Source organism: Saccopteryx leptura, chromosome 3, assembly GCF_036850995.1.
Source record: "Saccopteryx leptura isolate mSacLep1 chromosome 3, mSacLep1_pri_phased_curated, whole genome shotgun sequence".
Lineage (NCBI taxonomy): Eukaryota > Metazoa > Chordata > Mammalia > Chiroptera > Emballonuridae > Saccopteryx > Saccopteryx leptura.
Window position 1 is genome coordinate 278,950,411 of NC_089505.1, and position 72,089 is coordinate 279,022,499.

Below are 72,089 nucleotides of genomic sequence, written 5' to 3' on the forward strand. Positions count from 1 at the left end.
GTAGTAAATAATGCTGTTATGAACATTTGTGTATAAATGATAATATTTTTTCTCTTTTGGATTATTTCTATGAAATGAAATTATAAGAAAAAGAATTAATAGCTTTTTATTTATTTATTTTTTTTAGAGAGAGAGGTAGGTCTCAGAGAGACAGGAACAGTGAGCTGCTCCTGTATGTGCTCTGACTGAGAATCAAACGGGCAACCTCCACCCTCGGGGTGATGCTCTAACAAACCGAGCTATCTAGCCAGGGCTTGAGTTAATGCACTTTTAAGGCTCTGGATACATTATATCAAATGTTTGCCAAAATGTCCTCCTACCACCTGACCAGGCAGTGGCACAGTGAATAGAGTGTTGGACTGGGATGCGGAGGACCCAGGTTCAAGACCCTGAGGTCACCAGCTTGAGCGTGGGTTCAACTGGTTTGAGCAAAGCTCACCAGCTTGGACCCAAGGTTGCTGGCTTGAACAAGGGGTTACTCGGTCTGCTGAAGGCCCGGGGTCAAGGCACATATGAGAAAGCAATCAATGAACAACTAAGGTGCCACAACAAAAAATTGTTGATTCTCATCTCTCTACCTTCCTGTCTGTCTGTCTCTATCTGTCCTTCTCACCGACTCTCTGTCTCTGTCAAAAAAAAAAAAAAAAAAAGGTCTCCTTCCAACAGTGTGCAAGAAAGCTCTACCTCGTGGCCCTCATTGTCAGCATTGATTGTTTCTTGAAAGAAAAAAAAATCCTTTGTAGAACTGTATCTTCTCAATTTTATTCACATTTCAGTGATTACTAGTTACAATATATTCCCTCTTTTGTTTTTCCTTTTCCACCAAATGACTAGTTCACATCCTTTCCCCATTTCTCCATTTTCATCCACAATATAATTACTTTGTTTTCTAAAGTTTCCATTGAAGCAACAATAAAACACTCACTAGCGTTCATTTTATTAAATTGATTTAAATATTTTATTTAAAGAAATATTCTGAAGAATATAGTTTGATAGGAAAAATATAAAGCGTACATGTTTAATGATCATTCTGTACTGACACTATAGGAAACAGACTTCTCCAAATAACATGATTGATTTTGTAGGGCTACTAGTGAATGCATTCTGCAGAAACGTGGTTTTGCCTTCAAATCTGAGCATGTTACCCTTACATCAAAAAAAAAGGATAATAAAAAACACAACTTTGATAAGTTTAAATTTTAGTAGATTACATCGGATTTGTTGAAGCGTAAGTTCTTTTATTTACCTCTTCAAGATAGTGCTTATTCTTTTCATCTCTTCCTGTGCTTCTTTATCCTACAAAGAAAACACAAGTATACAATGAAAATTCACACATTCATTCTGATGATACAGGTGCTTCCAGTATATTGAGTGAGAGGAGGAGATTTTTTTTGAAAGACCATTACAAAGAAACTGGGTTTCTTAGAACCAGGTACGATTCAGGCCTCTGAGAATGTGAGTAATGCAGAGAGCTAGCTGTGTCCAGGCTCTTTCACCAGGTGTGGGAGGTAGGAAACAGGAAGGAAGTGTGTTAGTGATAACACCGTTTTCTTCTTTGACTGTTAGACGGGAAGAAGTCCTGGCCCTATCAGCAGGATTTTAAAAAAATCTGAGATTCCACTGTAAGGTCCAGATAGGCAAATATATATTTCATTATTGACTTTATTAAGGACTTTATAGTTAAGATTAAAAACTACATGTTTATGATTTTTAACCCTATACTTGTGGTCTTATGTTGTATAGAACTCCATATTGTTTTTTCTTTAAAACAAGTGTAGAAATTAGAAAGAGTGGCAATAAATTCGGGTGGTAGGGTACTCATGCATTTTTGCACTTAACAAATATTTACTGAGCAACTACCAGAAAGAATTCAAGGAATGTAATAAATTTAAAATAAACAAATGAAGAAAACTCTAGATTTTTAAACTGGAAGTTCTTCAATAGCTTTAATCATAACATTAAGACACTGACTTAATGTAGAGTTTGATCAACTAGAAGTTTACCTTTTATCAAATCAATGATTTTCGAAGGTTGTGAGCAAATACAATGAGTGAATCTAGGGCATTAGCATATTATTTAAAAGACCTGATTAAAAAAACCATACCCGTATTTCCTCATGTATAAGATGCACCCTTTTTTGAAGTTTAGGGTCTAAAAACTGGGTGTGTCTTATACAGCGGTTGTGGCATTTCAAATGCCATAGATGAAACTGAGGACGAGGCAATATATGAAGACAGTGATTCGTCATCAGACACAGATGAGGACAAGCTATTGGATGGGAGTTTTGAGTGATGAGCAGTTGTATGAATTTTATGATGAATAAAATTTGAGTTCAATAACTTTATATATATATTTTTTCAAATTTCAGGCCCTGAAATTAAGGTGCGTCTTATGCATGGGGAAATACGGTAATTCATGTTTATCTTTGTAAGTGCCTGGCAATTAGAAACCCTAAATAAATGTCTGCAAATTAGTGCTTAGATGCTGGAACTCAGGAACACTAGGAAACAAACAGAGGCTACCTGCAGCCCTACCTGTCTCCCTATGTGGATCACTTACACAGCTGTCTTATTTGTCCATGTTTCCATTTTTCCTTGCCATATAGATACAGATTTTAAAAGTAATATAATAATTAGAGCACATTATGTGTTCTACATTTCTTCGGGTATATTAAATGCTGTTTTTTGATTGAACAAAGTTTTTTTTAAATATGTTTGGAGTTGGGCCCTGGCCGGTTGGCTCAGTGGTAGAGCGTCGGCCTGGTGTGAGGAAGTCCCGGGTTTGATTCTTGGCCAGGGCACACAGGAGAAGTGCCCATCTGCTTCTCCACCCCTCCCCCTCTCCTTCCTCTCTGTCTCTCTCTTCCCCTCCTGCAGCCAAGGCTCCATTGGAGCAAAGATGGCCTGGGCGCTGGGGATGGCTCTGTGGCCTCTGCCTCAGGCACTAGACTGGCTCTGGTTGCAACAGAGCAATGCCCCGGAAAGGCAGAGCATCGCCCCCTGGTGGGCGTGTTGGATGGATCCCGGTCGGGCGCATGTGGGAGTTTGTCTGACTGCCTCCCCGTTTCCAGTTTCAGAAAAATACAAATAAATAAATAAATAAATATGTTTAGAGTTGTATAAAAATAGAAACTAGTCAACTGATACAATAAAGGAAAATGCTCCAATTACTCAGCATAATATTTCATAATTTTTTTCATGCTATTAAAGACAAAAACCATTGTAATAGATTTTTAATCAACACATTTTATTAATTAGTCTATCAAAGAGAGGTTATCTCATTTCGCATCTTACCAAATTCTGATCTAATATTTCTAAGAAGGTATCCCAGTTTCATATCTTTGCATTATTTCCAGGAACATGTCATTGGAAAGTCTAAGAAGTTATAGTGAATTGTGTACTAAAGGATTCCTGATAAGAGTATTTTTTCTCAGTGTGAGTTTTCTTTTATGAATTCCAGATGAAGACATTTTTACATTGACTTGAGGCCTGAGGAACTCCCAAGTGTGAAAGCTTTACGGTTGACTAGGGTATGAAGACTTGCCCTCATTCAGGACAATGAGAGTGTTTTATATGGTGAGAATCCTCACATGTCCTGGATTGCTGCTCTATGAGTAAAGGGACTACCATGTTTATTTCATTGAATTGTTTCTTCAACATAAATTATCTGGGGTTTCCCAAATGGCTTCCTCCACCTGGTAAAGACTTCTGCTTTCCTTCGTGGTTTACCCGAAGTCTTCTGTGTGCACCAAGGCTTGTGCTCTGGCTGCAGGCTGCAGGGTTCCTCATCGGGTTTCTGTGCAGTGAGTTCACTCACGTCATCGGAAGGATGAATTGGTGTTGGCGGCACTTCCACACTGCTCACAAGGGGTTCCTCTCCTGAGTGAGTTTTCTGGCAGAAACAAAAGGCAGCTCTCTGGCTGAAGTGTTTCCCACATTCATCACACTTGTAGGGTTTCTCTCCAGTGGGAGTGAGTTAACCCATGTTGAGTCAACGTTAAGTTGTGACCAAATATTTCCCCATTATCAATAAATGCAAAGACCTCCTCTCCAGTGTGAAATCTCTGCTACTGAGGAGGAGATGAGGCTGTTAAAGGTTCCCCCACATCCATTCATCGATTCATTTTTCTACATATGCATTCAGAGACGATCATTCAGTGATAATCTCTGGTTAAAGTCTTTGCCACATGGCTGCCTTCACAAGGTGTTCCTCTCCTGCACGCATAGAAGTTTTCTCCTTTGTAGCATGTCAACTGTAGAGCTGTCTGAGTAAATGAGGTCTTTGTTATGTTTCAAGTACTTCATATAGCAGCTACATTTATGCAAATGTTCTTCTCTTGTAAGAGCTCAGGATTTTGTTCTGGACTCAGGTTATTATTCCTTTCTTCCCCAGAATTAAACTATTGAAAGCTTTCTGCTGTGAGCACACTTTCGCTCCCTTAAAATTGAAATCACGTGATTGTGCTGTATGCTTAACTTGTTCCATTTGCAGACCAATTCCAACATGGGGGACCAGGGTTCACCCTCATGGATCTTACCATATTAGATGGCTCCTTCCTACACATATTCTTCATGGAAGTTAGGTCTTGGTTTTTAAGCCTTTCCTGTCTGGATTTTGGCCTTGGGGAAATCCTCTTCCTTCTCCTATAGCTCTCCTTGCACCACATGGGAAGCCACATCTGGATTTCAGAGCTTATATCCCTAGGGAGACCGGCTGGATGACATCCTCCAGTATCACATCACTGTATGGCTTCCTTTGAGATGGCTCTGGAAGGCCCGTTCTTCCTGAGTAAAGTCCACAGCCATGTCCCCAAATGTCATCTTTTCTGTGGCTGCAATGACAGCCACCATCTGTCTTCCTCTGTTTTCTCACCCAGGAACAGTCTGAGCACTAAGCCAACAGAGGAAAACCCAAATGGACAAAAACATGAATAAGATCACCTTGATAATGAGAAAACTTCTTTCTCTCTCCAGAAAAAGGCTAAGAATCTGCATTATTAAGAGAACCTTCACCCACAAGCAATGATGTAAACCACTAGGTTAAAATTCTAATTTCCTTAAATCTCAGGTTATGTATCAAAACCCCAGGAAGGCCTTCTCTAGCCCCTGGTCTAGGCTGCAGTTCCAGCTGTATTTGCCCATGAATCTCAGTGCTTTCATTTCCATAACACTCATCGTACTCCACTGCTATTGCATGCTCACTGCCTGCCTGCCCCAGAAGAAAGTAATCATTTTTGTCACTGTATCCCCCTTGCAGAGCATCCTTACATCTGTAATAGAAATAAAGATAACCCTTTTCACTCATTCAAACACACACATTGAAAATACAGATTATTTGATTTGGAAGTGTTGGGAAATATATCTTTTGGAAAAATACATCAATGCTCTCTGCTAACAACTAGATATTTATATTGAATTGATAGGCTCCTAGCATTTGAGTAATGATTATCAAGTATCAGCTTTCCTAGACTGGGTACTGATTAAGAACGACTGATCTGAGACTTATGCTATACCATCAGGTAAGAAAATTAATTAAAAGAAGGTCTATTAAAAGTCTTCAAAGTGTTTTTAAGGTCAATGTAAAGAATATAATCAAGGCCGTTACACACTGAGAAAGCTTAAGAAATAACATATTCTGAATGTAATGAATAGAAGGTAAGAGCGAAAAGAGTGGAAAAGGAGATGGTAAACAGCAACGCTCCCTCTCCACAGCTCATGAAAACGTCTGTTCAGACAGTGGGGAGAGTCTGTCCACCCTGTAACTGCCTCATTGTTTTAAATGTACAAGGAAGAATAACTGCCCCTGGCTTGGATAGCACAGATAAATTAATCCATCAGAAACAAGTTCAAACCAGAGAGAAACAAGCAAATACTTTCTCACACATGAGAGACTCTGGACAACCTTGCTGGGACTCTGTGGGTGACCCACTCACTACTCTGAGCTACCGCATCCTGGAGCAGGAGAGCAGGGTGAACATCTGTGCACTGATTATACTGCTAAATGTCTCTGAAAAACCAGTGTTTCAATGAAGATAATGAAACATGCCGTCTTGATGAAGATAGGACACTTAAAGCAGGATTAGATTTTATTACGAGTGAAGTTCCTAATGACAGGGATGATTGTCAATCTAGGTAAAAGGTTGGAAATGTAGCCTAGGACTTTAAACAACAGGGAACTTCAAAGACAACTACATCACTTGCTAATATGTGTTTCAAACAACAGCACCCCCGAACCCTGAAGTTCCCAGGCAGGTCCTGTGACACTTGGCCTTTTCGACCTTATTCCCACGACTGCCCTCAACACTCCTCAAACAAATCTTTGCTTTTCCACCTCAGTGTGTGTCCTTATGACCTGCAATGTGCTTTGCCCACACCTTCACATTATACCTTTCCAAGTCCTCTAAGGCTAACTGATTTCTTCTACATGAAAATGATGTCTCCCTTTTCAGTATTTCCATCACCGATTGTTTGCATCTCTCGGCACTCACACTTTCTACCCTGAGCTTAGTTACTTGGCTATGTGCCTCACGTTCTCTTCCAGGCTATAAGCTCCTAGAGGACAATGGGCATGTCTTACACGTTTATATTCCAGATTTCAACAAATGTCAGAGCCTGCATTGCTCCAACAGAGAAAAGGAACGCGTATTTCTGAGTACTTCTTTTCAGCTGTGAGTCGGAGGACGATAATGTTTGGCTGTATGAGACGGGAGCAGGAGAACATTGATAAATTTCCTTCCATCCCCACAGTACCAGTAAATGGCTCATGAGAACAAAGACTCAGCTGCTAACTCTGAGACTCCTAAAACTTAGAGCACATCAGAATCCTGAATTAGTGAATAAAAGGGTAAGAATTAATACAATTGTCTCTATGTCGTTAATGGTAGGTGTTTAAAGACCAAGATAATGTTAATAAGCATTTTTAAATCTTCCTGGCCTTAGACAGCCATACCCTGCTGTTAGTTGGTGACTGACAGTGGCAACCCCATGGACACTTGTTCTAAGGCGGGTGGCCTGTCTAGCTTGTTTGTGGCCTATAGTAGTCTAACCATCAGTCCCCTAGAGTGATGCTGTCTCCTCTCCATCCTAGCGGGCTCATCCTGTTGTTACCTGCTGTCTAACATCTAATAAACATCGGGATGTTTTAACTATTAGCCTAGGATTTGTGAGTCTCTTAAAGGTACCAAGGAACTCCTGGTGAAGTGTTACCTATAGCAATTTTTAAAAGTTCATAGTATACATTAAATTCAAGTCAAGAAGTTTTGAATAGAAGAAAACTCCAGATGTCTGTGAGCCATTGTTCACACTGGAAGCTGTGACAGTACTGCTAAAATGGCAGTGCTCACTGGCACCGACTGGCTTACCTCTCTGGTAACTGAAGGCAGCAGCCCTCCCAAATTACAGAACTTCATGGCACTATCTGCTTGCTTAAGATCGATGTAACACTAGAAACAGAAAATAACCAATATTAAAGGTAACTACATCTTTATTATATGCGGCTTAAGTGTCTGTTTGTTGCATATAGCTTATTGGTTGCTTGCGTAACTGTACTAGCCAATGGGGTGAAGTTGCCACGGCATTCAAATAGTCCCGCCTTCTGGCATGCCACCTCACAAATTGAGGTTAAAGATTGGAGCAATTATTATGCTGTTAAGAAATCTTAACACCAGAAGGGGTCTTTGCAATGGTACAAGACTAGAGGTTCTCCAATTGAAAAATAATGTCATAATAGCTAAGTCTTTGACTGGCTCCTCTAAAGGTGAAATACATGTCATTCCAAGAATTGATTTGGCTCCATCTCAAACAGGGTTGCCGTTTCAATTGAGACATAGACAATTTCCTGTAAAACTTACCTTTGCTATGACCATCAATAAGTCTCAGGGCCAAATGCTTAAGCATGTTGGCATTTTTTTTTACCTGAGCCTGCATTTGGACACGGTCAACTTTATGTTGCCTGTTCAAGAGTTCATGAAAGAATGGACGTAAAATTAAAAATAATTGATGGTCCTCTGCAAGGCGAGCTTAAAAATGATGGAAAGATCTACACAAGAAATGTATACAAAGAGATCTTTGACATGTGAATTAACATTTTATTATTTAAATCACCTTTATTTATTAAGCTAGCGGTGGCTCTTAAGAAATGTACCACCATTGCGGGTTTCCTTCATTGCACTCTACTTTAAGCAATTAAGCAAGTAGAAGGGGGAAACCCCGTGGGGCACAAAGCAAAGGGGCGTCCTCGCCACCTGCCCTGGGTAATGCAGTTTGAATTAGCAGACACCTTTGCACATATCATTTTAATTACAATTTATAATATCTAGAACAGTGGTCATTTTGTATGACCGCCGGGCTTTCTAGTTTTACATAACAGAGCCAAAGTGATCTAAATCAGCTGTCTTCATTACCTTGGCAAGGAACATGTAATTGGACTTAGAAAAACCAGGCTGTAGCTCTTCAACCTGATTTTAAGAGAAAACAGAAAATAAAAAAAACAAGGTGATATTAAAACAGTAACAACAGTAACAACAGATAACATATTTTAATAGATCAAATATTAACCAAATTGCCCTAAGAATTTAGGTTGTTTGTTTCACATGTGAGTCCTTTTTATCAGTTTCAAAATATTCTTTAGGTGCAAATATAGCTTATCAGCTAATCCTTTAAAACGAAATTATTATTGTCATAAAGCTTACAAAGCAATGAGAAACTCTGAGGCTTTGGGGTCCCTTTGCATAACCATCCCCTCACTTCCTCTTCTCGATCCGTTCTTCTCTTTCCCTTGCAGAACAAAAACAACTGGGAGATACACTGCCCCTGGGACAAGCCCGACACCTTTCACAATTCATTTAAACATGTTATTTTTCACTTACTAATAATGATGACTGAACATACTATTTCCTATATGCATGTGTTACATGTGTGATTGTGTCTATAGAAGAGATTCCTAGAAGTTGAATTCTGAGTCAAAGGATATATACACTTTTTTTTCTGAAGTGAGAAGTGGGGAAGCAGACAGACAGACACCCTCATGAGCCCGATCAGGATCCACCCAGCATGCCCACCAGGGGGCGATGCTCCGCCCATCTAGGGCCTTGCTCCTCTCCAACTCGAGCTATCCTCAGCACCTGAGGAGGAGGCCATAGAGCAGGGGTTGGGAACCTTTTTGGCTGAGAGAGCCATGAACGCCACATATTTAAAATGTAATTCCATGAGAGCCAAACAATATGTTTAACACTAAATACAAGTAAATTTGTGCATTTTATGTAAGACCAACACTTTTAAAGTACAATAAGTCTCTGAATTCTTTCTAATAACGTTGTTATGCTGTTGCTAACCAATGATGAATAAAGTACTTCTTACCATTAATGCGAATTCTGGTTTTGCTGATGGCTTTGTAGTCTGGTTGATACGTGGTTAAGTTAAGCTTCATGCAGGTGTTGAGACTTACATCCATTAAACGTGATCGTAGGTTGGTCTTAGCGTTCTTCAGATGTGAGAAAGACTGCTCACATGCATACGTAGAGCCAAAAATTGTCAGTAGAGCAATACTTCACACGCTGCAGTATGTGGTATGTGATGGGAAGCACGTTCCAAGTTTTGACAATCAGCTGGTCCGCGGGTTGAAGTTTTTTCATTTCTCCCCACTTGTGTTTGCTCGCCAACTCTGCTTGCTGTCATGCAAGTCTTTCCAAATCTTCATTCAGTGACTTGAACTTATTCACCCACATGTCTGAGGCCTTCAGATCAGCAGCTTGTAGCTCAAAATCTCTGACGGAGACTCCGGGGATGTAACTAACAGGTCGGCGCTGTCCACTGCACACTCGTGGGGATGGGTGATGAAATTAAAAAGACGAGTGCACTCACGAAATTCTCCAAAGTGCGCTTTGAATGACTGCAGGAGATTAGATGTGAAGCCTGCTAGCTGCTGGAGACCAAGATGTTGAGCAGGGTCACTTGCTGTGCATGCATCTTTAAACTCTCCCAGTTTTTCAAAGTGTTGTAAACAACCTGTTTCAATGTCGGCAAGGAAGAGTTCCAGCTTGTTTTCAAATGCAAACACTGCTTGTTGAAGGGATAAGACTGTATTTCCAACGCCTTGCATTTTCACATTGAACTGGTTCAGATGTTCAGTCATATTCACGAGATAGTAGAACTTCAGGAGCCACTCAGTGTTAGCTAACTTAGGGTCCTCAATGTTTTTCATTTCAAGAAAAGTCCGGATTTCGCTCAGACAAGCTGCGAAATGACTGAGCACCTTCCCTCTTGACAACCAACGCACATTGCTATGCAGAAGCAGACCAGGATAATTATTCCCAACTTCATCCAGCAGTGTTTTAAAATGGCCATCATTTAAAGCTCGGGCAACAATAAAGTTGACCACTCGAATGACCAGCGACATCACCTCACCAAGCTGCTCGCCTCATATCTGAGCACAAAGCGCCTCCTGATGTAGGATGCAGTGAAAACTAAGGATGGGTCTCTTTTCATGTTCACAAAGAAGTGCTACGAATCCTCTGTTTTTCCCCACCATGCACGGAGCACCTTCAGTACACACCGAAATAAGTTTATCCATCGGTAGATTTTTTTCTTTAGAGAACTTGGTGAAAGACTTGAATAAATCCTCCCCTCTTGTTGTCTCTTTCATAGGCAAAATAGCAAGAATTTCCTCACGTAGTGTGTCACCGACAGCATACCTTGCAATCACGCTGAACTGGGATAAATGGCTTACGTCTGTTGACTCACCCAAAGTGAGAGAAAAGAATGGTGCTGCATTTATGTCCTTCACTTGTGTTGCCTCAATTTGATTTGCCATCATGATGGTACGATCATGAACAGTTCTCGCCAACAGAGGCATGTCTTTTATTCATTTGATTACCTTGTCTTTATCCGAAAGTCATCAAAAAGTTTATTGGCAACATCAAGCATGAATGTTTGGGCATACTCCCCATCTGTGAATGGCTTTCTGTTCCTCACAATTGCTAAAGCACCACCAGCAAAGCTAGCCGAATTCCAGTCACCTTATTGGGTCCAAACACGGAGTTGCTGCTGACTAGCTTGCACTCTGCATAGTAGCTCTTGACATGCTTTCTTCCTGCTGTCCCCTGCTGAATATTTTGATGCAAATGTAGTATGACATGTGTCAAAGTGCCGCTTTATATTTGACCATTTCATCAATGCAATTTTATCATTGCATATTAGACACACTGCAGAACCTGCTCTCTCCAAAAAGGCTGAACATGAATTCCTCTGTCCATTCCTGCTGAAAAGTACAATACTCCTCATCTTTTTTTCTTTTAGTCATCTTCTTCATCAAAAGGGTTTCTGCAATTAGCCAGTTGACTACTTGATTAAAAGGAGGGAAGTTTACTTCTTGACCTCACAATGACCCATGTACATTAGGTGTTATCCAATAAAAATTTGGTGTTGTTCCAGAGGACAGCTGTGATTGGCTCTAGCCACCCGCAACCATGAACATTAGCAATAGGAAATGAATGGACTGTAATACATGAGAATGTTTTATATTTTTAACGTTATTATTTTTTTTATTAAAGATTTGTTTGCGAGCCAGATGCAGCCATCAAAAGAGCCACATCTGGCTTGCGAGCCATAGGTTCCCAACCCTTGCCATAGAGCCATCCTCAGCACCTGGGCCAACTTTGCTCCAAGGGAGCCTTGGCTGCAGGAGGGGAAGAGAGAGACAGAGAGAAAGAGAGGGGGAAGGGTGGAGAAGCAGATGCGCAGTTCTCCTGTGTGCCCTGGCCGGGAACTGAACCCAGGACTTCCACACACCAGGCCAACGCTCTACCACTGAGCCAACCAGTCAGGGCCAAAGGATATATTCACTTTAAAGATGGTGATGGCTGGAAGGGAATCCAAGACCTAGGGTTCTGGGGAGCACTCCAACACTGTAAGCGAGTCCATCTTTTTTGAAGGACAGTTACTTTCTACAGGATCCTGAAAAAAGTAGTACAAAAGCTCTTGGGAAACAGTCTGGGTTTAACTCTTTAAGATGGAGCAAATAAACTGTGTGAATCTGGCTTAGAACCTGTGAGGCTGCCAACAGATTAAAGGAAGTTGTCAAGTTCAGTCCTGGCCAGAGCCTTGAACATCCTACAGAGCCATTTACGGTGCTGATGGAGTCTGGTGCTCTGCTTCTGTCTTGTGCAATCATTTCTGTTTCAACTCCCTGAGTTTATGGAGTGCATTTCTTGAGCCAGTCTAATAAAAGGGACCTATACTGTAACTTCTTCCACATCCAGTAACTGTTCCAAGCTCTGTCCAAATTATATCTAGATAACTTGCCTCCAAATATGTAAGTAAGCAGCTTCTTAATTTCTTTAATGCTGGCATTTTAATTCTGTATATATACCTTAACACTATGTTTAATTAACCGAGTGATTATAAATCAGAACATCTCTTTTTATCTCTCATGGTTAAAAAACACAAGCTTTCTCTGAACAAGGAAGACAGAGTCACTCAGTAGAACATTCTAATTAAGAGGCAGTTCCTAGCTATGCTCTTAGAATATTCCTTATCGTAACACCTGAAAAAGAATAGATTGTTTACTTGGTCTTGGGTGTCTGAGTTCCTTGGAGGCAGGGGCTGTGTTAGCCGTTTCTGTGTTCCCTACATTTGACACTCTGTTTAGTACTAGGTATGTGCTTAATAAACAGTGCAAAGTAACTTAGCTTTGTTTTAAAACATCTCATAACCTCAAGCAGTAGCCCTCCACATGAGGACACAGAAAGTTCTGCAGCTGGTGAGACCATGAAGGGAGATCCGGGGGGTCATACGACCACAATGGGTGAGGCCAGGGCAGCCTGTCCACCAGCACTGCCACACCTGTCATCTACTATGCACACCCACCCACATCTTCACAGAAGCTTCATTCATAGTGGCCCCAAACTGAAAAAATGTAAACGTCCACCAACAGATAAATGCATAGGCAAATTGTGGTGCATCCATATAATGGAATATTACCCAGCAACAGAAAGGAACTGCAGAGACACTAAAAATAAATGAATAAATAAATAAATCTCAAAACATGTTGCACAAAAGAAGCCAGATACACATAAAAGTACAAGTGCTATAATTCCACTTATAAAACATTTTAGAATAGGCAAAACTAACCTACAGTGACAGAAAGCAGACCAGTGGGTTCTGTCAAAGATCCCTTTGACAGCAATCAGGTGACGATAACCCTCTGGGGTAGTGAGAACATTCTGTATTTTGAAAGGGTGATGATTACATGAGTACATAAATTTTCCAAATGTCACTGAACTACACACTTAAAATGGGTGCATTTTAATATTTATAAACTATACCTGAACATTCTCAGAGATTCTGAATCAATTAGCGTGACTTATGGCCTAGGAGGCATTTTTTAAAAACTTTCCAGATGATTCTAACATATAACCAAGGTTGAGAACCACTGCCTAAAGGAATCATGTCAGAATTTCTGATGAGGTGGGAAGGATACTATAGTTAGAAAGATACAACAGGGAATTCCAGATGACTCCTGGTCCAAAACCACTTCACTACATGTTCTGAGGCTGTAGGACAAGATTTCACTGTGATGAGAGCAAAACAATAAGAGCTAACACTGATTTTTAGTTAGAGCACTTAATGTGCTAGACCCTGGGCCAAGAAAACTACATGTACTATTTTATTCAGTCTTCACAAAAAACACATAAAGTAGGTAGAGATGAAGGATCTAAGATGAGGAGAAATAAAGAAACATGCTTAGGTATGCAGATGGGGAAAGGTTCAGGCCTCAAGAGTGTCTGATCTTAAAGCCAGTGCTCTTGATCTCTGCAGGACCAAGCTGGATGGCTCTGGGACACTTCCTAGCCCCTGTGAATGCTCTTTGGAGGGATGGAGTAAGGGAGGGCAGGAGTCCTACATCTGGGTTCCAACAACATGACCTCCAGGGGGAGGGGAGACTCTGCTAGGGTGTGGGGTCCAAGGTCTGTGCTGTTTCCTTTCCCTTCTCTCTACCTCCCACACTCCTTAGCTCCTCCACGGCCTTAGCCCTCACGTTCTGGGCTCCTTAGCACCCCCAGCAATAAATATGGAGAGAAGCATTCCTGATGTCTTGTCACTGTCTTGGCCAAGGCCAGGGAACGCATTTCCAGCCAGAATCCAAGTCATAACTGAATGGTGACATCCCCAAGATGGTTTATCAAGGTGTTTACATTTTAATGAAGTAAAAACTCTGTGAACTTTTATAGGTGCTAGACAGTCTCTAAGCAACTTACATGTATTGACTTATTTAATCTTCACAACAACACAGAGTCTGGTACTATTATCTCTATGTTGTTGATTAAATTGACAGAGAGAGGATAAATCACTTGCTCAATGCTAATCCCTGGGTAGGTGGTGAAATGGAATTTAACCAGGTGGTCTGGCTCTACAGTTCACATCCTTACTGCTACACTATTGTGCCTCTTACTACTTTTGATTTTATCTGTGTAATATCAAATATATATTAGCACCTTAAAAACTTTTGTGCTGTACCCTGACAACCTGAACCCCAATTATAAATTTGATATTATGAAGAAACAAGTTTCAGGTTCCAATGACAAATTAATTTTGCTAATTAGTTTACATAAATCTTTTATCATAAATATACCATGATCTATATTTTTATAAAATTTAAAATGGGAGAATTCTCAGTGGTAGAAAAAGGGGGGAAGAAATGGGATGATGCAGCCTTAGACTTCGTTCTCATCCTTGATGTGCCATTGTGTGCCACTGGGAAAAGTTCAGTTCCTGAGGTCTTCGTAAAATAAAAAAAATCACGTTAAATAAAAAATATAAAATATATGGCTCTAATACTTTTATTCCCAGCACTCTTTTCCACTGGGCTTATGCTTGATCTCAGAACACGGACTTTTTTACCAAGCATTCTAGCCAGCCACTAGCCATCTGTTCAGAGATGGAAAGTACAACGAAACCTAGTTCTCATTTTAGACTATTTGATCTCTACATTCCCTCAGTTCCACAAAGTCAATCCTTAAAACACAACTGAATCAGCACACACAAAATGTTTAATACTTCGGACAATACAATTCAAAGCCTGATTTTGTTTATGTTGTTACAAATTTGATATCGTAGGTGTTAAATAAGTACCTTAGTATCTGTAAGATTCTATAACTGGTTTCAGACAAAGATGAAGGGATTAGCACAAGAGGAAGTCGATTGTATGTGTGGGTATAGTATACATTTACATGTCTGCACATACATATTACTGCTTAGAGTTTTATTAGTATAGCAGTTACACATATTAAGACACAAATGGAAATACTGATTTGGTCTGATGCCCCTAGAATGTTTCATAGAACTGCCTGCAACTTACTGAATGGCTTTTAAAATAACTCTTCCTTTTTGGCATCTTTAAGATTAAACTGTTTTGTATTTGGGACCAAGTCTAATAATCAGGGCATAAATTCTTTTAAACATATTCATATGACCTGGAGAACTGCTCTTGTATTTGGTAGTAAGGGCTGTTGTATCTGGGACCAAGGGCAGCTAGTTAGCTGCTCTAAGAAGTAGTTTGGATTTAAAACATAACTCACATTATGAGAGGCTTAAAACAAAATTAGGATGCAAACCATTAGATATATACATGTGGAGAAAAGAAAATATATTTCTTGATGAGGGTAGGAAGGACTGGTATAGATAGTAGCTAGTTTAACACTAAAATAATGATTGACAAAATATACCTTAAGAAAATTTTGCAAAGCTTCTTGTATAGTTGAGGATGGTATTTTTCCAAACAGAGTAGCAGCCATTTTTTTCTCAATCCAGCTCAGTTTTGACACCTGCAAATATAGAGCAACATCATTCTTAGACAGTGCTCACCTTTTGAATGAATAATCTCTCCCTAGTTAGATGTTTGTGCATAGATATGCACATAATACATGTAAATACAAATCCATAAATGATACATATCATATATCAGCTTTATGATATTAATATTTTACCTTCCTTTTCATAATTCTAACAAAATATGAATTCTGAAAGCACTGTTTACAAAACCAATTTGAAATACTCATAAGATTTGTGTTCAATCAGAGAAAAAGAAGGTAGGGGTGGGGAATAATGTTGACCTTGTCTGTTCATCTGACTCATGACTCTCAGATGACTGCAAAATATTTCTTGGTACAAGAGTGTACTAGCTACAAGATCCTGCCTTTGCTTTCTTCCTGCCTGCTCCATGCTGTCAATCTGACCCAGAAGGCAGCATCTCAGAAATTTAAACAGAATGAGAATTCAAAACCTAGGGAGAGTGTAGAGTGAGAGCCTCATATACATATTCGCAATCCAGGAGAAATTTTTTTAACCAATATCCATCAAAATTGAAGTCCATTTTACCACTTACTTTTTATTTTCTTAAAAAAAAATTTATTTTCCCCAAATATATATTAGATTTTTATCATAAAAGATTAAAAGGATTCAGAAATAAATACTTAAAAGGGTACTGATGCTCTCCTCAACCCCATCTTGTGCTTCCCTTCCCAATTCCATCTTCTAGGTTCCTAGGTAGCCATTAACCTCTATTAAAGAACATGTATCCCTTGCTTTTATATATAATGTTACTGATTGGTGTGCTTATTTTTGCTTTTTTTTTAAAACTTTACAAAAATGTTATTGTGTTATTTCTTTTGATGAATTCTGAAAAATATTTTTAGGCCCTGGCCAGTTGGCTCAGTGGTAGAGCATCGGCCTGGCATGCAGAAGTCCCGGGTTCGATTCCCAGCCAGGGCACACAGGAGAAGTGCCCATCTGCTTCTCCACCCCTCCCCCTCTCCTTCCTCTCTGTCTCTCTCTTCCCCTCCCGCAGCGAGGCTCCATTGGAGCAAAGATGGCCTGGGCGCTGGGGATGGCTCCTTGGCCTCTGCCCCAGGCGCTGGAGTGGCTCTGGTCGCGAGCGACGCCCCAGAGGGGCAGAGCATCGCCCCCTGGTGGGCAGAGCGTCACACCCTGGTGGGCGTGCCGGGTGGATCCCGGTCGGACGCAATCGGGAGTCTGTTTGTCTCTCCCCGCTTCCAGCTTCAGAAAAATACAAAAAAAAAAAAATTTTTTTTAAATAATTTTTTTATATTTCAATTACAGTTGACATATAAAATTATACTAGTTTCAGCTGTACAACTTTTTCACTTAAATATTACAGTTTTTTTAAGATTTCATCCTGCTTGACTGTAACTGAAGGGTAGTCATTTAAATAACTGTGAAATACTCTATTATTTAAACACACATCCATGATTTTTCATCTACTCTTTTGTCAATGAACTCTGGGTCTTCTCCATTTTTTGCTCTTAGAAACAAGGCTGCTAGGAGCATTCTTCTATATGTGTTTTGGAGCACATTTGCAAGAGTTTTCTCTAGGGTAGGCACCAGTGTGGGTCATATGGTAGACCAGTATTCAACTTTAAAAGATAATACCCAATTGTTTCCAAGGTGATTGTGCCAATTTATGATCCCACAACAATGTAAGAATTTCTGTTGTTCCATATCCTTGTAACATCTCACACTGATATTTTAAAATTTTATCTAGTGAGGAAAGAAAATGAAATGTCATGGTTTTTAATGATCATTTCCTATTATTTCTAATTTCAAGATTTTTTTTTAAGTTCTAGTTTAACTGCCTTATGATCAGAAAACCAATATGGTAGCAATTCCTTGAAATTTATTAAGACTTGCTTCATGACCTCATATATGGTCAATTTTGTAAACATTCTACATATGCTTGAAAACTCTATATCCTCCAATGGTTAAGTACATATTTTCATATATGTTTATTAGATCAAGGCTCCAAATATGAGGCTCCAAAGTTTACAAATGTACTAATACTTTGTCTTCTTGTTCTATTCCTTACCAAAAGAGGTGGGTGGAAATTTACCATTGTGTGGTGTCCTTACTTACCTGCCATGTGTTTTTATCTCTTCATAGTTCCATTCTTGTTACTCTGTGCTGCATTCCAGAAAACATTTTTAGGTTCATCTTGAAGTTTGTTAATTCTTTCTTTATTGGTGCTTACTACTGTTAAAACTTCCCTTTGAGTTTTCTTTTAATGCCTAATAATATACTTTTTATATCAAAAATTGCTTCATTTTTTCCATATATACCTGGTAATTTATATAGACTCTTTGTCCATTTTGCCCTATAATTCTTTTTATTAAAAAACAACTAGGTGAGTAGCTGTTTAATGTCTTGCATTACATGTTACCAAAATCGAAAGTCCTTTAGATCTATTTCTGTTCATTTGTTGTTTCTGTTGATTGTCATTCCTGATGGCTTATTTCTTGTATATTTTATTATTTTTGATGGTGAGCTCATCATTGTTGGGCCACTCTGCGTGAGTTTTATAAGGACTCTCAAGGTTCATGCCTCCAGGAAGGATTATCATTAGCTTCTGCTATTTGTCTATAGCATGAAGGTCAGGCTCCATTTTGCATTAAAATTTCCTTCCTGAATGTTTGAAGCCTAAACAAATAATATATATTCAAGTTCCAGATTCAGGTGAGATTGGGTCAATGGTTTTTAAAATTTAAAGGAATCTCCTAACTTCATGAAGATTCAAATTCTTAATACTTAAAACTAGCATAATAAGAACTGCATATAAGAGACTATTTGAGATAATTAAAATTATTAGAGCTGTTATAGGATATTTGAGATAAGATATCCAAGCATAAAACACATACTGATGTGCAGCAGGTGTTCAATAAATCTTGCTCATCCCTAATCTTCTTTGCGCCTCATTTTAAAAGTTTCCTCTGTTGCTCACCCTAATTTTCTCATTCAGAAACAGCATTTCTCGTCATGGTAATTTTTCAGGCATCTCCATTTATTTGTTTATTCTTACTTAGAAATTAAATCTAATGATAGGGTGACATCATGCATCTCTTAAGATAGTTCTTCACATTCTGTTAATTTTCCATAAGCTAATGTCATTGAAGACACTCAGACTTAGGTTCACCAGCTGCCTTTATTTATTTCTGTATGTCTCATGTCCCTTTCTAAATTAATTTTCTTGAAGACAAGGACAGTGTTTTATTTACTTCTCTTCAGTGAGCACATCATTGATAATCAACTCTGAATGAAAAAAGCCTCCCACAAAACAGAGAGCAGTGCTCCAATACAGGCTACGTGTGTGCAGGTGGCTGGTGACCCCCTGAGAGAGCACAGAGGGACACAGTGGGTACTGCTACCAGGGGAAATGGAAAGGCAGTACAGGAAGAAAATTCACATAATATATAAAACCATATATTGTATATAACATAATATCTAACTTATAAATGATAAAATATAAATATACTGCTCACAAAAATTAGGGAATATTTCAAAATGAATATGAAGCGATAAAATATCCCCTAATTTTTGTGAGCAGTGTATATCAACTAATACAATATGTGTTGTTTTTTTTCTATTTTATCTATCTAGGCAAAATAATAAAAGAATGAATAAGTCATTGAAAATATATCATACAATCAGAATATATTCAAATAAGATTTATACGTAAGAGCATTCCACTTACAGTATAACAGTATCTTCCCTTGAGGTAATATAAAAAGGGTTCTTCGGGTAAAAATTGTATTGCTTTATCTAGATGTTCCTGAAAGAAAATCCCAAAGAAATTTCATCTCTCAAGGTTTCAAGGTAGAAACAGAACAGAACTGTGCCTCATAAATTCAAAGGAGTTTTAGTATGTCTCCCTCCTCAATCCTTATCATTAATGCAATTAATTATTGTCAATAACTCATTATCAAAAGTGATTTCTCAGAATTAGAACCAGAACTGTGAGTATGAATTAATAAGCTACAGATAATTCAAAGCCAAAATGTTACTATAAAATAGAAAACACGCAGTCACATTATAGTCTACCCATGACTTGCCTAGCTAATACTTGATTCAGAGGCAAGCTTACAAATATCAAATTAGGGTATAATGGAGGAAAAAACAGCAGAACTAGATGGGAGAGGTACCTCTTCCACTGGCCCAGTCAGATGGTTACCGGGAAACAAAGAACTCTCTGCCAATCACTAAAATTACTGACCCTGAGGGGTTATTTATGGAGCTATTATAACTAGAGGCACATTATGAATGATATATATTACATTATTTATTTTATTCAACTACCATGGTAAATTTAAGCCCTTAATTGGATTCAATTCCACCTGCAAGTCAATATGCAGACTGCTCACAAAAATAGGAAATGTTTCAAAATAAATATAAAGTGATTTAAAAAAGCATTTGATTTTTTTTATTAAACAATATCAGAAAAGCAACCGACAAGTCAAAGAAAGTTGTTCGATTATGCAAATGAGATGCAAAATCAACTTTTATTTCATTGGTGAAAATGTGCTATACAAAAGGCTGAAAGTACTGGAGCATCTGCACATTCCCTGGTTCCCTAATTTTTGTGAGCAGTGTAGTGCCAGTCATGTTTATGGTATTGATGAGCTCATAACCAACAGGCTAATTCTCTACCTTTGAAAAATTATACTCATCTACTATCTGAATTCTTTCAGGATCTAGACTAATAATAATCTTTTTATTTTATTTTATTTTATTTATTTTTTTTATTTATTCATTTTAGAGAGGACAGAGAGAGATAGAGAGAGGAGAGACAGAGAGAGAGAAGGAGGGGAGGAGCTGGAAGCATCAACTCCCATATGTGCCTTGACCAGGCAAGCCCAGGGTTTTTTGAACCGGTGACCTCAGCATTTCCAGGTCAACGCTTTATCCACTGCACCACCACAGGTCAGGCTAGACTAATAATAATCTTTAATCACTGAAGTAGTTTGATTCTTTTTGGCATGGTTTTATTTGAAGAACATCATTTCATTTAAATAACAAAGATAAATTCCTAGAGATTAATTTGTTGAATAATTTGAGTTAGATCTGTTAATAGAACATATGGCAATATTAAAACATTTCTTTTTTGCCCTGTCCCAGCTCAAAACATTTTTAATATCAAGAAATACCTTGGGAGCATTGAGATCTTGCTTCCATCATATTGTCAGTTGGGCTCAAATAAATACTTACAAAAATTCTTAAAAAAAGAAAAAAAGAAATACCTTGAAGCGATTTCCATAGTCGATTTTGTTTTGTAAGCCCTCAAACTCAGATACATGGCCACACGAAATTGCATACCTGAAAAAAAAAAGTGGCTATTGTGTAAATTTTTATTCAAATACTAATGAATGTAACAGTTAATGTCTCTGAAACATTCTTTAATATATAACAGAAGTATCCAAGTAGATGCAAGAGCCCTAAAAATAATAAACACTTAACATTAACGCAAGTCAGTTTCCTCATCTATAACTGGGGATACTAACACCATCCTGCTCACATATGTGCTGTAAAGGTAAGAAAACATGTAATTGCTTAGAATACTGCCTAGCACATAACACATATGGAAATGTTAGCTGCCACTGTCATCATCAACATTAAAATTACAAAGAGACTCTCAGAAAAACATCTAATCACATAAGCATTAAATAGAAAAATATCAACAAATCCCTGATTTTTCTTTAATAAAAATAAAAATTTCATGGCCTCCTTTAATGTCATTTAAAAATAAAAAAATATCATGACTAAAATGCAAAAAAGTCAAAGGTAATTTTAGAATAAGCTTCTTCGAACAATTCTTCATGTCCTTCAATTGGCAACAATGAATTACTAGAATGGAGCAGCCCATGGATTATTGACTTTTTTCCCATTGGAAATACAAAATTTACATAACTAACAATGTGACTATAAATTGGATGTGATATTTGTTCAGCAACTTAGCTATTCTTATATTTGGGGATATATTACTTTTCGCATTCAGAATGTTTTTGTCTGTGCAAAATCTCTGGAGTAATTATTTCATTGTGTTTCTCTCTCAGACAAAATATTCATTTACCTAAGTATTTTAAGAGTAGGTGTTAATTTTTACTTGCATTGTCATAACTGAAATGAAAAAGGTAACACTGGGTGTAATTTATCTCTATTGTTTCTGTGGATTAGCATAACTTTCTAGAATAAATATGAAGTGAACAATTTTTTGGGGGGGGGACAGGGACAGAAAGATAGAGAGAGGGACAGATAGGGACAGACAGACAGGAAGGGAAAGATGAGAAACATCAATTCTTTGTTGCATCATCTTAGTTGTTCATTCATTGATTTGTCATATGTGCCTTGACAGGGAGCGGGGGGTGGCTACAGCAGACAGAGTGACCCCTTGCTCCTTGCTCAAGCCAGCGACCTTGGGCTCAAGTTGGTGAGCCTCACTCAAACCAGATTAGCCCGTGCTCAAACTGGCGACCTCGGGGTTTCGAACCTGGGTCCTCCACGTCCAAATCCAACGCTCTATCCACTGCACCACCACTTGATCAGGCATGATGTGAACAGTTTTCTTATTTTGGAACAGTAAGACCACTTCTGGACACAAAAGATTACATAATTCACAAAACTTAGGCACAACCAATAAAATGGGTACTTTTCAACTATGACTTTTTGATCTCTTAAATTTTCAGTTTCTACATAATCAGTGGAATATGGGACAGCAGAAGCAAGAGTGATGACTAAATCAATTTTACTAAAAGTGATCTGACAACTTAACTATGAGGAAATACTACTACTTGCAAAGTGTAAAATCAGACTGCATTTCATATATATATGCACCCACCAGAGAAATTAAGAGAAGATGACAAGAAAAAGACTCTCAAGTTCACTTGTGAGAACCGCTATTGTCACTTCCAGCCTCACCATATTCTTTTGAAATGCTGTCATTCTGTTGTCATTCCTCCCAAAGAGTTCCAGAATGTGGAGCAAAATCCCACACAGTTTCCATCTTCAAACTCCCTATTTTTGTCATTATAACTTAAAACTTTGAGCCTTAGGCCACTTTTTAAAAATTATTTTTATTTATTCATTTCAAAGAGGAGAAAGGAGAGAGAGAAAAGGGGGAGGAGCAGGAAGCATCAACTCCCATATGTGCCTTAACTGGGCAAGCCCAGGGTTTCAAACAGACAACTTCAGCATTCTAGGTTGACACTATCCACTGCGCCACCACAGGTCAGGCAAGCCTCTTTTAAAAATAAACTTTTATTTCAAATTAGCTTGCCTGACCGGGCAGTGGCGCAATGGATAGAGCGTCAGACTGGGATGTGGAAGACACAGGTTCGAGACCCCGAGGTCGCCAGGTTGAGTGCAGGCTCATCTGGTTTGAGCAAAGCTCACCAGCTTGAACCCAATGTCGCTGGCTTGAGCAAGGGGTTACTCGGTCCACTGTAGCCCCACGGTCAAGGCACATATGAGAAAGCAATCAACGAACAACTAAGGTGTCGCAGCGAAAAACTGATGATTGATGCTTCTCATCTCTCTCCATTCCTGTCTGTCTGTCCCTATCTATCCCACTCTCTGACTCTCTCTGTCACTGTAAAAAAAATAAAAATAAAAAAATAAATAAAATACAATTAGCTCATAATTTACAGGAAAGTTGCAAAGATAATACAGAGTTCCCCCATATACTCATATCCAGTTTTATCTATTGTCTACATCATATTACTGTGGTATTTTTATCACAAATGCACCAATATTGACATACAATATTGATACATCATTTTCACAATGAATAAATATTAATAAATTGTTAACTCTACTTCATTAAAATTTCTATCTGTTCTTCCTTAATGTCTTTTTTTGGACACTTTTTTGACACTTTCCCTCCATTACTCCTTCCATATTTATCCATATTCAGTAGCTCCTTTAACGTGAAAATATTTTGAATCACTACTGTCACCCATCCTATACCATATATCCTCCTAACTTGTGTTATTTTGTTAATTTTTACAAACATACCTTTATAGCTTCACTCACTGACAAAATTATTAAACACACTAGTGTCTAAGACATAGACCCGGAACTTCAGAATCCTCTGCAGATTGACAAGGATATTGTCAATAGTTATCCAGTTGAGTAACCGAGGCCCAAACCCTTCTGTCAGCATGGACAGCCCATTTCTACATCTTGTTCACAAGAATTTTAGGAGTGAACTTGCCTTAATGCCTTGCTTACATACTAGCTCTGTTTCCCTATCTACTAGCAAAGAAATAATAATAATAAAAAATATCATGCCACATTTTTTAGAAAAATCTGTGTTGGGTCTATCTGAATGTCCTTATCCAGAGATTCACAGAACAACCCAACAAACTGTCAGTGCTGGAATCAAAGAAAACTATTCTATACTGCTCACAAAAATTAGGGGATATTTCAAAATGAATATGAAGCAATAAAATATCCCCTAAATTTTGTGAGCAGTTTATGTTCACTGATCTACACTGGTGGAATCAATCTTCTGTTTCTGATTTCAGAACTATTTAGGCATACATCTAGGTTTTAATAGTGCTCTCAGCACATTCTCTCCAAGTTACTCTAAGTAAAGAATAAAAACCATGATTTATGAATATCATTATAGGAAATATATACATTTTCCTTATAAATAATCTGTCACTGGAGTCTTATGATTTTCATAACCTTTTTTGGAGTCTGTTTCTTTAAAGTCCAAAACAGTGCTTATCTTCCTACATATCATAAACTCAAACTTCATTTAACTACTTTTTTGCAAAGGATAATCACTTCTCTTTTGGCAATCAATTCCACCTATGTCTTTCAGTGTGTGTGAGTGTGTATGTGTGTGTGTGTGTGTGTGTGTGTTTTATTGTTCATCTTTAAAACTGTAATTTAAAATTTTATTTCCTAAATTCTCAAGTTGATGAGAACACTGAAGAAAGTTAATTCACAATATGGTCTATTACCTCCATCTAGAGGCCATTCTAACCACATGCATTTTGACAAAAATTCTGTATTTTATTGGCATTGTTATTGAGTGTGTCTTCAATAATCGACAAACATTCTTGTTTCAACAGCTACTAAAACAACTCTGTTCATTTCCATGCAGCACTTCTGACTGAGCATAAATACTATTTACACTGTGAGAAAGCAGAGAGAGAATAATGTAATAGAATACTGAGTATTTAAGGATATGAGATCCGTCTTTGTTTTTCCACTTATCGTGTGAACCTTGGTTACTAATCTACACATCACACACCACACACACACACACACACACACACACACACACTGCCTTGCTTACCCTTTCTATAAAATGAAAACAAGTTGTTCTGTGAATCACATACTATGAGGCATGTGGATATAATTTGTGAACAGTAGAGAACAACAAACATGTACAACATTATTTATAACTAGCTGTACCCGGCCACGTGTTGCTGTGGCTCAGTCTGGTTAAATGGAAAAGAAAGAAAAGAGAAAGCGCACGTTTCTAATATGTTTAATTTCACAATGCTTGTGGGTATACAATATTTTTTGTTGTTCTGTTGTCTGTGCAGATATAGAGATTGTCTGGTTTGCCGACTCTAGAACATGCAACATATAATTGTCCATGTGAGAAGCAATCCGTGTCTAGATCTAAACCGCACAAGTCTAAAGATTGGCCCTGAGCTTTGTTGATGGTGATTGCAAACACCAATCCAGTTGGGAACTGCAATCTCTTAAATTGAAATGGCATATCCGTTGGAATCATAGGAATGCGAGCAATGAGGACATCTTCACTTTTGAAAGGTCCTGTCAAGATTGTTGCTTCTACGACGTTGCTCATTAATTTTTTTACTGCAAGCCACTTGCCGTTGCAAGCTTTGGCTGGTTGGTATTTCGCAACATGATCATTGCCACGCCGACTTTCAATTGCAGTACGTGCAGTGGCATCCCTGGCAGATCAAGTGAATTCAAAAATTCTGTTGGATAATTAACAGCTTCATCTGCTTCCACAACAGTGTCGACAAACTTGTATGTGACTGCCTCGCTTTGAATGTTAGACTGAATAATATTGTTAAGTTTGTAGACGTCTTTGTTCTTGGCCGCAAGAATAGCTCGTTCACTCAGCCAATCGTGATTCTTATAATTGGTTTGAATATTGGGAAATATGTTTTCAACCAATTCTTCTTTTGACATCACTAAATTGCAGAAGTTATGAGGCAATGAAATTCATCCTGAGAGCAGATCACCGGCACCTTTCCGTTTCTGATTTCCAGCAATTGATGTGAGAATATCTCAGCTGATTGATCGTTTTGCACCTGGACATGCATATTTGTAGTTAATTTTAACGTCTTTACATGTCGCCACAAAGTAGAGTATTTCAGGCAAGCATTTTTTTCATCCACTGGTGTCGATGGAGGAATTATAGGTAATGTTTGCCTGAAATCTCCTGCAAGTAATATTAATGAGTTCCCAAATGGTCTGATGTTTCCACGCAAATCTTGCAATGACCGATCAAGAGCCTCGAGCGATTTTTTGTGAGCCATTGTGCAATCATCCCAAACAATAAGTTTGCATTTCTGCAATACTTTTCCCATGTCGGATGCTTTGGAAATGTTGTACATGGGAGTTTCAATGAATTGCATGTTCAATGGCAATTTCAAAGTGGAATGAGCAGTTCTTCCACCTGGTAGCAATGTTGCAGCTATTCCGGACAACGCAAGAGCTAAGGCTATGTCATTTTGGGATCGAATTGCTGCCAGAATCAATCTATATAAAAACGTTTTACCAGTTCATCCTGGCACATCTAAGAAAAAGATTTCTCCAACCCCGTAATTGACAGTTTGCATTATTTGATCGTAAATGCCTTTTTGCTCAAGCGTTAGCTTAGGAATATTTGCACATACGACAAAAGATCACCCGTGTTGTAATTTTGTTCACGACGCAATTCTACATCGAACGAAGCAGCAGCAGATCAATTTGGTGATGGCATTCCCAATTGATTGAGAACTTTGTTCACGATTTCCAAGCACAAATCTTCAATCATTATCAATGTTTTGTTGTAGATTTCTGCTGTGATATCCATGTTCATATTTGAATTTTCCTTGCGTAGTCGATGGAAAATATCTTCAGCCATGTGCAATTTATATTTCTCCCATGACATTGAAATGGAATCGTAAAAATATTTAGTATAGCGTGTGTTGCTTTTACGTCCAACAGATGGCGCTGTTTTTAAAAAAAAGCATGTTTTTACCTGTCACAGGTGTGACATCTATATAATAGTAGGTATATAAAAACATGCGTTTTCAAATGCAACGTTGTATCAAAATTTCAAAGCAATTGGTGAAGAACTTTCAGAGATTTAAGATTTTGAACAAACAAACATTTACATTTTTATTTATATAAGAAGATTAAAATCAGGCCAATTTGGCTAACAAACTGCAAATTCATTGGTGGTTTTAGTCTCTTGATTCCAGAAAGAAACCTTGTATAGCCTTAAGGTTACAAAGCAATTTCATTCTGGAAAAGATGAAGATGAAAAACAAGCCTTTAAAATAATATGGTATTTTCAGTTATTCCCTCAAAGTTAATATTTACAATAATTATTCCTAAAGATTGCATCTTTTATTTCAAAATAAAGGCTTATACACCATCACAACCCTGTAAACCATAGCTCTGCAAACTTCTGCAGCAGGGCCAGCCAGCAAACACGTTAGACTTTGTTTGGGGTCAGAGAGTCTCTGTTGCATGTATTCAACTTCATCACTGGGCACAACAAAACTTTACTTACAAAAGAAAGTAGTTGGATTTGATCAGTAGGCCATAGTTTGTCATTTATGCTGAATGAATGAGAAAATGTCTTAACATACTAACATAGATTCCAGCAGAATAAGATCTTCTCACTATATTTTATTTTAATTAATCACAGAATTGGTAAACCTAGTTTACCCATTGCTTCTCAAATCAAGTTTTCTCTTTTTTTAATCACCCTAAATCTCTACTATTGATATAAATGTGAATTCTTGTATTTAGTAGATTCATTATAATATATCCCAAGAACTTAGATAATATTAATATTTGAATTTGTTAAATTTTTATATTTTAAATTAAATGCTGATACTGAATAAGAAATCACACAATAGGATCATTACTGTGGATATGTGTGGATAAGATTTAACCTTGAGGTTAATTTCCACAGTTATAAAGATAGCAATAGCAATTAGTTCACAACAAAAAAGTAAAAAAAAAGATGAACAAAGAGAAGCAGCCAGACTAGTGGATGGGAGACTGGGCAACCCACTAAGGAAGAGTTAAACATAGTCTGTCTTCACAAGACGGATTTCATGGTACTTACGAAGCCCTCGGAGAAGAGTCAACAGTTTCCTCTACGAAAATTTGGAAGATCACGCTGATAAACGTCCTCAATTTGAGAATTAACATAAAATATACATGTTTAGTGTGATTCTGCATGAATGCAGATGCAGTATGGGAAGGGAGAGGAGAGCAGAGGAAAAGCAACCCAGGAGGAGGAGAAGGGAGAGGAGGAGGAGAAGGGAGAGGTGGGTGAGGAGGAACAGCTCAGACAGGAGCAGAACCTGGGTGTTCTTTCTGCATCTAAATCTAGCTAACCAGTTCCTAAACACCTCCAATATCAAAGGAGATGAAGAAAGTGTAAAAGAACAGAAGTACCTAATGCATGCATATGTTAATTTATTAATATTATATTACGCAAATTATATGAGAAAGGTAAAGTTGGCTATAGAAATAATAGTCAAGACCCTTATATACTGGGAACATTATCATAAAGATATGTACCAGGATATTATCTATAAAATTACTTTGCTCCCAGAGATTTGGCAGAGGCACCAAGAGCACCGAACAATACTATTAGGTACTCTAAATCCTAAAGTACGACATGCTATGAAAATGATTAGTAGGTTCTGCCAGGCTTAGCCCCTTGCCCATCTCCAGGCTATATAAGAGAAGGCAAAGAATCCCTGTGGGAGGAAGAGACCTGGAATGAGTCTCTGTGAATAGCAGTATTAGGGTACTGTGGGTTCCACCTTTCACTTTCTTAAGGGAGAGGGCAGAGGATAGGCTAACATCTAATATTAAGCCAAGTGAGGGCAGCTTGAAAAGACCTCTTTTTATTTGGCATGTGTCCCTTGCAGTTTAGGGGCCATAAAAAATGTTACTTGATTTCTACTCAGTGAAGTTTTAAGATAAGAGTTTGTGGGTGAAGCTCCTCCCGTTTGGTGACAAAATATAGAAGCAGGTCTGTGTTGGGAAAACGGCGTGCACTCCCAGAGTTGGTGGGGCAAAAATGAATTTCCTGTGGGACAAATATGGACCTATGAAAGGAAGCCATTTTGAAAGAGATTTTGCCCAAGAGTGCCCCAGAAGAATAATAATCTTGAAGAAGGGTGGATTTCTGGAAACCTAAGTCTGAGAGAAGGCTCATAAATTAATTTATTACTGCATCCTTCTAGCACCTAAAATACCTGTATTGCTAAGGAGGAAAAAAATAAAAACTAAGACACTAAAAAATGTTGCAAAAATGCAACTACAAGTAAAAGAAATGCAGATTAAAAATAATATGTTTCTCCTTATTTATGTTTTATAATTCTATACATACAAAAGATTCAAAACAAAACATACTCAAGAATAATTTTTTTTTTGCTCCAAGGACATTCACTTATACCAATCCTACTAATTAAATATCCTTTGTTTGAGTTTTCTTATATTATAAATGGCTTTTCTTTGACCTGTGGAATTTGTATACCTTGACTCATCAAGGTAGAAGAAATGGTTGATGTGCTTTTATACTTTGAAGCATTCTTTCTACATTTTAGTTGGAAAAGCAGCATCATTTTAGTACCTATTTTCAAACAAAATATTACATTAAATTAGTTTTAATTAGAAGTTATCAAATTCAAAGACACTTGCTGTGGTAGATTCACTTATGAAATCTTGAATGAAAGTTTACCTTAAATATATTTAAAATATGCACACTGAAAAATACATGAGAATAAGCAGAACAAGAAGTTACTGTTATCTACTAAATATATTTTTCAGTGAATATGGCAGGTTAAATGGGTCAATGATATTTTAAAATTTCATTGTTATTGCCTGACCAGGTGGTGGCGCAGTGGATAGAGTATCAACCTAGGATGTGGAGGATCCAGGTTCAAGACCCCGAGGTCGCCAGCCTGAGCATGGGTCCAGCTTGGACCCAACGTTGCTGGTTTGAGCAAGGGGTTACTCGGTCTGCTGTAGCCCCACAGTCAAGGCACATATGAAAAAGCAATCAATGAACAACTAAAGTGCCACAATGGAAAAAAACAATTGATGCTTCTTATCTCTCTCCCTTCCTGTCTGTCCCTATCTATCCCTGACTCTCTGACTCTCTCTGTCTCTGTCAAAAATATTTTTTTTTCATTGTTATTTTTAGAGGTGTTTTAGAATTTTAAAAGACTGCATAAATTCTGTGCACTTACCACAGATGACAATATCCATTCATGGGTGCTCTAGTAACAGCTTTTTCACCTAATGTCTTTCCTGAAAGAGAAATGTACTTACACTTAGTACCTTCATGTGAGTTGGGGAGGATATTATTGAATTAAACTAGTGGTTTCAAAAGTATGGTCCCAAGACCAAAAGCATCACTTGGAAACTTGTCAGATAGCAAATTTTTGGACATATGGGACACTTACTTGATCACAGACTCTGGGACTCAGCAATGTGTTTTAATGAGGCACTAGTCATCGTGATATATGTTCATCTTTGAGACTCATTGGACTAAATGATTTAACCAAGTGTAAGAAAAGTCATTCAATCATTCTTTAAAAGCATTAATAGAAATTGTTTTTTAGTTAAGGAAACCAATACATGTTGAGTTGCCTTCCAAGTGCCATACTATGTGAGCCTCTGGTAATAAAAAATCAAATTAAGACACAGTTTTTGAATTCCAAGGGCTCACAGTTCAGTAGGTAGCAGGTATATAAACAAACAATTGCAAGCAAAGAAGTAAAAGCAAGGTAAAAAAGAGAGCCAAGACAGTGAGTAAGCTATCTAACTGAGCAAGGGAAAGCTGCCCAGAGAAGTTCTCACCTAATTATTCATAAGGATGAGCAGGCTAGGTACATAAATAATTCTCCCAAATCATTTTTCTTATTGTAGAATAACTTTTAATGATGCAATAATTACTTTCAATAGAGGTTTGTCTATTGGTTAAAAAACTTAAATACTTGCAACAAATCTGAACTACATCCTAAAAACTTTTCTAAAAATGTCTTATTTTACACTATCTCTTTTTCCCTTGCTCTATTTAAAAAATATTTTATTTTATTTTTTGCCTTGGAAAGAGTATCCAATTACTTGTTAAATGCCCTTCTCAACAAGTAGTTGAGATAATCTTAATAGAAGTTATTCTTCTATTTGTTAATTTGTTAAGGTGGTACGTTATAGATCCATTCATTAAGAGGACTACTTTGTGTAGAAAACCCCATAAACTGAAAAAAATTAACAAGTGAAGTATTTTTTTTTTTTTTTTTTTGCAAGCTGGAAACAGGGAGAGGCAGACAGACTCCCGCATGCGCCTGACCGGGATCCACCCGGCACGCCCACCTTGGGGCGACGCTCTGCCCACCAGGGGGCGATGCTCTGCCCATCCTGGGCGTCGCCATGTTGCGACCAGAGCCACTCTAGCGCCTGGGGCAGAGGCCACAGAGCCATCCCCAGCGCCCGGGCCATCTTTGCTCCAATGGAGCCTTGGCTGTGGGAAGGGAAGAGAGAGACAGAGAGGAAAGCACGGCGGAGGGGTGGAGAAGCAAATGGGCGCTTCTCCTGTGTGCCCTGGCCGGGAATTGAACCCGGGTCCTCCGCACGCTAGGCCGACGCTCTACCACTGAGCCAACCGGCCAGGGCTAACAAGTGAAGTATTTTAATAATAACTGATGTTACATTGTGGACATATCTTAAAAGAGTAATTTGTAAATAAATTATTGAAAAGCATAATTACTTTTTAACGTGCATACATCACAACCAAATCAACATTTTAGCTATGTTGCCAAATGAACAGAAATAGCTTTTAGTACACTAGCACAAGCCTACAATAGAGGGGAGCCCATTGCTGTGAGAACATGGAAGGCAGCTGGGTGGTGTACAGACTGGTTTCACAGCCCCATTTATGTAGCTGAAGCCTCACAGGAAAGATGTTTCCCTTACAGAAGTGTATTTGGTGACCTATTCGAGGCATTTGTGTTGATCATTTAATTCTGGAAATAATAATAATGTCCCTTTAGATATAAGATTCACATTTTATATACATAATACAAGTTATATTCAATCATAGTACTTCAAAAGATGTACTGCATGATGGTACACTCCACTTGGAGTTTAATGAAAGAAATCTTTAGCCTCCCATAATCAAATCTTCCCTCAGCTAACAATTTAAATATACTACTCTGAAAAATGACATTCAGCACTCTCTCTCCCCTACACTGAGTTCCAACGTCCTTCAATGGCTGATCTCAGCTCCAGCACACTTTGTCATCAAAGCACTTACTTCCTACCTGTGCACTGAATTATAATTGGCTGTCTCCACATTGTTCTATACAGTCAATTCCTTAGTGTCGCGCCATCTTAGTCTTACTTATGTCCCTCCTTCGCTCCTTCTCTTCACCCTTCATTTAAACATTGTTTCTGAACACAGTAATTTTGAAATAAATATTTCTTAAATGGATGAAAAATACAATTATTTCTAACTTACTTCAATATCTAAATCAACACATCTGAGGTTTCACTCCTTTTTCTTTGAAAATAAACTATGTTCTGGTTTTGAATATATCCTACTCCAATCTATGCTCCATTCTTGTCCTCAAATTTCCTCCAGCCTATTTATTTTCCACTTTTAAAGATTTAATTTATTCATTTTAGAGAAAAGAGAGAGAGAGAGAGAGAGAGAGGAGGCGGGAGGAGCAGGGAGCATCAACTCCCATATGTGCTTTGACCAGGCAAGCCCAGGGTTTCGAACTAGTGGTGACCTCAGTGTTCCAGGTTTCTTTTTCCATTTTTATCATCTTATACATTGACTCAGTTAAACTCCAACTCCATTTCAAAACAGAGATCCCAAGTAATTTTACCTATGTGAAATCATTACTTCCATAGGAAAGACTTCCCTGTGTCAACACCCACCTCCACCATCATATTCTCCTGCTACATACTCTCTTCACACCTGTCTTCTTCTTTACCAACAACTTTTTTCAGTGTGTTTCTTTATATGTAAAGAATTATTTGAATTATACTGCCTCCCCCACAAAGCCATAAGCTTCTCTGCAGTCAGAGAACATGTCTGTTTTGTGTCTTCTACCTCAAAACACAGAATGCTTGGGGTAGGGAAGGTGATTAAGAAAAAAAAGTGGCCTGACCAGGCGGTGGCGCAGTGGATAGAGTGTCAGACTGGGATGCGGAAGACCCAGGTTCGAGACCCCGAGGTTGCCAGCTTGAGCACGGGCTCATCTGGTTTGAGCAAAAGCTCACCAGCTTGAGCCCAAGGTCGCTGGCTCAAGCAAGGGGTTACTCGGTCTGCTGAAGGCCCGCGGTCAAGGCCCATATGAGAAAGCAATCAATGAACAACTAAGGTGTCGCCACGCACAACAAAAAACTAATGATTGATGCTTCTTATCTCTCCGTTCCTGTCTGTCTGTCCCTGTCTATCCTTCTCTCTCTCTTTATGTAAAAAAAAAAAAAAAAAAAAAAAAAAAAAAAAAGTGTATTTAATATTGAGGAATCCTGGAATAGTTTACAGTGACATACTTTGATTTTCTAAGTAGATATATATATATAGATAGATATAGATATAAAACTAGTATGTTCTTTTAAAATTTTTATTTACTTTCAACTTAATAAATCTCTTCTCTAGAGTTTCATGTTGTCTGTGGTCTGCAGGATGAACTGCTGTGGGAAAGTGGCCCCCAGAGCTGAGGAGGAGTCTGGAAGGGACAGGAGAGAGGTTCCTCCACCCCCCTCCCGCTGAGAGAGAGCTAGAGTGCAGAGGCCCATTGCCAAGACAAGCTACTGGTGGAGGAAATGTCATTACAGGGAGTTTAGAAATATTTCCTTCCTGACAATAAAAATGAAAGAAGAAGAGAGAGGAAGGAGGGCTGAAGTATCATCACCTTCTGCTGTTTCTTCCTCAAGCTATCTTAGACAAGGAAAGCTTGGAAAAGAGAGGGATAAGAGAAAAATTAAGGAAGTTTTTACATCAAATTTTTACCCTGAAGCTCACAGAGATGGCAGTTAAGAGGCTTTTTACAAGAAAGAGTTTTGTTATTCTGTGAGAGTAAAGGTGAGATACATATGTATAAACTTGACATTTTGGCCGCTTTTCTTTTGTTGTTGTTACAGAAAATTTCAAAAATATGCAAAAGAGTATAGAGGCCAGTGTAATGAACCACTTAAATCATCACTCAGCTAAACCAATTATCAACTCAAGGCTAATCTCATTTAATCAGGATAAATAAAATAAAAAAAAAAAAACAAAACATTACAGTCTGAGTAAGTAGTTATTTCTTTGTGGCAGCTGCAGTTCTAAGTTAGAGGAAGTAGAAGGGTTATTTCAATTGTGGTAAAAGACTATTGTTGAAGACAAGTGCCTTCTGCCTATTATTGCTTCTCGAACATTACTACATGTCTCAACTTTCTGTAGTTTTACAAACGTTAAAAGCTAAAATTTAAGTTTTTCAGTTGCCTCTTCTGATATGCTCAAATATTTTCAGACTGTGTGTGTATTTTTCAATACCAGAATATGTTGAAATAGATTAAATATAGTGGTTTTAGCTAAAATAATTTAGCTTTAATTAAAATTTGTTAAGTGTTTTATTATAGGTCATGTGAGGATAATCAATCTTTACAAAATACTTACCAATATTAGCAAAATGTTTCTTTTCTTGGATATTTGTAGATAGCTCTAACATGTCTACATAAGCACGAGCAAACCGCCAAATAAACTCTACTTCATCTCTAAACTGAAAAGATAGAACTGCATATCAGATTAACTCAGACCAGATGATACACGTTTTCCACTGCAACTTAAAAAAAAATTAAGCAGGTAAACTGTTATTTGTAGATGACTGAATCTATTCTTGTGCATATAACATTTTAAATTAACTACTCATGGTAATAAAATGTGATTTAGTACTTAAAACCAATTACTGGTATCCAGACATTAGCTCCACACCTATGTGTGGAGAACTGACAGGTGCCAGAATCCATACAGTCTCCCTAGGTTGTAGTAATCTATTATCAATATGATGCTTCAAAGAACATTTCAGATCATATCGGTAAATTATTACAGATCACATATACTCAAAAGAGCAGTCAATTTTTTTTTTTAACATAAATATAATCCTGGAGATTTAAAAACTTTTAAACAATGTGCTTAGAGTTGCTAAATCCTTAAAGATTAAGCTTGTTCACAGGAAAGAGAGATTTCTTATTCCTTGGGATATTGCAAAACCTTATTTTTGTTGTTGTGGTTGATGGACGGGCTTTCCCAATTTAGCCCAACATTGAACACTGAGAAACAATCTCTGGTAGAAGTAGATTAAAATACTGATGGTTGTATTATATATGTATTATATATATATGGCTGTTATATTAATAACTGTTAAAAAACTTAAAATGCAGTTTTTCTTCCCTGAAAAGAATAGCAGTTTCTTGTTATTTATGTGTTATATTTATTAAATATAACAAATTAATAAAAATTAAAGTAAATCTCATATCTCTAATTCTCATTTTTATAATCTTAGAACCTAATAAACTCTTGCATGTACTTTTTAAAAATTTTAGTCATAATATAGAAAAATTTTGCATCACTCATTTACTGTGACACAGCGGTTATGGTCATAAAATGAATGGGATAGTAGATTAAATAAAAAATTAATATTATACAAACATGTTATTATCATAGCTCTTACCTTTTCTTTGTGGTCACAAAGCAGTTCAAAACTCTCCGTCTTGTGAGACTCATTCATTCGTAAGTTATCGGCCTTCTGAAGAAGGACATCTAAATTTAATTCCTCAATATGTGTGTTAAGTGCTTTTGGGCTTGGAAAACTCTGTTCTTCTGTGTCAGTATTAGCTGTAATATATCTAAAATTTCAGAAACAATTATCAACTTTCTTAAAAGTTATACTATAAAAGCCAGCATGATCCTTTTAAAAGCCAAATAAAGGCCTGACCTGTGGTGGCGCAGTGGATAGAGTGTCGACCTGGAAACGCTGAGGTTGCCGGTTCAAAACCCTGGGCTTGCCTGGTCAAGGCACATATGGGAGTTGATGCTTCCTGCTCCTCCCCCCTTCTCTCTCTCTCTCTCTCTCCCCTCTCTATAATGAATAAATAAAGTCTAAAAAAAAAAAAAAAGTTAAAAAAAAAAGTGTTAAAAAAAAAAAAGCCAAATAAAATCATTCTGCTCTTATGCTGAAACCCTGCAGTGGTGCCCTCGTTCACACAGAAGAAGCTCGAGTCTTCACAACAGTCTTCAAGGCCCTATGGCATTTGTCTCCCAACCTGCAACACTTCTCTGACTTTGGTTCCAAACACTTTTTCTCACTCCTTCAACTCTCTGGCCACCTAGCTGTCCCTTAAACATGCTAGTCACACCTCTACCTCAGGACCTTTGTTTATTCTTCCCTCTTACGGAATGCTCTTTCTTCAAAAGAGTATTAACTTATATCCTCACCTCCTTCAACTCTTAGCTCCAATGTCATCTTCTCAATGTGGCTCATCCAGACCACTCTATTTACTGCAACCTCCACACTCCAACCCACCCACCCACATTCTTTAACATGCCTGCCATTTCTTTTCTGTAGTAAGTATCATCTTCTAATATACTATGTAATTGACACCTACTAAATGTGCCATTTTTTTTGGTCAGAATCATACCCACTAGATTGCATGCTCTCTGACAACAGGATTCTTTGTTTTATTAACTGATGTATCAAGTGCCTAGGACAGCACCTGACACAGAGTGGATATGCACAGAATATTGTTGAATGAATGATACAGAGTTGTAGGAACTTATCAGAAGGCACTCAAATACACACACACACACATTCATATGCATACATATTTATAGATGATGTTCTAACTCTTAGCTTAGTTTTAAAAATTCATGCTACCTTCCACATTTCCTGTTTTTGGTGGCATACAACAACAAAACAACAAAAAATTTATTTTTATTTATTCAAACCTTGTCCTGTTATAAAATTTAAGGAGGTATGTAAGGATACATAACATAACTAGGAGTAGTAAACAAAAGATAAAAATAAGGCCAAATGTGAGTGAGGTCAATAAAAAATACATAATAAATGAAAGATTTTAAATATCTATAGCTTTCTACAAGGACACAAATGTCTATATCATCCAGCAGCCAATGTAGTCACAGTCCCCAACAGATACTAACAAAGATACAAATAAAACAAATTTTTAAGAGAAGTGACACTATTGCTGATACAAAAATACATTTATTTCAAAGTCCTTATAAAGATTCTATATGAAATGATATTCAACTTCAACAAAATTATTAATGGAAACTTCATTCTTCCAGTTGTCTAAATCAAAACACTTCGAGACATCCTTGACTCTTCTTTTTCTCTCTACGCAATATCCAGTTTGTTAGAAATCCCTGTTGGTTCTACCTTCAAAATACACCCAGAATATAGTCACTTTTCACCACCTTTATGTCCCTTACAGCTTATTCTCAACACAATAGCCAGCATGGTCTTTTAAAAACCTGATTCAGCCCTGGCCGGTTGGCTCAGCAGTAGAGCGTCGGCCTGGCGTGTGGGGGACCCGGGTTCGATTCCCGGCCAGGGCACATAGGAGAAGCGCCCATTTGCTTCTCCACCCCCCCCCCCCTTCCTCTCTGTCTCTCTCTTCCCCTCCCGCAGCCAAGGCTCCATTGGAGCAAAGATGGCCCGGCGCTGGGGATGGCTCCTTGGCCTCTGCCCCAGGCGCTAGAGTGGCTCTAGTCGCGGCAGAGCGACGCCCCGGAGGGGCAGAGCATTTGCCCCCTGGTGGGCAGAGCTCGCCCCTGGTGGGCGTGCCGGGTGGATCCCGGTGGGGCGCATGCGGGAGTCTGACTGTCTCTCCCTGTTTCCAGCTTTAGAAAAATACAAAACAAAACAAAAAAAAACCCTGATTCAAATCATGTAAACCTTTGTTCAAAACCCTCCAATGGATGTAAATATTAGAAATAATACCTAAGTCCTTATAGTGGTCTACAAGACCCTGCAGAACCTAGCACAAAGCCCCTGACCTCACCTAGCGCTGTTCCGCTGGCTCAGAGCACTCCAGGCACTCTGGCTTCCTTCATGCTCCCTGAATATAGCAGTCACGTTCCTGCTTTAACATCTTTGTATTTGCTGTTCCTTCTGCTTGGTATGTTCTTTCCTGGATATCCACATAATTTAATTCCTTAACTGTTTCACATCCTTGTTCAAATGTAATGTAAACTTCTTTTATTGAAGAGGATGTGATTATTTACATAGAAAACAATTAAAAATCTACAAGCTATGAGAGTAGTAAGAGAGCTTAGCAAGTTGGCTATATCTAAGATTGACATTTAAGTCAGCTCCATTTTTATATATTAGCAGCAAAAAAACCTAAAAAGCATAATTAAATAAAATATTTTATTTACAGTGATCTGAGAATATCAAACACCTAGGAATAAATCTAAAAACAGAAATGTGAAAATTCTATGAAGAATATTATAAAAGATGTTTATAAAAGAAACCTAAATTCATGAAAAAATATATCATGGTCATGGTTAAAAACACCCAATATTATAACTCTCCATATATACATGTAAACTCTAGATCAGGGGTAGTCAACCTTTTTATACCTACCGCCCACTTTTGTATCTCTGTTAGTAGTAAAATTTTCTAACTGCCCACCAGTTCCACAGTAATGGTGATTTATAAAGTAGGGAAGTAACTTAACTTTATAAAATTTATAAAGCAGAGTTACAGCAAGTTAAAGCATATAATAACAATTACTTACCAAGTACTTTATGTTGGATTTTCGCTAAATTTGGCAGAATAAATCTTTATAAAACAACTTACTATAGTTAAATCTATCTTTTTATTTATACTTTGGTTGCTCTGCTACCGCCCACCATGAAAGCTGGAACGTCCACTAGTGGGCGGTAGGAGCCAGGTTGACTATCACTGCTCTAGATTAATCTGCAGATTCAATGTAATCCCAGTTTTATAAACAAACAGAAACTTTCATGAAATTTAATAAGATGATTCTAAAAGTTATATGAAAAAGTAAAGAGCCTACAATTGTCAAAGTACTCTTGAAAAAAGAGAACAGGGAGAGAAGACTTACCTCACCAGACATTAGGACCTATTATGGAGCTGCAATAATTAAAGACAGTGTGCTATTGGGACAAGGATAAATGGATGGGTGATGGGATAGAACAGAGCCCAGAAACAGATTCACACATTTATGGAAATGTGGTACATGACAGAGTTGGTATGGAAGATCTCACACCAACCATGGATCAACTGGGGAAAAAATAGTTACCTCTATGAAACAAGATGAAACTGAATCTTTACCCTATAATCCTTAAAAATAACTTTAGATGGTATAAGGAATTAAAATAATTTTTGAAACTCTAATGAGTGAATATCTTTTATTCTTTGGTGCAAAACTTTTCTTTTTTTTTTTCTGAAACTGGAAACGGGGAGAGACAGTCAGACAGACTCCCGCATGCACCCGACTGGGATCCACCTGGCACGCCCACCAGGGGCGACGCTCTGCCCACCAGGGGGCGATGCTTTGCCCCTCCAGGGCGTTGCTCTGTTGCGACCAGAGCCACTCGAGTGCCTGGGGCAGAGGCTAAGGAGCCATCCCCAGCGCCCGGGCCATCTTTGCTCCAATGGAGCCTTGGCTGCGGGAGGGGAAGAGAGAGACAGAGAGGAAGGAGAAGGGGAGGGGTGGAGAAGCAGATGGGCGCTTCTCCGGTGTGCCCTGGCCGGGAATCGAACCCGGGTCCCCCACACGCCAGGCCGACGCTCTACCACTGAGCCAACCGGCCAGGGCCGCAAAACTTTTCTTAACATACAAAAGCAGTGACTGTAACAGCTTATTAATTATAAATGATTAATCAATTGACTAAATTAAAATAAAACAAAAGATAATTTCAAAAATGCAAAAAAATTAAATCCACTAATCAGAATAGGAAATTTTTAACATAACATTCTAAATAATTGTTTCTAAATTTTGGTGCTGCCTTCACACCTACATTCAGTTTGTGACAATTCATTCATCTATATCAGGGGTCCCCAAACTATGGCCTGCTGGCCGCATGTGGCCCCCTGAGGCCATTTATCTGGCCCTTGCTGCACTTCCGGAAGGGGCACCTCTTTCACTGGTGGTCAGTGAGAGGGGCACATTGACCATCTCATTAGCCAAAAGCAGGCCCATAGTTCCCATTGAAATACTGGTCAGTTTGTTGATTTAAATTTACTTGTTCTTTATTTTAAATATTATATTTGTACCCATTTTGTTTTTTTACTTTAAAATAAGATATGTGCAATGTGCATAGGGATTTGTTCATAGTTTTTTTTTTGTTTTTTGGGGTTTTTTTTTTGTATTTTTCTGAAGCTGGAAATGGGGAGAGACAGTCAGACAGACTCCCGCATACGCCCAATAAGGATCCACCCGGAACGCCCACCAGGGGCGAAGCTCTGCCCACTGGGGGCGATGCTCTGCCCCTCCGGGGCGTCGCTCTGCCGTGACCAGAGCCACTCTGGCGCCTGGGGCAGAGGCCAAGGAGCCATCCCCAGCGCCCGGGCCATCTTTGCTCCAATGGAGCCTTGGCTGCGGGAGGGGAAGAGAGAGACAGAGAGGAAGGGGGGGGGGGGAGAAGCAAATGGGCGCTTCTCCTATGTGCCCTGGCCGGGAATCGAACCCGGGTCCCCTGCACGCCAGGCCGACGCTCTACCGCTGAGCCAACCGGTCAGGGCCTGTTCATAGTTTTTTTTAAGTCTGGCCCTCCAACGGTCTGAGGGACAGTGAACTGGCCCCCTGTGTAAAAAGTTTGGGGGCCCCTGATCTATATACTTGTTATTTGGTATAGGGAAAATATAGTATATATAGGGTTTGGTACTATCCACAGTTACAGGCATCTACTGAGGGTTTCAGAACATACATATTGTGGATAAGGGAGATTTATTGTACTTATAAATCATATATCTGCAAAGGAACTTATATATGGAATATATAAAAAACTCTTATAATCAACAAAACAAATAACTCGATTTAAAAACAAAAAAAGAACTTGTGTAGATATTTCTCCAAAAGAAGATAACGGCCAATGAAAACAAGAAATGGTGCTCAAGATCATTAGTCATTAGGGAAATGTAAATCAAAATCACAATGAAATATCACTCCACACAGTCTAGGATGGATAAAGCAAAAGTGACAATAAAATGTGTTGATATGTATGTGGAAAAATTGGAACCTTCCTACATTGCTGATGGGATCATAAAATAGTGTAATTTGGCAGTTCCTCAAAATGTTAAATATAGTTACCATAATACCCATCAATTTTATTCCTAAGTACATAGCCAAGAGAATTGAAACCATATGTCCATAGGAATGCTCATCAAAACATTATTCATAATTGCCAAAAAATGAGAAAAAAACCCCAAATGCCTATAAACTGATGAGTGGGTAAACAAAACAAATAAGCAGTGGAATATTATTTGGTATTATGAAGAAATAAAGTACTGTTGCATGATACAGGGGTATAGGACATAAGCTTTTTTTGAGGTGATGAAAGTGACTGGAAATTTGGAGTGATGGCTGTACAATTTGTGAAGAAACTAAAATCCTTTAAAAGGTTGAATTTTATGGTATATGAATACTATCTCAATAAAGACATTATTTTATAAGAAAAAGCTCAAGACTTTAATATTCTTACAGCCATTAAATAAATGAAATCAAAGTTTATATAAGTATTCTGAGAGAGAGAGAGAGGGAATATAGTAGCTTAATAGTCAATTCTACCAAATGTCTAAAGAATTAGATTTACTCAACTTCTGAGGAATTAAAAAAGAGGTAAAACCCCTCAGCTCAATTTATAAAAACTGTTACCAAAATGAAAGAAGAATAAAGAAATGAAAATCACAGGCCAATTTCATACATAAATATTGATGCAAAAATCCTCAAAAATAATCAAAAAACTGCAATGAACATGAAAATTTGACCCAGGAATTATAAGCACAGTTTAACACTTAAAAATGTCTCTGTCACGCCCTGGCCGGTTGGCTCAGCGGTAGAGCGTCGGCCTAGTGTGCGGAGGACCCGGGTTCGATTCCCGGCCAGGGCACACAGGAGAAGCGCCCATCTGCTTCTCCACCCCTCCCCTTCTCCTTCCTCTCTGTCTCTCTCTTCCCCTCCCGCAGCCAAGGCTCCATTGGAGCAAAGATGGCCCGGGCGCTGGGGATGGCTCTGTGGCCTCTGCCTCAGGCGCTAGAGTGGCTCTGGTCGCAACATGGCGACGCCCAGGATGGGCAGAGCATCGCCCCCTGGTGGGCAGAGCTTCGCCCCTGGTGGGCGTGCCGGGTGGATCCCGGTTGGGCGCATGCGGGAGTCTGTCTGACTGTCTCTCCCTGTTTCCAGCTTCAGAAAAATGAAAGAAAAAATGTCTCTGTCACAACAGACAAAAATAAGAACTATATGATCATTTCAGTGGTTACCAAGAGTAATTTTTTTAAATAAATTCAACACCATTTCAGGTCAAAAGAAATAGAAATATCAACCTCTAAAACAATAACTAGAAGGGGATTTCTCAACCTGATAAAAGTTATATACCAAAAAGTACAACACATTGCACATTAAATCAGGGGTAGTCAACCTTTTTATACCTACCGCCCACTTTTGTATCTGTTAGTAGTAAAATTTTCTAACCACCCACCGGTTCCACAGTAATGGTGATTTATAAAGTAGAGAAGTAACTTAACTTTATAAAATTTATAAAGCAGAGTTACAGCAAGTTAAAGCATATAATAACAATTACTTACCAAGTACTTTATGTTGGATTTTCGCTAAGTTTGGCAGAATAAATCTTTATAAAACAACTTACTATAGTTAAATCTATCTTTTTATTTATACTTTGGTTGCTCCACTACCACCCACCATGAAAGCTGGAACACCCACTAGTGGGTGGTAGGGACCAGGTTGACTACCACTGCATTAAATGATGCAACATTAGAAGCATTCTGCTTAAAATCAGAAAAAGAGAGGGATGTACAATATTGCTGCTTCTATTCAACACTGTACTGCAGGCCTTGTTAGCACAATAGTAAAAGAAATACAAATAAAAATTATAAGAATTTGGGAAGAAGAAACAGAACTGTTACTATTTGAAAACTACTCAGTGGAATAAAAAAAAAACTAACAAAATTTACAAGTAAATAAATAAACTGACATTTATACGTTTCTGAAAATCAACTGTGCTTCTATATCTATCTAGATAACACAATTTTATAAAATACATTTTTTTACCTCCCAATAGTTTTTTAAATTATTTTTTTTATTTATTCATTTTATAGGAGACAGAGAGAGAGAGAGAAGGGGGGAGGGAAGGAGCAGGAAGCATCAACTCCCATATGTGCCTTAATCAGGCAAGCCCAGGGTTTCAACCCAGCAACCTCAGCATTCCAGGTTGACGCTTTATCCACTGCACCACCACAGGTCAGGCCACCTCCCAATATTTTTATTATCATTTTTTATTTTTCAATTATAGTTGACATACAATATTATATTAGTTTCAGGTGAATAACCCAGTGATTAGACATTATATAACCTACTAAGTGGTCATTCTGATAACTCTGTGTCCATCTGACATCATACATAGTTATTAAACTATTATTGACTATATTCCCTATGCTGTACTTTACATTGCCATGACTATTCTATAACAGCCAGAGGGCTGTTACAGAAGGAGGGGAGGAACGGAAAGCATCAGCTCATAGTTGCTTCTCATATGTGCTTTGATCAGGCAAGCCCAGGGATTCGAACCAGTGACCTCAGCATTCCAGGTCGATGCTTAATCCATTGCACCACCACAGGTCAGGGAACAATTTTTGATTTAAAAACTTATTATGAAGCTAAAGTAACCAAAACAGTGTGTATTCGCATGAAGTCAAACATATACATCAGTGGAATAGAACAGAGAGCCCAAAAAACGTTCACATATAGGGTCAAATGATTTTTGACAAGATTATTCAGTGAAAAACAAAACAATCTCTTCAACAAATAATGCTGGGGAGAAAAAGTAAAAAACAAAAATAACAGCCCAGTGACAAATTTAGGGGATATTATATTATGAAAAGTAATAAAAAATAATGCAAATTTCTTTTCTCTAAAAAGACTAATTATATTCTAACTTAAATATTTTTAATTGGTTATATATATTGTCCATCCATTTGTTATTCTGATAAATATATTTATAAACTTTGTATAATATAATGGGAAAAAAACTTGAAAAATATTCACTCAAAAATAAATAATTTAGTGATAATATTTAAAATAAAAATGTATTTTAAAAAATTTAAATAAAAAATTTGGAAAATATCTAAAAAATGCTAACTTTAAAAAATAAAAATAACATATATATACACTTCTATCTCTGATTTCAGAGTTCCCTGGATTCCCAGACATGTGCACACATAAATGTGTAATAAAAGTGTTTAGTTAAAATATCTGGTTTCAATATAATCTATACATTTCCATTACAATATGTTTTTACTTATGATTTGTTCCTTATATTAACAAAAACATCATTTGTTGATGGGATGTGTGGCAGGAGAAATATCATTATCAAGGCTTACATAAATGAAAATTTCTAAATTGATAAATATAGAAATATACAGGGTGTGGCAAAAGTAGGTTTATAGTTGTGAATATGCAAAACAGTTAATTCTTATATTTTTATTCATTAATTAATGTATTATTTTTCATACAAACAACTGTAAATCTACTTTTGCCCCACCTTGTAGATTATATAGGAATACTATCAGACTACAATAAAATATGTTAAACTCTCAAAGAATGTAATACAGTTAAAAGAACTATATATCGGCCCTGGCCGGTTGGCTCAATGGTGGAGCATCAGCCTGGCGTGTAGGGGTCCCAGGTTCAATGCCCGGCCGGGGCACACAGGAGAGGTGCACATCTGCTTCTCCACCCATCCCCCTCTCCTTCCTCTCTGTCTCTCTCTTCCCCTCCCGCAGCCGGGGCTCCATTGGAGCGGGGTTGGCCCAGGCGCTGAGGGTGGCTCCGTGGCCTCTGCCTCAGGTGCTAGAATGGCTCTGGTTGCAACAGAGCAACGCCCCAGAGGGGCAAAGCATCGCCCCCTGGTGGGCATGCCGGGTGGATCCCGGTCGGGTGCATGCGGGAGTCTGACTGCCTCCCCGTTTCCAACTTCAGAAAAATACAAAAAAAAAAAAAAAAGAACTGTATATCAAAGCTTGATGTTATTTTCAGATCACAGATGTGGTACAAGTCACTCAGAAATTTGGGACTACTCAATCTATAAGCATCAAATGTGTTAAAAGTCTGAAACACATGAATAATCTTTGACTTCCATATTCTAATAAAGTTAATGAACTATCTTTCAAAAAACACAAATTAAAATTAAATTTAGATGGTAACATAGAAATTCTTTTCAGAAAATGCAATGAAGCTTAGTAAGAGAGAAGACTTCTATGAGAACCAAGCAGTGATTTCTACAGACTACAGCATGTGCCTGGTAGGAGAACTTCTGATTTGAGCTGCCCTTCTAAGAGAGGGTAAAATCTGAGATGACCTTATTTTAGGAATTTCAATAGGTGAAGATTTGTCTTCATCTTGAGTCGAGTTAGCAATATTTTCATCCTCAAAGGCATCTGTGATAACTTCATTTTGAAATGGGGTAAAGCTCCTACGTTTATAAAACGAAGAAACTCCAACAGTACGGGAAACAGAAGATAGACCTGGAGAGGAACACCGTTGAATCGCAGCTGGAGAAAGATGTGTTCTGAAGCTATGAGAATCAGAACAAAGAGAATCTTTCCTTAATTGGCTTCTTTCTTGATTGTCAGTGGCAGGTTCATTTTGTTGAGAGTAGGAAATGAGAGTTGGAAGAGACAGGAAGGTTGCTGTGCTTTGCTGATAGGAGTCCTGACTGACTGAGAAATTCACTTTTGTTTGATAATCCATAAAATGTTTAATATTATAGTCAGGAGAAGAGCTTTCATATTTTTTGGCATCAACAATTCTTGAGTTTTTAGGAAGCATTTCAATTTCACATGGATTAAATATGCTCTCACTACTTGGTGGAAGATCAAAAAACACAGCACTTTCATAACAGGAAATTATACTTAGTTTTGGGTCAGAGAAAAGTGTTCGGGACCTAAAACCAAAATGTTCCGAGGAAGATTTTAAATCAATGAAGCTGCTTTTTTCTTGAGAATCAAAGTTAGCTCTACTTTGTTCTCGGTGAAGGGAAGCATTGCTTTTCTGTAACTTAACCGAAAGAGAATGTCTTTTTCCAGAGAAAGACTGGTGAGTAGGTTTATCGGATGGAGAAGATAAATTTCTACTTCTAGACAAACTGACTCTGTAAGTAGGATGGCTTGTTTTAAAATCAAGACATTTAGCTGAACGAGTAACAGAAGAGGCTCCATCGTGCAGGGTGTCTGAAGGAACTTGCTTTGTAGACCAATATTTTTGGAAGCTCTGGTCTTCTTTGCAGCAGCTAGAGTGAGAAAAGTGCCAAATGAAGAAAAAAATAGGGAGCAGAGGTGGAAAGCTGTCAAGGTACCTGAAGAATAATCTCTACCTTATCAATATAGAAACAATAGAGAATAAGCAAATTATGGCAGCTTAAATGGATGGTCACACAGAGGTACCCAAAAGAATGTCTACATTGAAAAGATTATCTCTAATTACCTACATATATCTTCCCAGTTTATTAAACTTTGGGAAGAAAGTTGATTCAGAGAAGCAGGCAGAAAGAAAGATCAGAGGAACCCATGAGAGGGCATCAGAACTAACGGATCCCCTGAAGGAAACGGCAGAACTTTCTGTTTTAAAAATGGTAAGCTATAATATCTGTTTGAGACTATTAAACTACTCTACTTAAAGGAGTTAAGTAGAATAAATTTATACCCTGTTGACTCATGCATTTTAAAATATTAACTATCTATAAAACAGAATCTCTCTGAAGAATATTTCAGATAAATATTCAGATATTCAGTTATTGTGGGAAACTAAAGGAAGCATTAAAGCTTAGTTTATGAATATATTGATGTTCTTTAGTACATGAAACGTATGGAGAAACATATGGGTTTTCTTTTTAAAGGCTTACCTTAAGCATTTTCCCATATTAAATTTAATCAAAAATAAATCTCTCCCTTCCTTTCTAAGCCATTGTCTTTAAGCCATAAATGCCCTGTGCAGGTGGAACAGGTCAGAAGACTGAATGTTTAAGCTCCATGTGGAATTCACATGGCAACAACAGAGGATGTGATGACAGCAGACTCTAGAATCTAATGACGTCAGTTTAGAATAAAATTGTACTGTGGTTCACCTTTCTGAAAAGTTCCAATTCACATAATCATGGAATGTGTATTCTAACTTTATGTTTAAGGAGTTAGCCAGCAAATCAAAAGATGAGAAAACAGCAAAATGAAGGCCATAACATATATGATATCCGCACAGTCCTTTACTTGGGACTGTCTCTCTCACTAGCTGCCCTCCAAACCCCTGGGCTACTAACTCATTCTTTCACTTGAACACATTTTACCCCAGGTTTTTACATCCTCCAGTAATATGGAAAAGTGACTGTTACACAATTTGACATGAAGATATATTGAGAAGGTAAAAAGCCTAAAGAGCAATTATTGTTCCCTGAATAAAACAGCTTCATGTACCTTAGTAGTAAAGTATCCCATCTTATTGTGTGGGCCACATGCACAGACTATGAAGATGAGCTGAGCCACTGTTTATATCCTCTTGAAACAACTTATACCCATTTAAAGGCAAGGTTAACAGAATTATTGAAAAAAATATATATTATCTTCTCCTTTTCCAAACCAACTTAAAGCACTGTTCACATAATAGGTGTATGTGTATAGACACTTATGACATAAAACACCCTCAAATATATTTCTTTTTACTTCTCAATATCCTGAATACCCTACTACTGCCTCCTATTTCTGTTCTGTTCCTAAAGACTTCCTTGGGAAATCCTTGAACAAATTCCTCTCCAGATGCCTAGGGCTCACTAATTCTCACCATACAATTGTTGGTTTATAATTTGATTTTACCCTACATACAAGTTAATAAGTTAATATGTTATTGCTCATGGATGCTGAAGATACAATATTCTTGGGTCAGAGACAGAGGACTTGATTACTCACAGCAAACCAATCAGTGTGAGCACCAGCATATTTGTGTCGGTTCTCCTTAAGCCTCAGTCCCACAAGGCAATGCCAAAAACTCACATTTGCAGTGAGCTGTGTTATAAAGAAAGGAACAATGAGCTTAGGGAATCCACCACTTTTATAGCACGCAGTAAGTAAATCTGCTAAACCTGCTGTTGGTCCTCGAGAAAAACATTCCCTTATTCATCAAGGTTTCTCACCCTGCAAAATGGCTGGGACAAAGGATGGTCATGTAGACCTAATACCCTTCACAAAAATTAACTCAAAATGGATCACAGACATAAGTATAAAGTAAAAAACCATAAAACTGCTAGAAGATAACATTGGAGAAAACCTAGATAAATTTGGGTATGGCAATGTCTTTTTAGATGTAACACTAAAGGCATGATTTATGAAAGAAATAATTGATAAGCTTCTGCTCTGCAAAAGACAATGTTAAGAGAATGAAAAGTCACAGACTGGGAGAAAATATTTGCAAGATATCAATACATACCCAAAAAAGGACTGTTATCTAAAATATATGAAAACTCTTAAAGCTCAATAATAAGAAAATGAACAACCCAATTTAAAAATGGAGCAAAGAAAAAAAATTTTTAGTTAAAAAAATTAAAATGAGCCAAAGACCTTACCAGACACCTCATCAAAGAAGATATACAGATGGCAGATAAGTATACGAAAAGATGCTCCACATTGTATCGTATGTCATCAAAGAAATGCAAATTAAAACAACAATGAGATACCACTACCCACCTATAAGATGGTGAAAATTCAGAACTCTGACAACATAGAAATGGTGGTGAGGATTTGGAACAACAGCAGCTACAATTCATTGTTGGAAGTGAAGACAGTCACCTTGGAAGACAGTTTAGAGCAGGGGTCCCCAAACTTTTTACACAGGGGGCCAGTTCACTGTCCCTCAGACCATTGGAGGGCCGGACTATAAAAAAAACTATGAACAAATCCCTATGCACACTGCACATATCTTATTTTAAAGTTAAAAAAACAAAACAAAACGGGAACAAATACAATATTTAAAATTAAGAACAAGTAAATTTAAATCAACAAACTGACCAGTATTTCAATGGGAACTATGCTCCTCTCACTGACCACCAATGAAAGAGGTGCCCCTTCCGGAAGTGCGGCTGGGGCCAGATAAATGGCCTCAGGGGGCCGCATGCGGCCCATGGGCCGTAGTTTGGGGACCCCTGGTTTAGAGGTTTCTTACAAAGTAAGCATACTCTTACCATACAATCCAGTAATCATGTTCCTTGGAATTTACCCAAATGAAACAAAAACTTATATCCACTCAAAAATCTGCCCATGCCTTGGCCGGTTGGCTCAGTGGTAGAGCATCGGCCTGGTGTGCAGGAGTCCCGGATTCGATTCCTGGCCAGGGCACACAGGAGAAGCGTCCATCTGCTTCTCCACCCCTCCCCATCTCCTTCCTCTTTGTCTCTCTCTTCCCCTCTCGCAGCCAAGGCTCCATTGGAGCAAAGTTGGCCCGGGTGCTGGAGATGGCTCCGTGACCTTTGCCTCAGGCGCTAGAATGGCTCTGGCTACAACAGAGCAACGCCCCAGATGGGCAGAGCATTGCCCCCTGGTGGGCATGCTGGGTGGATCCCGGTCAGGTGCATGCTGGAGTCTGTCTGACTGCCTCCCCGTTTCCAATTTCAGAAAAATCCAAAAAAAAAAAAAAATCTGCACATGAGTGCTTCTAGCAGCTGTCTCATAATTGCCAACACTCAGAGACAGCCATGATGCCCTTCAGTAGGTGAATGGATCAATAATTTGTGGTACATCCAGACAATGGAATATTATTCAGTGCTAAAAAGAAATGAACTGTTAAGCCATAAAAATATATGGAGGAAACTTAAATGCATATTATGAAGTAAAGAAAGTCAATCTGAAAAGGCTACACATTGTAGGGTTCCAAATAAATGACATTCTTAAAAAGGTGAAGCTATAGAGATAGCAAAAAGATCAGTGATTGCCAGGGGTGGGGGCGTGGAGGGATGAACAGGCAGAGCACAGAGGACTTCTAAAGCAGTGAAAATACTCAGTACGATTCCATGATGATGGATTCACGTCATTAAATATTTGCCCAAATCCACAGAATGTACAAACCGAGAGTGGAACATAATGTAAACTATAGCTTTAAATGACTATGCTATGTCGATGTAGTTTCATTAACTGTACCAAATGTACCACTCTGGTACTGGATAATAAGGAGGCTATGCATGTGTGGGGTTAGGGATTAGATGGAAAAATCTCTGTACCTTCCCCTCAAGTTTTCTGTGAACCTAAAAATTCTCTAAAAATGTAAAGTCTCTAGCCTGACTAGTGGTAGCACAGTGGATACAGCGTTGAACAGGGAAGCCATAGGTTATACACCCCGAGGTCACTGGCTTACGCACAGGCTCACCAACTTGAGCATGGGGTCACTGGCTTGAGCGTGTGATCATAGAGATGATCCCATAGTTGCTGGCTTGAGCTCAAAGGGTGCTGGCCTGAGTCCAAGGTTGCTGGCTTGAGCAAGGAGTCACTGGCTTGGCTACAGCCCCCTGGTCAAGGCACGTACAAGAAGCAATCAATGAACAACTAAAAGTGATGAAACTACGAGTTGATGCTTCTCATCTCTCTCCCTTCCTGTTTGTCTGTCTGTCTCTTTTACTTTTGTCTCTCAGTCTCTCTCTCGCTAAAAAAAAAAAAAGTCTCAATTTTTAAAAAAATCAAAAAGCAAGAGTGCTTAGGGCATTACATTCTTGGAATGCCCAGCAAGATGTGTAAGAGAATAAGAAGTCCAAGGAGCACGGCTCTCACTATAGCAATCTATTCTCTTTTCCTCCTGTGTTGTGAGATGGTTGTCTCTTTTCTGAAGTCACATTAAGATCCACGAGTACTTTTTCCAAAAACACATCTTTTGCATATTAAAACAATGGAGTATGTAATACATAGAAAGTTTCTGTAAGAAACTTGTCTTTCCAAAATTGGACCAGTTTGCTGTTTAACAGTCCTACCTAGGGCCTCTAGAAGCAGAACTGGCCCACTAAGCTACTCTGAAGGAAATAATGAATTTATGACTAGATCTTAATGCTGAAAAATATTTCTGTCCAAAGGAGGTAATAAATGAGGTCAGATCTTTGCACTCCTGCCCCACTGAAGGAAATCTATAATTATGAATTTTTAAAAAAAGTGTTTGGGCGTATGTGTTTGGAAGATGGGGAAGAAGATCCAAATCTGCCTAGACATTTGAAAGGAAATCATATACTCCATGGGTTATATGAAGTTATTTAATATAGTTCTGGATAGAGTACTCGCCTAAATCTCTAGTCCTAAAATTGCCCCTCATTGCTTATTTTTAGGAAAACTATAGTTAGGTCTATCCCTAAAAAAATCATTAACCCCTCACAATGGCATGCATCTAAAACTGCTCCTTCAATCCATTCCTGACTCTTATTCTATCAGTGTCACGACCCCAGGAACATTCTGCCTTCGTCACATCCAGCAGTCCCCTAAGCCTTCTTTTGTACCTCAGCCACTCCGTTCCCACCAAGACCAGTACTCCATCATGGTATATCTTACTATGTATGCCCCACGAACATTTTGTTCACTTATAACCATAACTGCCACTAATTAAAACTACAATTTAATCATGATATCTCAGTGGAAGTTTAGAAATCTTATAGAACAAAGCTGTTCAAACTTTAGGGTACTTCTGAGTCACCAGCATGTTAAAATGCAGATTCTTGGGCACTACTCCCAGAGGTTTGATTTATTAGGTCTGGGGTGAATCTTGAGAAGGTGAATTTCTATTAACCTCCCAGACTAGATGGGATGTTCATGCTGCTGGTCCACAGACCACATTGAGTAGTTCTATTCAAGAACATCTAGGTAATGACCCCTCAAAGTAATAGTTAAAAGGGCCTTTTAGATGCCTCACAGAAGCCTCCTTCGTGAGCTGGGGTCCAGGAAGGACAACAAATGATATCAAAACTGAATATCCCTTCTTTTGGTGCCATGATGATAAGTCCTTAAGAAAACTAGATGGGGGGTGGGGGGGACACACACTGAATGAGACTGAGTCTATCACAAAAAGACTAGCTCTAAACCAGAATTAACCAAGTTAATTTGGATTGACAAATTCAAGTTTTCCCACATTATCTAAAACAGAGCTAGTGAGCTAAATTCACTTATAGAGTAATGTACCTTTATATCTTTAGCCATCTGAGTGTAGTGAATGTAAATTATTCAATCTATTACATTAAATTATAGTTATTTGTACAAACAGCCTTCCAGATATACCCAAATATATAAAGTAACAACAGTGTCAATTGCTAAATTTGCACCAGGTTAACTTTCTTTTTCATGACAATATTAAACTCTATCCACATAGGTTCATTGTTGGCAGTTTGCTACTCCAAATGCATGGTTATCCTTATGTGACTTGAAAGGAAAAAGTACTTCTTGGGGACTACCAAACAATTTAATAGGTTATCTCTAGAATTTTCCTATCCATTCTTAGTTCCTTTTGAAAGAAAGGTTAATTAATTCAGTAGATAGTGGTTACTAAATGCAGTCTAGTAAATACAAAGGAACAGTACATGGTCAAGGATTCAAACTGATCCAGTAACAAATTGCAAGTAGTTTTAAAAACAGCAGAAACAAAAAAGTATATTTTTTGTTCAACAAGTAGAGATGTGTTCCAGCAACATTAGCTGTAAAGAATACAACATGGGGTCCCTGCATTAAAAGGATTGCAGGCTACGTCATATCACTAGTGCTTCTTTACTTACTTGCCTATTTTACTCCTCAAAAACATTAGTTAGGCACAATTTCTTTATTCATAAATCATCTGTTTTTCCTCTCAGAGAATTTTATGTATGTTCTTGGTTTTAGAATTCAGTGAATTAGCCTGACCAGCTGGTGGTGCAGTGGATAGAGCATTGGACTGGGATGCAAAGGACCCAGGTTTGAGACCCCAAGGTCGCCAGCTTGAGCGCAGGTTCATCTGGTTTGAGCAAAAGCTCACCAGCTTAAACCCAAGGTTGCTGGCTCGAGCAAGGGGTTACTCGGTCTGCTGAAGGCCCGCGGTCAAGGCACATATGAGAAAGCAATCAATGAACAACTAAGGTGTTGCAACAAAAAACTGATGATTGATGCTTCTCATCTCTCTCCGTTCCTGTCTGTCTGTCCCTCTCTATCCCTCTCTCTGACTCTCTCTGTCTCTGTAAAAAAAAAAAAAAAAAAATTAGTGGATTACCCCATGTAAAGATGAAACTGAATCACTATTACATTTTCAAGTCTTTTTAGGTCTGCACTGCTCAATGCAGTAGCCACTAGTCTCAAATAGCCATTTAAATTTAATTACAATTAAGTTTAAAAATCAGCTCTTCCATTATACCAGCTATACCTCAAGTCTCTGCTACACTGCGCAGCACAGATTTAGACCATTTCCATCACCACACAAGGTTCTATTGGACTGCACTTATTGGACCACTCTTATCCAAGGGCTCACACAGTGACCACACATGAAAATAGGTTACAAATTCTGGCAAACAAGTACTTTCTTCTTCAATACTCCATGATATCACCTAGCACTAGTAAGTTACTTATATTCTTTTTGTCAATGTGGTCCACACTAGCTTAAGTCCTGACCTTTATTAGATATGGTTCTAATTGTAATATAAGCTAAAATAATCACTTTTTTTTTTATGTCTTGTTTGTAGCAGAATATAGGGGTGGACAAAATGTTGTTTACAGTTGTGAGTATGCAAAACAGTTTGTTCTTGTATTATCCATTTATTAATTATTGTATTATTTTTTATTATTAACCTACTTTGCCCACCCCTGTATATGACTGGGAATGCATAACAAAAGTACCTAAATAATACCAATAATGCGATAATCAACTCAACATGGAAAACATCTTAAGAAAACTTACCCTCCTTCACTTTCTGCTTCCTCTGAACTGTTACTTGTTCCTGAACTTTGAACTGTGGCAAGCCTTCTTTTCCTAGCTCTGTGCTGAGGACTAATCCTATGAGCATTTTTCTTTCCTCCAACTTCACCATGTACATATTCCTCCAGCTTTGGAATGGTTTCTTTAAGAACTCTGATTTCCTCTTTGAGTTCTTCCATATTTGTCAGTAATTCGTTTAACTTCTCCAGTATCTCCAGTTGCCTTCCATGAAAGATCACTGCTGTTCCTTGGCCATTATGCATTTCATCTTGGAGAGTCGTCGAATCAAATGCATTACCCAGAGAAAGAAATTTAGGTAAATTCATGGCTGCCCCTGGTTTACGAACCTTGTGGTACCACAGAAGAAACAAGCTGATTCCAGTAGTTCCCACCATGATGCCAAGTATCAGTTCTTTGGTTGTGGAATGAGACATTTCTTGGATTTTGTTTCTAAAATTAAAAAAGCATAAACGTAAGTGAATGTTGTTTCTTTCTGTGCTCACCACAAAAATATTAGAGCTTTTTCAATCAAGAAAAGCCAAATCTATATCATCACATGTACATATAAAAAATACTTGATAAATCAGAAATCATAAACTAAAATATATTACCTTTGTAATAATGTATGTGAACCAGTAGAAATATTTACTTTAAGGATATTACTGAAGTCCATTGTAAAGTATCAACTTTAATTCAGAGTTTGCATTCTCATGACTGATCTGCTATTTACTATTTACTATAACTCTTTAAAGGGTGTGATAGATAGAGGTAAAAGCATCATTAAAATTTCTGGAAAAGGCCCTGGCCGGTTGGCTCAGCGGTAGAGCGTCGGCCTGGTGTGCGGGGGACCCGGGTTCGATTCCCAGCCAGGGCACATAGGAGAAGCGCCCATTTGCTTCTCCACCACCCCCCCCCCCTCCTTCCTCTCTGTCTCTCTCTTCCCCTCCCGCAGCCAAGGCTCCATTGGACCAAAGATGGCCCGGGCGCTGGGGATGGCTCCTTGGCCTCTGCCCCAGGCGCTAGAGTGGTTCTGGTCGCGGCAGAGCAACCCCCTGGAGGGGCAGAGCATCCCCCCCTGGTGGGCAGAGCTTCACCCCTGGTGGGCGTGCCGGGCGCATGCGGGAGTCTGTCTGACTGTCCCCGTTTCCAGCTTCAGAAAAATACAAAAAAAGAAAAAAAAAAAAATTTTTCTGGAAAAAAAATTTTAAGAATTCAAATTATGCTTAACTGTGTCTGAACCTTTTATTTGTAATGAATTAACTAGTGTGCTGATTTGTGGATCTTAACTAATCTTTTTTTTTTTTTTCTGAAGCTGGAAACGGGGAGAGACAGTCAGACAGACTCCCGCATGCGCCCGACCAGGATCCACCCGGCACGCCCACCGGGGGGCGATGCTCTGCCCCTCTGGGGCATCGCTCTGTTGCGACCAGAGCCACTCTAGCGCCTGGGGCAGAGGCCAAGGAGCCATCCCCAGCGCCCGGGCCATCTTTGCTCCAATGGAGCCTTGGCTGCGGGAGGGGAAGAGAGAGACAGAGAGGAAGGAGGGGGTGGGGGTGGAGAAGCGTGCAAATGGGCGCTTCTCCTATGTGCCCTGGCCGGGAATCGAACCCGGGGCCCCCGCACGCCAGGCCGACGCTCTACCGCTGAGCCAACCGGCCAGGGCCATCTTAACTAATCTTTAAGGAAGACTTTGAAATGGCAATAAGTATATTAGAACTATGATGAACTTACATGATTAGAGTAAAATATAGTAAGGTTTTTTTTACAGACATTGAAGTCCTAAAGCTGTTTTCCCATCAATTTCCCTATTTTGTGGAAAGATAAACGCCCGTATTAAATTCTGTTAGCAACTTGGGAGAAATGTTACAAATAATGGTAAACTGTCTATTATAGAAAATTAAATTTTTAAATTTTTTGGTTTGTTTTTCTGACACTTTCTCAAGGAGCTACTTATTACAACACTGCCACCAATGATCCCTGAAAAAAAAGAAACAAGGGAGATAAATTCTTTAATCTCCCCAGGTTTACAACTGGAGGCAATTTCTGGACTATGGCACTGGAAAGGGAAAACCAAGCAGAGTCTGGTAGTCTCACTGAATTAAACGGAGATCAGAGTTCAGAAAAACTGAAGTACCTACAATTTGTGGGGCAAAGTACTGATGATAAGGGAAGTACACAATGAAAGAACTCCAGAAATATGTACAGGAGTCCCCATGAATCTTTAATTGAATACCAGTCAGCACACGTGTGGAGTGAAACCCCATCAGGCCAGGCAAAGAACAATTTCCAGGGACTACAAGCTTAACTATTCCTCAAGATTACACAGAACTGGGAAATGCTCAGGTTCCCACCAGCCAGAGTGTACAATGCTTATGAAATATATTAGGGTTTCATTAGGGAATACAGAAGGGTAATGCCTTGGTAACCTATTATAAATAGGCTTAATTAACCCTAGAGTTAGGGTTATTGAGACTTGCCCTAAAATAGCGTTAGAATGAGCCTCTAAGGATCAAAACGTATTCACAAGTAATTTACCTGCCTTCAAGAGAAAGAGAAAGACCAATACTCTTCCTTCCTTCCTTCCTTCCTTCCTTCCTTCCTTCCTTCCTTCCTTCCTTCCTTCCTTCCTTCCTTCCTTCCTTCCTTCCTTCCTTCCTTCCTTCCTTCCTTCCTTCCTTCCTTCCTTCTTTCCTTCCTTCCCTCCCTCCCTCCCTCCCTCCCTCCCTCCCCTCCCCTCCCGCCCTCCCCCCCCCCCTCCCTCCCTCCCTCCCTCCCTCCCTCCCTCCCTCCCTCCCTCCCTCCCTCCTTCCTTCCTTCCTTCCTTCCTTCCTTCCTTCCTTCCTTCCTTCCTTCCTTCCTTCCTTCCTTCCTTCCTCTTTCTCTCTCTCTCCCTCCCTCTCTCTCTTTCTTTCTTTCTTTTTTAATTAAGTGAAGGGGGGGGTGGAGGCAAAGAACACATGTGCCCCACCGGGATCCACCAGGCAACCCCTGTCTGGGGCCTATGCTCTGCCCATCTAGGCCCATGTTCTCAACCAAGCTATTTTTAGCATCTGAGGCAGAGGCTCCATGGAATCTTCCTCAGCGCCTGGGGCCAATGCGCCCGAACCAATCAGCCATGGCTGCAAGAGGAGGAGAGAAAAAGAGAGAAAGAGAAGGAGAGGGGGAAGGGGGAAGAAGTAGATGGTCGCTTCTCCTATCTGCCCTGACCAGAAATCTAATCTGGGACATCCACACACTGGGCCAACCGGTCAGGGACCAGAATTAATTTTCTTTTAAGCAAAAATATTTTTACCTTATTGATATAATTGTGAATTGTAAGTCTAATCATCTGTCCACTCCTGTTCCATCCAGGTGACTTATCAGCAGTAGATTCAAATAAATTTGTAACTTCAGGTGAAGTTGTAAGGCATTATTATTAGTTGTTAAATGCTATTTCCTCAAAATAATTACATCACAAAACTAAATTATGTTGAAAGATTATTGCAAAAAGGCGATAGATACAAGAAAAACTACTATATGCCCCTGACTTACATTTGCATATATCTAATAGTCATGCATTAAGCTTGATCATTTGGCTCTTTTTTCTGAGTGACAAAACTAAGGCAGGATATTCATAGCATGATGTTGAGGCCTATTAAAAGAAATATCTATTTGATTGCTTCTTGAATCATTCCTGCTGGGCCTCCCTTGAATTTTACATTCAAAAACATAATGTAGTTAAAATTTCTTTTTCATTTAGTAAATAAATAAATAGAAGTCAAAATACACTTAGGAAAGAGATCTTATCTTTGAGATGGTATCAGGTTTAAACAGGTAAAAAAAGTGTCAAATTTTGACTTTCTTAGGGATTATAGCAATCCCAAACTGTCTCTTTGAGGCAGGTCCTATTATTTTCTATATTTGCAGATAAGCAAACTGAGGCACACAACATCGGGTCGTGTGCTCAGGGGTCATCAAGCAGGAAGTGAGAACTGTCACCCTTGATAACTACTGGATGCACTGATGCATGATGATGATTAGAACTCCTCAACAAAGACGTGAAGGACAATGCTGACTGTTCAGAGCTGAGATGACTTCAGAACTATCAACTGTAAAAGAAACTAGAATCAACAGAGCGGGTATTGGTTTTAAATAACCACTATTAGAGACTAAAGGCTGAAGCTATGTTTAAATTTTATATCAGTATAAAATAATATGCTTCTAACCAAATAATTTGAAAAATGTCACTCAAAAATACTAATGTAGAAAATTAATAAATCAAAACGCTTGCCTGCAGCATAATTTGTTATATCATTTATATGACTTTTATGTTTAATTATCAAATTAGTATATATTTGCATGTTAGTATAAAAACACAATAATCTGGAAAATCTATTGACTTGATAATCAGTTGATAAGTATTATTCCTGTTTCAAGTTTCAGTTTCTCAGGTGCTAGTAATAACAGTGGAAAATGACAGACATAATTTTAGTATAAATTTTTGGCATCTAAAATGAATGGTAATACTTTAAAGGTTACTTGCAAATGAGAATCAAGAGTTCTACTGAAATTATCAAAATCTTAAAATATCTACATTAAAATTTCTTCAGTCGTAAAAGATTAACTTCAGAAAACATTTTTTATGTTCTAGTTTAAAATAACTTTTAGATAAAAATTATGCTTTACTAAGTTAATTATGCTCTCTGCAATATCTAGCACAGATGTTCACTTAATTCATCAGCAGCTTCTTAGTGGGAAATAAATAAAATATATAATTTATAAAGTCAGGAGATGTAAGAAAATTTTTCCAGGAGGGCTATAGGAACATTACAGGTGACAGACAAGCCTGAGTTTTAAGTTTCCCAACGAATCGCTCTGAGACTTGGAATCAGTGATCAGATTCCTCACAGCGACCTGGGTCAACTGATAACTTTTAAGTGGATTCTAACACTCAAATTTCATAAGGTTTTCCTAATTTTTCCTATTTTATGATTTCTTTTCAATTAAGGGCTATCTGATATTTGACTTATTTGCAAATGTTTGTCTCACTGAAAATCTGTTTTGTGTAATATAGGTAGAAATTCCGAGTTTTGAGCAAACCAAGACAAAAACGTTTGTTGGCGGCTGAAAGATTGACTCAGGGAGCCGAAGTGAGAGGCGAGCAAGCGTGTTGGGCGGAAGCTCATCGGGTCTGCACGGACGTGCCTGCCCAAGCGGCACACTGCCCGCTCCCCACACGCCCGCTTCCTACGGGGCTGCCGCTGCCGGGGCGCCCGCTCCGCCGCCGGAAGAACGAACAGCAGCGCTGGCCAGCGGGAGGACCAGCCGCAGCACGTCCGCGCGACCCGGAAGCGCAGTGCCGGCCACCGGAAGTGCTGCCTCAGCCCACCGCACACCCCGGGTCGGGTCGCATCGCGTCCTGGCCCGCCGCGCGGCCCTCTGCCCACCTAGCACGCACCTGTGTTCGCCTCGCGGGCTTCTCTGCAGTCAGAGACCGAGGGCAGATGGAAGGGGAGTGCCCGCGGACAGCAGTCTTGTCGCCCTCGAGACCGAGGTCCAGCGCAGCGGCCGTCGCCTCCTGACCCAAATAGCGGAGGCGCGGGGGAGGAGTCCGCGGCCCCTAGTCCCTCGGGTCCCGCCTCTTGGCTCCGGGTGTTAACCCACCTGGGAGGGCGTCCAGCTACCTTACACTAAAGTAGATTGCGCTCCGCCTGGCCCCTCGGCCCGCTGGGGACATTTTGCCCGGATGCCACCTCCCCTTGAAGCCCGTCCCCCCGGCGCCCTGGCTCAGGGCCACTGCGGCCAGCCCCGCGGGAGGCTCGGCGCGACCTGTCCACCGCCCAGCGTGTTCCCTCCCATCACTGCAGCTCCTGGGATTACCCTTCTTGTGCCCCTTTCTAGGCACAACCTGTGCATGACATGGTCAAATGCAGATGTCTTCAACTAATTAGTCATCATGGTCACAGCCACGTTTTCCTCACTTCATTTTAACTCCTGTTCCCTTTTAATGATCACATTCTCCAACCTATTCTCCCTCCCCCACACCATTCTAAGTTGTCTCTAGATGAAAACCACAATCTTCTCAGATGCTTAACACTTGAGATGTAAGCTTCACTTTCTGTGGTTTGTATAATGACAATAAAATTCTTCCAAATAAACTCTTAGCTGCACACTCACTCTCTTCCGTATTTCCCTCACTTTGAGCTTTAAATTTAAGCTTGCAAAGAACTTAACTCCTGGTTACTAAATTCCTCAGCAATGTACCAGATGGAATTAAAAATGGGTACACTCCTCTTAAAAAAGGGGGGGGGGGACTATAAAATCAGAAGGCTAATTCTACAATCCATACACCAATCTACTGATATGAATTCTATGGGATCTTTAAGACCATAATATGTTTTTTTTTTGTAGAGTTCCTGAATAAGATCATAGAACAGGGACAAAGTTCAGTACCCTAAGGGAAAAGCCACAGTGGTTTTACTTACAAAAGTACTGAATGCAGTACAATAGGGATAGACCTAGCAATTCTGATTAATCAGTAGATGGGGACATTTGAGCTACTTCCCTTGCCCTTTAATCTGCTCTAAAGAAGTTCCCCTTCCTGACTTCCTCATTGTCATCTCTGCTTCTATTTGTGTGTATCAGAAAATACCTGTAAGGACTGGCAGTAGGGGCTAATCTCATGAAACCTGTATAGGGGATTGTGAGGCAGACTCCGCTAGGTCCCTCTGTGTGGTCTCAGAGTAGTCATTGTCTCCGCGACAGTTTTTGAACTTTAAGCAAGCTGCATTCAAGAATAAATAAGTCTAGCCATAGTAATTTTATTAAAATTAAGTTATGTTATGGAAGACAGCAAATCTTAACCTCTAAGATTTGAAACTAGTAAAGCACTTCCTTCTATGAACCATTTTCAATACTATTTTTATTATGTTTTGCAAAGATATTACAACATAATGTTAAATTTGCTTTATTTCACCAGAATACAATATAATATAAACCTGTCATGCATGGTGATAATGGTTCTGTGTTTTGTTGTTGTTTGTTTGTTTTAAACAGGATTTAGTTATGAAAGAAACTTTACTGTTTCTTCAATACTTAAAAGAAGCTTAAATTACTTTGAGGCCGTGGCGGTAGCTCAGCTGGCTAGAGCCTTGTCCTAATACATCAAGGTTGCAGGTTCCATCCCCAGTCAGGGCACATACAAGAATCAATCAATGAATGCATGAATAAGTGAAACAACAAATCAATGTTTCTCATCCCCCACCTTCTCTCTTTCTAATCTCAATAACAATTTAAAAAGAAAAAAACACGTTGAGATTCAAGCTTTCCCAGAAGAAGCCTGCTGAACCCTAGCACACAGCACAGAAAAGGTCCTCAATACACATATGGGGTGTGGGCTGAGAACAGGGCCTTACCAACTCTTCTCCAAGAGGAAGCTGATCGCTGGAAAGCTAATAGCAACTGGTTCTTCAGGTTTAGGAAGTAGGGTAAAATAGCTGGACTCTTCCTGTATTCCTATGTAACATCAGTTTCTCTCCCTGCCCTCTAATGATTCTGTTCCTTGATCAGTAAAAATTAACTGAGAGGTGGAAACTCAGATAGTGGTAGCCATTGATCTTTGGTAAAGTTAAAACTAAGTAGCAAAGAGAGAAGCTAGCTTTACCAGACACTGTTATAGGGATTACATAAAAAAGAAATGACTCCCCTCACCCTTAATAGAAGTGTACAGCTTAAAAAATCTCCGGGGGAAGGGGGGGAGAGCTTCTGAAGAAGAAAAAAAAACAACCACTAGGAATCTCAAAGTTGCTGTCTGTTATGGACTGAATGTTTGTGTTTCCCCAAAATTCGTATATAAGCATTAATCCCCAGTGTGATGGTATTGGAGGTAGGGCCTTTGGGAAATAATTAGGTCATGAGGTTGGAGCTCACGTGAATGTACTGCCCTTATAAGAGTAAGAGACCAGAGCTCTTTCTTTCCCACCACTTGAGGATATTGTAAAGCCAGTAGCCGTGGCCACCATCACAGCCAGCTGGCCCATGCAGGTTCGCATTTGATTCGGACAGTCAGTAATGAAACAATGGAGCCAATAACTGGTGGGCCATTAGCTTTAATCCTAGCTTGCACAATCCTATGTGTATTTCTTCCAGCAGGCAAGAAATACACATAGTGGGAAAACACTTCCCTTTCCATTCAGGGCTCCCAAAGCACTGACTTATCTGAGTTTCCTAGAATCAAAGTTTTCTACCTCACCAGCCTTATTCACCTGTTCTTCATCTCCTTTTCCCTGCACAAACTCTGCACTAACTGGCTTCTCCTTCAGCACTCCACCATCTTGGCTGCCTCTTCTCTCCTCCACGTGGCCTCTCTCTGCTCTTCTCTCTCTGCTCTCCTCTCTAATGCTAAACTCAGGAACCGAGAAAGAGCAAGCTCCCAGTCTGCCCCACTTTATAGTGTAGAAATCAAAACCTTTAATCCAACATACAAACAAGGAAGTCTCTGATACAAAGTCACTTATCTGAGGCATAATGGGATTCCTCATGAGAGTGCACCACCCCACATCAAGCAATGGTCAAGGGTGTGGGGAAAAGCTTAGTCTTAAAATTAAGCCTCAGGCTATAACGACCCAGCCTGCTTACAGCCTGTCCCCCCCACACAATGCAAACTGTAAGCGAGCAAACATATATATCATATTTACAAACTTATTTGACCAACAGATATAATAAGCCAACTGTGTGCCACTTAGAAAAGGATTCGCACCAGAACCCATCCATAATGTCACCATGATCTGAGATTTCCAGCATCTAGAATTGTGAGCAATAAATTTTTATTACTTAAGCCGTTTAGTTGGTAATTTCTTATAGCAGCTCAAAATAAGACACTTTATTCATCACAACTAGCATAGCATTTACAATTCAATCATCTGACACCCATGGCTTACAATGTCCCCCGTTACTTTTGTAGCTTTTCACTACTATTCCACCAGACATCATTCTATATTTTAGCTATAGCCAAACCACCTTATACTCTTTCCACAAGCCACCCATTTTCTAGTCTTTGTGTCCTTTTCAGGCTGCTCTCAGTGTCTGGAATACCCTTTGTGACAACTGTCAAAAACGAACTCATCCAGTCTAGTCTGCTTCCCTTAAGAAGCTATTCTACACATCTTCCTCCTCCCCAAAGAAACAGTCATCCATACCCAATCAAAACTTTTATGACAGGACAAAAAGTACAAATGAATATAAAACTCATCTCTGCGGTCTTCCAGCACGTTTGCCGTGTACACTGTATTACTACTGCTAATCCAGGGACTGCTGCGTCCATGAGCTGGTGAACATCTAAAGGCAAGGATGCAGTTATTTTTGTATCCTTGGTGTCTGGCACTGCACAAACTCTATTAGACAAATATTTGAAAACATTTCTGTGAAAGCAATATGTACACTCAAGAGCAAAACATTAAGAAATTTGTAGTCCTTTGTATAATAGTAAGATATGTGATTTAGGCTTTTTGTTTTGTTTTGTTTTAGTTCTTGGATTTTATCCAAGTGGTTTTATTTCCAGGAAGCAACTGAATGACAAATTTGTTTTAGCTCTATAACATTTACCAAAATATAGTTAACTATTTTATAGTTCCTTGTTCTGTAATATTTCCAAATCTTTTAATTACTTGTCAACTTAGTCGATAGACCATTAAAGGAAATTGAACTATTTAGCTAAAAGGCGATCATGAGTTTTGCCTATATTCCTTGAGAAGATATACTTTTCTTTTTGTTCTAGAAATTTGATCTAGATTTTACTTTAAAGCTCAGGAATCAGTTATAGTTATTATAATTTATATTACAGTACATTTTAAAATTTTTAATTTTTTTTTTTTTTGTGTGTGTGTGTGTCAGAGACAAAGAGACCGAGAGAGGGACAGATAGGTACAGACAGATAGGAAAGGAAAGAGATGAGAAGTATCAATTCTTCGTTGTGGTTCCTTAGTCTCCTTAGTTGTTCATTGACCACTTTCTCATATGTGCCTTGACCCAAGGGGCTACAGCAGAGTGAGTGACCCTTTGTTCAAGCCAGTGACCCTCTGCTCAAGCCAGCAATCTTTGAGCTCAAGGCATCAACCTTTGGGCTCAAGGCAGCGACCATGGGGTCATGTCTATGATCCCATATTCAACCTGGTGAGCCCGCACTCAAGCCGGATGAGCCTGTGCTGAAGCTAGCGACCTTGGGGTTTAGAACCTGGGTCCTCTCTGTCCCAGTCCGATGCTCTATTCGCTGCACCACCACCTGGTCAGGCTTAATTTATTGATTTTAGAGAGAGAAGGTAGAAGAATAGAAATATCAATTTAGTGTTCCACTTATTTATGATTCATTGGTTGATTCTTGTAAGTGCTCTGACTGAGGATGGAACCCGCAATCTTAGCATATAGGAATGATGCTCTAACCAACCGAGCTACCTGGCTAGGGATCATTTTCTAATTTGCAACCTGATTTTTTTAATTTTTAAATTAAGGGCTGACTTGTAAATATAATTAATAAAACCATGTCATCTCCAACTCCCACCTCAAAAAAGCAAAATATACCTTCTTTTCCAGGTGGGGTTAAGGAAGTATTTTACTGCTGAATAACTGAAGCAATTATTTTAAAATTAAGAATGCACTAAGAGAGCAAGTTAGAGAGCAAGGAGAGATGCAAGCAAAGAGCAAGGGTGGGGGGAGGAGCCAGCCAGGCATGACTGACCTCCAGGTTCTCCTGTGAACTGGGTGGAGAGCAAGCAATAGCAGTGATAGCAAAAACCATCATCGAGTTGTATACTCAGTGCCTGTCTCATTCTTTACATGGATTATCTTATTTCATCTTCCCAACAATCCACTGAAGTAAAAAATAAATTAAAAAGTTACAAGTAAGGAAACCAAGGCTTTGAGAAGTGAAGAAATTTGTCCCAGGCCACACAGTCAGTTTCAGAAACCCTCTTAACCACTCTCTGTGGGCCAGGCTTTCCTGTCTGTTATAGCACATTTAAAGGGGACCCTTCATAAACACCTCATAGCACTCATCACGTGGTATTCTTCTGTCTCTGTCTCCCACTTCAGTTATTTGCAGTTCGTCTTGCCTCGCTCCTCTTACAGGAGGGACAGAATCCCCAGGCTGGGGCATCTACCCCAACGAGGGTTTTCCTGCGGAGTTTACCATTATCTCTAAGCCACAGGGCATAAAATTATTCGGGATCTATCATACTCAGGTTAGGGTAGGAATACAGTTTGGGGGAAAGAGAAAAAATAATACTGTGTTGAATATAAACATTTTAAAGATTTTTTTCTTTCCCTAGAACACAAGAAAATTACCCAGAAAATTTCTCAAGAATAACTATGACTAAATTGAATCTTCCAAGGCAAAAATGCTTTCTTTGGAAAAGGCATGAGGATAATTTTATTAAATATTTCCATAAGTCTAAGTGATTAGTGTAATAAACTATTAATCACTTAAATACAACAGTTAACCCACTATGCCTGTACCGAATGAATCAGAAACAGTATTATAGAAAGATATGCATCAAAGAAAAGTTAGCAACAATATTTATATAATGATACTTAGCAATTCAATATTAAATGGATTTATTAAAAAACATAACTACTTCACTAACATGCAGAATTCTTATTAGAAACTTTTTGTTTTGTTGGAAAAATTAAGTTTTTTGTTCTAGCATATACCTTGTTTATCTTGCTCAACAATTATCGGCAGTTTTTCATGACACCTCAAGATAGGAATAGAATTTCTTGAGAACTTGTGGAAGGTTTAGTAAGTCACATTCTTACACCGATTTTCTATAATCAGCTTGTTCAAAGCACAGCCTTGGATACACTATAAAATGGAAATCAAGATATTCAGAGCCAAGAGTAATTCTGCATTTTTCTTTCATCTTGAAAGAGAATGCTCAAGGACATCCTTGACCATATACTGGTCAACTTCATGAGTCAGAGTAAGTTTCATTGTTTCTGACAGATTAAAAATAAAGTTGAATATTGTCAGTAAGGCAAAATGTTTTTATGATACATGAAGTATTGTAGTAAAACAACCCATTCAGCCACAGGGCTCTTTGACTTTCTCACTTGAGGCAAGACGACTCTTCCAATGCTCCTTAAAAATAATAAAAGACAATTCTAACAGTGATGACATTCACTCTCTCTCTTAATGGAAACCTCCCATTTCTCAAACAGAAGGGCAGTAAGAAGAGCTTTTCTTCTGGACATAATGACTGGCCAGTCACTCACGATCCACAAAGCAAACCTGAAGGAATGTCTGTATTTAATTAATGAAAGACTGTTAAGAAACTACTTAAGCAGTGGTTCTCAACCTGTGGGTCGCGACCCTGGCAGGGGTCTAACGACCAAAACACAGGGGTCGCCTAAAGCCATTGGAAAATACATATTTATTATACAATACATTACCTGTGGGTCACGACCCACAGGTTGAGAACCGCTGTACTTAAGTAATTTAGATCCTTATATACTGACAATAACATTTTAGAGAGTGACAATAGCATACATGGTTTTCATTAAGTATTTAATTGTAAGAATACAACCTTAGACATAAAGTCACTTTGATCATTTTCCTTTGCTAAATGTTTGCCATTATGCAGCTATGACCATATTAGGTGTCATTATTTTCCCATGTTTTTAAGATGTGGAATCTGTAAAGATCTTTCATTAAAATAATATATTGTGACTTAGGTGACGGCTTCAAAGGCATCAGTCATCCAAATGAAAAGGCAAATTTCAGTTGATCCAGATACTTTTTTTTTTTTTTGTATTTTTCTGAAGCTGGAAACGGGGGAGAGACAGTCAGACAGACTCCCGCATGCGCCCGACCGGGATCCACCCGGCACGCCCACCAGGGGCGATGCTCTGCCCACCAGGGGCGATGCTCTGCGCCTCTGGGGCATCGCTCTTTTGCGACCAGAGCCACTCCAGCGCCTGGGGCAGAGGCTAAGGAACCATCCTCAGCGCCTGGGCCATCTTTGCTCCAATGGAGCCTCGGCTACGGAAGGGGAAGAGAGAGACAGAGAGGAAGGAGCGAGGGAAGGGTGGAGAAGCAGATGGGCGCTTCTCCTGTGTGCCCTGGTCGGGAATCGAACCCGGGACTTCTGCACGCCAGGCCGATGCTCTACCACTGAGCCAACCGGCCAGGGCTATCCAGATACTTTTAAGTACTTTGGTACCACCGGTTATTCTTCTAACAACCTGCTTCCATTCTTGTCTTACACTCATCACTACCCCAAACTTTAAAAGTTTTCACTTGCAGGCTTCCCTTCCTGACTTACTTCCCCTTATTAGTCCATTGTGGAAACCACCACAGTGGAACTGAAACTGCTACATCCAAGGAGGACAAAGGTCTCCTGATTTCCCAAAGAGAGTGGCTTTTGATCTCCGTAGAACAGAGTTTCCCAATCTCAGTACTGTTGACTTTTCGGACTACAGAACTATTTATTGCAGGGAGAATTCTCCGACGAGGCAGTTCAGCAGCATCCCCAGCCTCCACGCACTATTTGTGGGTAGATCTATAAGTTAACATATAACTTTGTTGAGTGACAGCCCTTAGTTAATAGGAAATAGCACAAGTACATTATCTTTAAATAATGCTTGGGTAGGTTTGGTAAGCAATGCCCCAACATTGAAAAAATATGCTGTAAATTCTTAATTTCTATGTTTTAAATAATTTTTTTAAAGACATAGGCCATGTCTCATTCATTTTACTACCCTCAGTTCTTGGACATTCAGTAATCTATATCTTTTTTTATTTTAATAATACGTTTGTTTTTTATTTCTTTATTTCTTTTTTAAAATTTATTCATTTTAGAGAAGAGAGAGAGAGAGAGAGAGAGAGAGAGAAAGAAAGGAGGGAGAGGAGCAGGAAGCATTAACTCCCACATGTGCCTTGACCAGACAAGTGCAGGGTTTCGAACCGGCGACCTCAGCATTCCAGGTTGACACTTTATCTACTGTGGCAACACAGGTCAGGCAATCTATATCTTGTGATTGCTTTATTTGTGTGCTGTTGTTTTTTTAATTTAGCTAAATCAGGTAAGGTAGTTTAAAGGGAGAGAAAATGTCATGGGTCATGGAACATGGAGCTGCAGGGAGGCTGAGAATGGAGAAGTGAAGTTTCTGAAATTCAATGGAAACCTTTGACTTTACCTTGGAGACCTAGATTTTGCCTAAAACCAGCTGTTTATCAAACTACTTTTCTCATCAGAATTTTACTATCTAGTGTTTGGAATTTTTTCTAAATATATATGTTCTCTTAAAAAGTTTTAGTGTCACGGGTTTCTGCTTTGCAAAACCCACAAAGTCATTTAGACAGCATTTATCATTAAAGTGGCAAACTGAAAGACTGGGATATTTACATGTATACAAATCAACTGGGTGCTTTCTGATTATGTAGATTCCTTGACCACTAAACCCTGAGGTTTTTAGTTCTGAGATGGGGGCCAGGAATTTGCATTTCAAAATATTATCCTGAATTAATAGTGCATGGACCACCCTGGAGAAACATTGCATTTTGCAGTAAAGGTGATGATCTGCTGAATTTCTAAAGTAAAGATGAAATTAGGCAACTTTATTTTAGAACTACTGTTGAATCTGTTCTTTATTCATTTTTGGTGTTTTATGCAAAAAATGGGGTTCAAAGATGATGTTGAAAGTAACCAAATGAAATTCTGTTTCTGGAAACTGAGTACTTCATTAGGGATTCTCCCTGCAATTTTTCCTGCCAAAGAAAGAGAGAGCAATTAAGAAAATGAGTCCCTTTCTGTCAATATTAGAGGAAACCGTCCCTGCTTCCTCAGCCTCTTCCAACAGAAGCACTCTCCGCTCTGGTTCCTGTTTGGCAACTCTTGAAGCCAACGTGTTCTAGAAAGCCCTCATGGCCGAAATCAGGAGATCATCATGTGAGCAGCACCTGCTCGTTAGTAGTTGGCTAACAGGTTTATTGTCATCTCCAGACTTTGTGCATTGTGTCACAATTGTCTCTGCTTGCCAAATTCCTTTTCTTCCACAGGGCAATTCTCAGGTTGTGAATATCCAGTGGACACTACCAAATATTTGATGAAAGAACATGAGAATCCTCTTATCTTTCTGGTAATCCAGGATATCTGTAGAGCTCTCCTCCAATATCACAACTCAAATGAATCATTTCCCCCCTATTAGCCTTCTTTACTGGTCAACTTTTGTATCTGTGCAAAGTAATTGGGAATACGAGGGTGTGAATGATCTTAACTTTGGTTTCTAATAAACCAGAATTGATCTGTCCTAATTCTTGCATTGCCGCCCTTCTGAGTCTCAAGGTAAAATAGTGCTAATTACTTTTTAGTTCACAAAATCAAAAGTTTATTTTCTTTCCCCTTGTGCATTATTTGTTTTTTCTTAGTAGGAGAAGAAAACTTAAAAATATTAAAGAAGAGCCTGACCAGGCAGTGGCGCAGTGGATAGAGCGTTGGACTGGGATGCTGAGGACCCAGGTTCGAGACCCTGAGGTTGCCAGCTTGAGTGCGGGCTCATCTGGCTTGAGCAAAATAAAAAATGCTCACCAGCTTAGACCCAAGGTCGCTGGCTCAAGCAAGGGGTTACTCAGTCTGCTGAAGGCCTGTGGTCAAGGCACATATGAGAAAGCAATCAATGAAAAACTAAGGTGTCGCAACGAAAACTGATGATTGATGCTTCTCATCTCTCTCCGTTCTTGTCTGTCTGTCCCTGTCTGTCCCGCTGTCTGACTCTCTCTCTCTCTGTCCCTGTAAAGAAAAAAAAATATTAAAGAAGAAAAATTTTACCCTCTCTTAACAAGTGACTAACAAAATATTAGTTGCCTGTAGTGATGCCAAGTTTTTTTATGTAACATCTTCAAAAATGATAAAGTATGTTCATGAGCTTCGTCTAGTATTGATTTCAAGTTGCCCTCAGGTTATTCCAAGTCCACTGTTTTGTTTTGTTTATTTTTTTGTAAAACAGTTTATTTATACCTTTGCCATTAGTTCTGAGGTATGTTTATAAATTCATACACTTGGAGTTAGAAGGGCCTCAGGGAAGTCACTCAGATTTTTAAATACTTACAGGTGACATCTAAAGGAGTATTTCTAGGGTTCTACAAATAAAGTTAGAGACCTTATGGGGTGTATGTGCTGTGACCTTTATTAGCACTCCTTGGGGGATAATCTGTCACATTTGTATTCAGATAGAGCAAACATTTGCACTTTCAAGTGTAAATTTGGAATAACTGACCAGGGAAATTAAGTTTGCAGATTCAAAACACTTGAGCAATCAGAAATTTACTTTTCAAACTATGGCTTCAGTTTCTAACAACTATTCTCAGAAATCAAGCACAGCTATCTAAGAAGAGATTTCCTGACCATGAGCTATTGCAAAATCTCTCGTTTTTTTTGTTCATAGTTGCATGAAAGTTGAAATGACAAAAGGGAAAAATAAGAAATCAACCTTGCTTCTGACAGTGCACATAATACTCTAGAAAACAGGGAAGAATTTGACCTTCTCCTTTTAGATAAGAGAATAGAGTCACAGATTAGATAATGTTGGCTTGAGAGTAAAGTGCTTGTTTTCAGCGATTTTTCCCTTTAGGGAGCCTGGCTGCTCTCAGGGGATTCCACATTCAGGATTGATTCAGTTTGAGAAAGCATGGAGCCTCTCAAATGAAGAACTGAAGAGCACTAAGTATCTAATCAGATCAGAGTGTGCCATGGGGCTGTGGGTTAGAAAGGAAAGTTTCTTGTTTTAAAAAAAAACATGGCAAAGCTTGACCTGTGGTGGCGCAGTGGATCAAGCATCGACCTGGAATGTTGAGGTCGCTGGTTCAAAACCCTGGGCTTGCCTAGTCAAGGCACATATGGGAGTTGATGCTTCCTGCTCCTCCCCCTTCTCTCTCTCTCTGTCTCTCTTCTCTAAAATGAATACATAAAAATAAATTTTAAAAATTTTTTAAAAAGGCATATAAAAAAAACAAAACATGGCAAGAAAAAGCTCATAGATATCATTTTACCTCAATTTCTAAATGTTCTTTCATAAAGATTTCAAGCAGTTTAAAGGAAGAGTTTTGAATAATGACTGTCGACAATGTTTAAATACACATCATTTTGAAAGTTCAAATTTAAGTGAAAAAGAAGTTTTACAAGGATGTAAATCTATCAAGAGTTTTTCTGAGGAAGGTGGCAGGGGTTGTGTTAGGCATTTTGATGGATTAAAGCTGGGAGGCAGAACTGGGTTGCTGTTTTGGGCTCTGAAATTGATTTACTTTATGACCTCCAACAAGTCACCTTATAGGATCTTTGTCATGGATGAGTCAAGGACCTAGCCTTGAAGTTGTATTGAGAAATAAAGCAGATAGGCACATGTAAAGCCAGGGGCCGCCATTGTGGCCATTCACATGCAGGTTCGCATTTGATTCAGATAGTAGGTAATGAAATAACGGAACCAAAAACTGGTGGTCCATTACCTTTAATCCTGGCTTGCACCCAGCAGGCAAGAAATAGACACACTAGGCTCCAAAACCCACTCATTAAGTGCTCACAAAGCTACTGACTCATCCGAGTTTCCTAGAATCAAAGGTTTCTAGCTCACTAGCCTTATTCACCTCTGTTCTCCATCTCCGTCTTTCTGCACAAACTGGCTTCTCCCTTAGCATTCTGCCATCTTGATGCTTCTCAGGCCTCCTCCACATGGCCTTTCTCTGTTCTCCTCTCTGCTCTCTCCTCTAATGCTAATCTCAGCATCCAAGAGAGCAAGCTCCCAGTCTGCCCTACTTTATAGTGTAGAAACCAAAACCTT

At 38.9% G+C, this 72,089-nt stretch overlaps 1 protein-coding gene across 3 annotated transcripts; it reads right to left on the reverse strand.

Annotated features, from left to right (window-relative positions):
* Positions 1–825: 825 nt before the first annotated feature.
* Positions 826–60,346, reverse strand: RMDN2 (regulator of microtubule dynamics 2). 3 transcript variants are annotated; one of them, XM_066378485.1, is made up of 11 exons: positions 59,931–60,346; positions 54,270–54,737; positions 35,801–35,975; positions 34,747–34,849; positions 30,320–30,380; positions 21,080–21,155; positions 19,537–19,614; positions 15,722–15,820; positions 8,402–8,455; positions 7,361–7,441; positions 826–1,296 (listed from the first exon to the last, which is right to left on the reverse strand). In XM_066378485.1, the coding sequence occupies exons 2-11, from the start codon at positions 54,719–54,721 to the stop codon at positions 1,243–1,245; spliced, it is 1,233 nt and encodes a 410-aa protein (XP_066234582.1). In that variant the 5' UTR covers positions 54,722–54,737; positions 59,931–60,346; the 3' UTR covers positions 826–1,242. The 3 variants fall into 3 exon arrangements, with proteins under 3 accessions (XP_066234582.1, XP_066234580.1, XP_066234581.1); XM_066378483.1 differs by having other exon boundaries at positions 828–1,296; positions 59,951–60,345; XM_066378484.1 differs by having other exon boundaries at positions 830–1,296; positions 59,725–59,942.
* Positions 60,347–72,089: the final 11,743 nt, after the last annotated feature.

What these genes read in the sequence shown, in the direction of transcription:
- RMDN2 (XM_066378483.1), bottom strand. Translation starts at nt 60,003, where the DNA reads ATGTCCCCAGCGGGCCGAGGGGCCAGGCGGAGCGCAATCTACTTTAGT. An exon ending in GAAGCAGAAAGTGAAGGAGG is followed by an intron (nt 35,976 to 54,269) that starts GTAAGTTTTCTT and finishes CTGAAATTTTAG; the next exon opens with ATATATTACAGCTAATACTG. An exon ending in AGGGAAGATACTGTTATACT is followed by an intron (nt 15,821 to 19,536) that starts GTAAGTGGAATG and finishes CTATATTTGCAG; the next exon opens with GTGTCAAAACTGAGCTGGAT.